Source organism: Trichechus manatus, unplaced genomic scaffold (genome assembly GCF_000243295.1).
Source record: "Trichechus manatus latirostris isolate Lorelei unplaced genomic scaffold, TriManLat1.0 scaffold00233, whole genome shotgun sequence".
NCBI lineage: Eukaryota > Metazoa > Chordata > Mammalia > Sirenia > Trichechidae > Trichechus > Trichechus manatus.
Genome location: NW_004444169.1, coordinates 130,087 through 202,175, shown reverse-complemented (window position 1 = coordinate 202,175; position 72,089 = coordinate 130,087). Strand labels below are relative to the sequence as shown.

At 43.2% G+C, this 72,089-nt stretch overlaps 2 protein-coding genes across 3 annotated transcripts; both read right to left on the bottom strand.

The window, feature by feature from the left end:
* Positions 1-40,583: 40,583 nt before the first annotated feature.
* On the bottom strand, positions 40,584-47,837 carry TSPYL2 (TSPY like 2). Of its 2 annotated transcripts, none has more exons than XM_023743064.1 (7): positions 46,994-47,837; positions 45,312-45,389; positions 45,078-45,189; positions 44,862-45,007; positions 44,637-44,731; positions 43,501-44,327; positions 40,584-41,236 (listed from the first exon to the last, which is right to left on the bottom strand). In XM_023743064.1, exons 1-7 carry the CDS (start codon positions 47,771-47,773, stop codon positions 41,115-41,117), a joined length of 2,160 nt encoding a protein of 719 aa, XP_023598832.1. In that variant the 5' UTR covers positions 47,774-47,837; the 3' UTR covers positions 40,584-41,114. The 2 variants fall into 2 exon arrangements, with proteins under 2 accessions (XP_023598832.1, XP_012414772.1); XM_012559318.2 differs by having other exon boundaries at positions 43,501-44,309.
* Positions 47,838-51,576: 3,739 nt separating this feature from the next.
* GPR173 (G protein-coupled receptor 173) lies at positions 51,577-68,494 on the bottom strand. Its single transcript, XM_004389114.1, has 2 exons — positions 68,332-68,494; positions 51,577-53,113 (listed from the first exon to the last, which is right to left on the bottom strand). The coding sequence occupies exon 2, from the start codon at positions 53,014-53,016 to the stop codon at positions 51,895-51,897; it is 1,122 nt and encodes a 373-aa protein (XP_004389171.1). The 5' UTR covers positions 53,017-53,113; positions 68,332-68,494; the 3' UTR covers positions 51,577-51,894.
* Positions 68,495-72,089: the final 3,595 nt, after the last annotated feature.

Sequence of the window (72,089 nt, the reverse complement as noted above, 5' to 3'; positions counted from 1 at the left end):
ATGGGTGTGAATGTATCCCAAAACTTCCAGAGCAGCAGAGTGACCTCAGGGGAGGTGTGAAGGAAGTAGTTTACATAAACTCCATGGTCTAGACAAGGAAGCCAGGGACATGGGAAGCTGGTGTGGATGAGCTCACGAACAGTCATGTCAGACCAATCTCTCATTGCCTTTCTGAATAGTTACCAGACTGGCATGCCAGGGAAGGCCACAAACTCATGTCTGGATTTTTGTGTGTGCCAAAGTCTCCTAGAATGATCTTACGGAAAGACAAATGAACTGTGAATGTAGTTAGGCAGGTTTGTATACATCATGTTGCTTCCCATCTTTAGGTCTTTGCCCATGCTGTACCCTCTGCCTGGACTGCCCTCTCATCTCCCTTTTTAATCACCTAGTAGAATCCTATTCATCTTTTAAGAGTCAGTTCATATGCCATCACTTCTAAGAAACCTTCTCTGGTTTCCTGAGCTGGGCTGTGTGTTCCTATTGGGGTTCTCAGTCTATTGTGCCTACTACTGTTACCGCACTGACTACACTGCTATGAAATTATGGTTCCGTGTCTGGGAACAAACTTTGTTCATCCTCGTACACAGCAGAGGATCTCACACATAGTAGGTGTTTAGTCAAACTTTGTTCAACTGAACTTGTAACTGGTTGGATGATTGAGCCCAGTGTGATAATGATTAATGAACTGATGCTGGCTGGAGAGGGAGGTCTCCAGTGGGGTACCAGAGGGCTCTGTGTACATTGATGGCATGAGACACAAAACCAGAGGAGAAGGCCACAACATTAGACAACAGAATTAGTATCCAAAAGGTCACAGGCAGGAAGGAACACTGGAACCAGGATGGTCCCCAAGGGGTTCAGGGGCAAAATCAGGACTAAAACCTACAGCCTGTTGCAGCCTTACCAATGGAAAAAAGTCTTCTTGAGCTAATAAAACTTATCTCCCTGTAGTGTTCACCATTATAATAGCACTTACTATGTGCCAGGCATTATGGCTGCTTCTGCACACAACACCCCCACCCCCACCCCGGGTACCACAGAAAAAGTCTAATGGGGGAGTTTGCTGGGATAAGGACTAAGAAACAGTTCCCCACAGGGCAGGAGGAAAGGGCCTCTTAGTTGGGATCAGAAGGTCCAGTCAGAGCTGGGGCTTTGTTTTTCACCAAGTAACAGGCCTGACAACACAATAATTTGGGAGCTGTTTGAGAAAGAGGCAGGTTTGCCTTGAGGAACTCTAGGGTGTAGAACTAGTCATATAGAGAACATGCAGCTTTGTTACCACCCTATGAACTGAGAACTTCTCATAGGAACTCAGGAGCTATCCTCACTGTGTCTTCACAGTCCCCACTCCTCTGAACAATGATATCCAAGTTCCTTCGCATGACATTCAAGCTTCACGCCTAGCCTAGTATTCAAGGCATTTGTCTCTCTATCCTCCATGTTAATTAATTAATTCAGTTTGTCCCACAAATATTTATTGAGTATCTTCTAAATATTACTATGTACTGCTCTTGGCACTGGGGATACAGCAGTGAACAACACAAAAGTCCCTGCTTTCATGGAGCTTACAGTCTATTGGGGAGAGACAAACACTAACCACAATAAATAAACATCAAATATATCAGGTGGTTACCAGTGCTTCGTAGAAAAACATAAGACATAAGACATAAAATAGGATAAGGGGATAGAAAGAACTGGTGAATGGGGCTATTTTATATCTGTTGGTCAGGGAACGCCTCTCTAGAGAGGTGACATTTGAACACACTGGAAGTGGGTGGACAAGTTATCAGATTATCTGGGTGGAAGAGTGTTTCAGGCAGTGAGAATAGCAAGTACAAAACCCCTAATACTTGGTATGTTTGAGGAACAGCAAGGAGGCCAGTGTGACTGGAGCAGAGTGAGTGATGGGGAGAGTGATAGGTAATGAGGTCAGAGAAAAAACGGGGGCCAGATTGTGTAGCGACTTTGGGGCCATGGCAAGGACTTTGGCTTTTTTGAGGGAGCTGGGAGCCATGGGAAGATTTTGAGCAGAGGAGGCATATGGTTTGACTTGGATTTTAAAAAGCATTTCAGGGAAGAATTTGTAATAGGTAGTAGGCCAAAAAAAAAAAAAAAAAAAAAAAGACAATTATTAGTTCCTAGGAAAACAAAAGGGTATACAAGAAAGGATGTGTAATCAGAGTGTACTATGTGTTTTAGATGTAAACAATATTTATAATGCCATACTCATGTAAAGAGTGAATATTGGCTGAACAAAAATTGTATGAGATGTTTAAAGAAATAAAAGATGCAAACACAAAGATAAGCAAGCAACAAGAGACTATTAGGAATGACTAGGCAGATTAGGAAATAAAACACATGAAGCTTATACAAATGAAAAATATAAAAATTGTTGAAATAAACAACCCAATGGACAGATTAAACATCAAATTAGACATAGCTGAAGAGAAAATCAGTAAACTGAAAGATATAGATGTAGAAATTGCCCAAAATGAAGCACAGGAAGACAAAGAGATAGGAAATATTAGAGATGTTAGGAGATATGGACGATAGAATGAGAAGGTCCAAAATATACCTAATTATAGTCTGAGAGGGAAGAAAATAGAAATAGTAGAAGAAAGGCAATATTTGAAGAGATAATGGCTAAGAATTTTCCAGAAATTATGGAAAACATGAATCCACTAAGCCACGAAGCAAAACATTTCCAAAGTAGAATAAAGAAATACATGCCTAAATATGTTAGAATGAAACTGCAGAAACCCCTACACAATTCCCTTCAAAAAGAAAAGGCAGAGAGAAAAGATCTTAAAAGTAGCCAGTGTAAGAACAAAACACCTCCAAAGAACAGCAGTTAGACTACTCAACAGCAACAAAGCAGACTTGTCAATGGTAAAAGAAAATGGGATCATATGTTCTAAATGTTAAGCAAAAAGACATGCAGTAAACTATCTTTTAAGAGTGAAGGTAAAATAAAGACATTTACATATAACAAAGACTGGGAGAATTTAACACCAAGAGACCTGCACTAAAAGAATATCTAAACACTATATTCAAGGAGCCCTGGTGGTGCAAAGAGTTAAGCACTTGGCTGCTAACTGAAAAGTTGGCGGGTTCGACCCCACCCAGAGGCTCCACAGGAGAAAGGCCTGGCAATCTGCTTCCAAAAGATTACAGGCAAGAAAACCCTGTGGGGCAGGTCTACTCTGTCACATGGGGTTGCTATGAGTTGAAATTGACTCAGTGGCACCCAACAACAACAAACACTGTATTCACAATGAAGGAGAATGATTCAGGAAGGATGGTCTGAGATGCAAGAATATATGCATCTAAATCCAAACAAACATTGTCTATACAAAATAATAATAATGATGATGCATAATTTGTGAACTTAAGAAAAAGAAGAACTAACATACTCGAAAACAATAGCATGTAAATAAGGAGAGGAATGACTAGAGTTGAAGGTTTCTAAGGTTCCTGTATTCTTTAAGAGGGGGGTGAAAATACCATTTAACTTTAGACTTTATAAGTTAAACATGTATGATAAAATTTGAAGGATAACCACAGAAAGAACATGTAAATTCCAAATCATAAGGAGGAAAAAAATGAATAAAAAATAACAAATCTCAAAACCAAAAAATAGTCAAGAAAAGAGAAAAATGAAGCATAGAAAAGATGAGGGAGGTGCAAATAGAAATAAAAAAGTATGATGGTAGAAAAAAGTCTTAATATATCAAAGTAAATATATACAGACCAAACTTGCCCATTAAAAGACAATGATCATCAGATTAGATTTTTTAGAAGTCCACCCATATGCCATGTACAAGACACATAGTTAAAGTATGAAGACATGAAAATACTGAAAAGTAAAAGGATGGAGAATTATATACCACACAAATAACAAAAAGAAAAACTTGTGTTGCTATATTAATATAAAATAGACTTCAAGGAAAAATGCATTATTGGGGTAGAGAGGGTCATTACATAAGGGTAAAAGGCTCAATTCACCAGGAATATGTAACAATTCTTAATTTGAATATTCCTAATAAAATAACCTCAATGTATATGAAGCAAAAAATGATAGAACTACCAGGGGAAACTGATAAATCCACCATCATAGTTGAATATAAACACACTTCTTTCAATTATTGGTATATCACAACAAACAAATCAGTATGGCTAGAGAAAATTTGAACAAAACGATTAACAAACTTGATAACAGACATATGTAAAACTCTGTATTTAACAATTAGAGAACACACATTTTTATAAAGCACATAGGAAACATTAAAAAATTGATCACGTACTAAAGCTAAAACAAGTCTCAATAAATTTCAGAGTTGTTATCACACGGACCACATCCTCTGACCATAATACAATTAAAATAGATTTCAATAACAAAGAGCTACATTTTAAAAACCTCAAGCATTTGGAAATTTAAAAGCACACTTCTACATTAACTCATGGGTTATGGAAAGGTAAAAGGACTTGGAATTGAATAATAACAAACATACTATATATCTAAACTTGTAGAAAAGCAGTATTTATAGAGGGCAATTTATATCCTTAAATGCACAAATTAGAAAACAAGAAAGGCTGCAAATTAATGAGCTCAATGTCCAATTTAAGAAGCTAGAAAAAGAACAAAAGAATAAACCCAAAGAATGTGGAAGGAAGGAGATCAAAAAAGATAAGAGCAGAAATTAGTGAAATAGAAAACAAAGACACAATAGAGAGGAGCAACAAAGCCAAAAGTTGGTTCTTTGAAAAGACTAACAAAATAGACAAACCTCTGGTGAGATTGATCAAGAAAAAAAGTGAGAAGGCACAAATAACCAATATTAACAATGAAAAAGGAGACATAACTACAGATTAGATACAGCAGAGAATAAAAATATAAGGGAACTTTATGCCAATAAATTCAAAAATGTAGACAAAATGTACCAATTCCTAGAAAAATATGTTACCAAAATTGACTCAAGAAGAAAAAGAAATTCAGAATAGTCCTATAACTATAAAAAGAATTGAAGCAGTAGCTAGAAATCTTCCTACCAAAAAAACAACCAAACAAACAAAAACTAGCAGGCAGAGCTTTCTAGTTGGTATGTGGATTATAGGTAGGTGAAGAGATATTGATCTCCTCAGCCTTTGAGGTGTCCAGGTGGGACCTGTGGCAATGGAGACCCTAGGCAGGCCACCTCTCTCTATGGGCAGCCTCCTTTGGAGATCCTTAGAGGATGGCTTTTAGTGAAATGGGGTCTGACAAATAATCCTTCTAAAGTTCACGAAGGTGGTGAGCATGAGTAAGTAACATCAAGTACTTCGGTTACTGCTTTGTGGTAAACATGTTAAGTGGGGCCAAGGAGGTGCTTTATCACCTGGACATCCTCTTCAGTAGCCAGCTGCGTGGTCTTCTGCTCACTGAAGACAAGGAGTCTGGAGCTGCTGGAGGAGTCTGTGTTCCACTTTCCAAGAAAGAGCACGCAGAGTGGCGGCTGGTTGGGTGCAGGGAGGCCAAGCAGGGGCTTCTGGAGGGCGTAGCTCCAGGTGGCAGCCCTGAAACTCTGTCTTCACAAATTCTATCCGTTTGCAGCTGATGTGCCCTTTTAGTGGTGTCCAAGCTAGCTGCAGGGTGATGGTTCTAACAATGATGCATATTCTGCAAATAAGAGCTTCATCATTATTTTAGAATAGTTAATATGAAAAAGTTCAAATGGATTTGAAATATACTCACATTATCACAAGAAATTACAACAATATATTTGTCAGTGAAACAAAAGAAAAGCTGTTAGATATGAGTCCAATTATTATACATTTTTTAACAAGTTAAAATGGTTTTAAATATTTTATCACCTACTTGTGCAAAGATTTTTGTTGATGGTGACTGTCAAGAACTTGAATAATTCATCATTAAGAAGTCTTGATCAGTATTTGTGTGTGGCTATTTCAAGCATAAAACCCGATACAAAACAATATGTTATGGAGGCAAATTTTAAGTTTCTCATTTAAAAGTTTGAAAAGACTTTATTTAGAAGTTTAATACTAGTTCAATATTAAAATGAAAAAAAAATCAGACCCAGGTGGTTTTACAGGAGAGTTCTACCAAACTTTCAAGGATCAGATCATTCCAAAGTCATACATCATCTTCCAGAGACTTGTAAAAGAGGGAACACTTCCTGACTCATTCTGTATCATTAGAGCCTTGATATCAAAAGCAAACGAGGACATCATGAAAAAGGAAAATTAAAGACCAATGTCACTCATGGGCATAGACGAAAAAATCCTAACAAAACATTAGCAAACTGAATTAAAAAAAAAAAAAAAAAACCAAACCCATTGCCGACAAGTTGATTCTGACACATAGCGACCCTATAGGACAGAGAAGAACTGCCCCATAGGGTTTCCAAGGCTGTAATCTTTATGGAAGCAGACTGCCACATCTTTCTCCCATGGAGTGGCCGGTGGGTTTGAACCACCGACTTTTCAGTTAGCAGCTGAGTGCTTAACCACTGTGCCACCAGGGCCCCTTAAACCAAATCCAGTACTGTATAAAAAGGAAAAGACTATGACCAAGTTGTATTACCAGAAGTGCAAAAGTGGTACATGAGAAAAATCTATAAATGTCATTTACCACATTATCAGGTTATTGAAGGAAAAAAATATATAAGCATCCTAAGAAACAGAAAGAGCATTTGATTAAAAAAAAAAATCAATACCCTTTCATGATTTAAAAAAGAAAACTTCTTAGCACAGAGCAATAGGATGGAACTTGCTTAACCTGGTAAAACCTGTAGAAACCTACAGCAAGTATCACTCTTAACAGGGAAAAGTTAGTGGCATTTCCTGCAAAATACGCAACAAGACAAGGATGTCCACTATCACCTTTTCTATTCAACACTGTACTGGAGGCCTTGGTCATCTCAGACAGACAAGAAAAATAAAGGTACAAAGAATGTAAAGAAAAAAATCCCCAAACTGTTATTATTTATAGGTGATATGGTTATCACCGTAGAAAACACAAAAGAATCTACAGACAACTTGTAAGAAATAATAAAAGATACCATTCTCCAATAAAAGGAATCAGGGCTCCTTGGAGAGATGGTTGATTCTAGGGCTGGGGCAGGAAAATACAAGATGAACTTGGAACCTCTTGCAGCGCCCAAAAGTAAGGAAGTGCTCAAAAACAAAAGGATGGGGGCATGTCAAAGGGACACAGCAGCCAACCTGAAAGAGTCTCAGTGGCCAAAGCTGTAATTATTTGAGCAAAAAAAACACATAACATAGTATTGGATTATAACTCAAATTATTAAATATGTATAAGCTCATACTGATATAAACAAATAAATAAATAAATGGAGAAGAGACAAGTCTTCCTTACAGAATTCCAAATAATGTTGTAGATATAACCCCCTCCAGGAGGTAGAGTTTAATCTCACCCCCTCTCCTTGAGGGTGAGCTAGATTCTTCTATGGAAAGGGAAAATAGTAACTTTACAGTGGAGAAACCTGGCAAACACTACCTTAACAAAGTGATGAACGTTAACATCACTAGTGATATCATGTACCCCTGATATGATGTGATGAGGATACTTGTCATGGATTGAATTGTGTCCCCCCAAAATATCTGTCAACTTGGCTGGGTCATGATCCCAGTATTGTGTAATTGTGTACCATTTTATAATCTGATGTGATTTCCTTATGTGTTGTAAATTCAATCACTATGATCTAATAAGATGGATTAGTGGCAGTTATACTGATGAGGTTTACAAGACTGGATAGTGTCTTAATCCAATCTCTTTTGAGATATAAAAGAGAAGTAAGCAGAGACACATGGGAATCTCATACCACCAAGAAAGTAGTGCCGGGAGCAGAGCGTGTCCTTTGGACCTGAGGTTCCTGCGCAGAGAAGCTCCCAGTCCAAGGGAAGACTGATGACATGGACCTTCCTCCAGAGCCGATGGAGAAAGCGTTCCCCTGGAGCTGACGCCCTCAATTAGGACTTGTAGCCTACTGGACTGTGAGAGAATAAACTTCTCTTTGTTAAAGCCATCCACTTGTGGTACTTCTGTTAGAGCAGCACTAGATGACTAACATAACACTTTACCTCTGTGATGTGCTTTCTAAAAATCCACAACACAGTATAATCATGAGGAAAACTTCAGACAAATCCAAATTGAGGGACACTCTACAAAATACTTGACCAGTATTCCTCAAAACTGTCAAGGTAATGAAAAACAAGTAAAGTCAGAGGACATTAAGGAGACACGGCAACTAAATGCAATGTGGTATCTTGAATTGGATATTTGGAACAGAAAAAGTACATTCATGGGAAAACTGATCAAATGCATATAAAGTCTGAATTTTAGTTAATAGTAACATACTAAGGTTTCTTAATTTTGACAAATGTACCATGGTGAGGAATATATAGGAACTCTTTGTACTAACTTTTCTGTAAATCTGAAATTATTCTGAAATAACAAGTTTACTTAAAAAATAATAAAAGAGTTGAATAAGGTGAGGCTATATTACGTCAATGCAAAAAAATAAATTTCATTTCTATACACTTGCAAAAGAGATAAAAATCCCATTTAAGCTGTACACCAATGTTCATTGTAGCACTTTTCACAGTAGTCAAAAGGTGAAAACAACCAAAATTTTCATCAACAGATGACTGGATAGCAGCAGAGTGCTTTAACCACTGTACCACCAGGGCTCCTAGGTACATGCATAAAATGGAATATTACTCAGCCATAAAGAGAAATGAAGTCCTGATGCATGCCACAACATGGGTGAACCTAGAAAACATGCTGAGCAAAATAAATCAGTCACAAAAGGATAAACACTGTATGATCTCACTTATATGAAATAATCAAATATATAGAAATGAAAGCTTATTAACAGTTACCAGTAGTGGGAGGGGGGAAGAGGGTGAGTTTTTACTTAGGGGGCACTGAGTTTATGTTAGTGGTGGTAGAAGAATTTGGAAAAGGATAAAGATAAAGGTTGCACAACATGAGGAATGTAATCAATGTCACTGAATTGTACATGTGGAAATTGTTGAACCGGTGAAGGTTTTGTTGTGTATATTTTCACCACAATAAAAAAGAAATTACATTTATAATAGCAGCAAACCCCATAAAGTACCAAGGAATAAATCTAACACAAGACATGCAAGACCTTACGCAGAAAATTATAAAGCTTTACCAAAAGATAAAAAAATGGAAAATGCAGAACATCATTTCAAATTCTCATGGAATCCAGACTTTCCAGTGCAATGGAGGCTGGATGAATCCCTGAAACTACTGTCCTGAGATAATCTTTAAACCTTAAACCAAAAATATTCCCTAAAGTATTCTTAAAACCAAACAATAGTTCTGTTTAACTAGTAAAAAATGTCTGCCTTGAGCATGATGCTCTTTTACCAAACCAAAAAAACCTGTTGCTGTTGAGTCAATTCCAACTCATAGCGACCCTACAGGACAGAGTAGAACTGCCCCATAGGGTTTCCAAGGAGCAGCTGGTGGATTTGAACTGCTGACTTTCTGGTTAGCAGCCATGGCTCTTTCTTAACCACTACGCCACCAGGTTTTCCATGCTCTTTTAAGATCTAGCTATATGGGATCAAAGTGACAACAGCAACTTGAAAGATTAGGTAGGAAACTTAGGGGGCAGTGAGTTTATGTTAATGGGGAGGAACAACCCAGAAAAGGAGGGTGAGAATGGCTGCACAACTCAAAGAATGTAATCATTGTCACTGAATTGTACATGTAGAAACAGTTGAATTGGTGTATGGTTTGCTGTGCATATTCTCAACAACATCAACAAAATAAAATTTAAATAAATAAATAACTCTAGCTTTTGCACATAGAGATGCGTCAGAGTAGAAGTACAGAGACCTGTCAGGAAGTTCCTGCAATCCTAGATAATGGTGACTTAGAAGGGTGGCAGCAGATGGGGAAGGAAGTGGACACATTTGAGAGATGTTTTGGGTTTCTTTTGGCATACAAATTTAACTGGTTTACTATCAGTCATTTATTATTTGGTTTTCATATGATGTACCTATTTCGTTTTTACTTTTTTTCCTCCTTCCTTGCCTTCTTTCAAGTTTATCAAATATAATGTTATTATTCCATTTTCCTCTCTATTAACCTTGTATTATACATTGTTTTACTATTCTTTTTTCGTGGCTACCTTACATATTAAAGACTATTCAAATGATTACTTTGAATACTTTCCTGTAAATAAAACCTTATAACACTCTGTTAAAAAAATTATAGGAAAATTGGTTATACTTATGGAAAATAATGGAATTGGCTCCCTACCTTATACCACCTATATAACCTATAAAAATGGGTGCACATGCGTACCAGGAGAAATGTACAAGAATGTGCATAGAAGCACTGTTCATAAGAGCAAAAAACTGGAAACAACCTAAATGTCCATCAACAGATAAACAGACAAATAATTTGTTTCATGGTTGCCCAATGAAATATATGGCACTGAGAATGAACAAACTACATCTACATGTAAAAACACAGATGAATCTTGGAAACATAATATCAAGTGAAAAAAGTCACAAAAGACTACATACAGTAAGCTCACAATCAAGCCATATAAACAACTTACTGGTTAAGCATCCCCACAAATATATATATATCAAAAAGAGCAAGGGAATGTAAAAAAGAAGGCTTAGGAAAGTGATGATTTCTTAGGCGAAAGGATGGGGAATGGAAGAGAAAATGAGCATATGTGGGTAGATGCTACCACTAACTTGTTGTTCTTGGGTGGGGTTGTGAGTTCTTGAGTTTTCATTATATTGGTATCTATGACTTATGTATATCATATATGTATATAAATATTCTTTTTATTATATATCTAACATAAAATGAACAAAGAGAGAACGGAAGAAGAGTAGGAGAAAGTGAGGAAAGACAACAGTTTTAGAGAGTTTTGCTGTTAGGGGAATAGAGAAACAGAATCATGGTTGCAAGGGGATGTGGGATAAAGAGGGTTTTTAATTTTTTTAAAAGACAGTAGCAATAGGAGATCAATGGAATGGTGGGATGAGAACTTGGTGAATTTGCGATCTCTAAAACAATGAAAATATGAGCAAAACAACTAAAATCAACTGTTTCAGAACTCTGGCAATTAACCAAAGCCATAGAATGGAGTAAAAAATTATCTATCCAAGAGAAACTACTGACTCTCGGTAAGACAGTGGAGTCTGTAATATTTTAACTTGTGGCTATTCCCATCACCAATCCTTCCCCAGCTCAGTGGTACAGTAGCCAAAACCAACAGCATTGCAGACAATGGAAAGATCTGATTGGGAAATCACTTTGATTGGGAACTTAAAAGGAAATCCTGGAGAACTAGATGACCATAGGGAACTTTGGAAAGTTCTGACATATTCCTGGGGATCTAAAGGGCTGCACACATACTCACGGCTATGCACATACCCAGGAAAGACCTGGAAAAGAAGAAAATCCCAGTCACTCACTTCTGGCAGACCATGAGTCCCTGTGCAAGCAGGAAGTGAAAGCTAAGGCTGTCTTGTAAACTGGCTGAAGTTTGAAGGTGAGCCTTCTCACACAGTTTTTCTTGACAAAGAATAGAAGACATATAGGCAAGGAATTTAAGGAAATATTCTGACTAATCATTTGCCAACCACCAAATTATAATTACCCAGGTGTGACCTCTAGGAAGGCAGGTTTAAAAATAAAAACAAGAACTTTAAAAAAAAAAAAAACTGGCAGAGAACTCAGGGAACACACACTGCAGGGAATATAGAATCTACAGAATTAGTCCAGGAAAATCCCTAAAGAAATAAACAGAAACAAGAAACAACAACAAATATCAAATAAATAAAAAAAAGCAACAACAACAAACCTTGGGGGTGGAGGAATCTTGATACTAGAGTTGTTAGAATAGATTATTTAAAATGTCCAGTCTTCAACAAAATATTATGTGATATGCAAAGAAACAGGAAAGTGTGCCACATACACAGGGAAAAAAAGCAGTCAACAGAAAATGTCCCTGAGGTGGTCCATGTTTTGGACTTAACAGACAAAGACTTTAAATTAGCTATTATAAATATGTTCAACGAACTAAAGGAAACCAAGTCGAAAGAATAAAGGAAAGTAGGAGAATGATGTGTTGCCAAATAAAGAATATCAACAAAGAGATAAAATTATAAAAAAGAAACCAATAGAAAATCTGAGATGAAGAGTACAATAACTGAAATGAAAAATTCACTAGTGGGGTTCAACAACAGATTTGAACTGGCAGAAGAAAGAAAAAGCAAACTTGAAGATAGGCCAATAGAGATTATCCAATCTGAGAAACAGAAATACAAAAGAATGAAGAAAAACAAACGTGCATCTTAGAAGACAACTGTATAAAGAAATAATTATAAAACTGTGTTGATGGGCTTTTAAAGTATAAAGATTTAACTTGTACGACAATAATAGTACAAAGGAAGGGGAGGAAATGGTGGTGTATCAGAGCAAAATTTTTGCACATTATTGAAATTAAGTTAGTTATTAATCCAAAATAGATTGTTTCACATTAGATGTTAATTGTAACCCCCTGGGCAACCACTAAGAACTTATCTCAAAAGAATATAGTAAAAAAAACAAGGGAAATTAAAAAGTTACAGTAGAAAAGAGCTACTTAATACAAAGAAAAGGACTTGAGGAATAGAAGAACCAAAAAAAAAAAAATTGACATACACAAAACAAATATCAATCCTTTACAAACTCTTCCAAAAATAGAATAGTAGGAAATACTTTCCAATTCATTCTATGCAGACAGTATTACTCTGATATCCAAACCAGAAAAGATATCAGAAGAAAACTATAGACCAAGATCCCTTATGAATATAGATGCAAAATCTTCAACAAAATACCAGCAAACCAAGTCCAATAAGATATAAAAAGTATTATATAACATGACCAAATGGGATTTATCCCAGGAATGCAAGATTGGTTTAGCATCTGAAAATCAAACATACCACATTAATAGAATAAAGCATAAAATCCACGTAGTCATCTCGATAGATGCAGAAAAAGCACCTGACAAAACCCAACACCCATTCATGGTAAAAACACTAGACAAATTAAGAACAGAAGGGAACTTCCTCAACCTGTAAAGGGTATCTATAAAAAAAACTCACAGTTAATATCATACTTAATAGAAAAAAGACTGAGTACTTTCCCCTTAAAATCAAGAACAAGAAAAGGATGTCTGCTCTTACCACTTCTAGTCTGCATTGTACTGGAAGGTCTAGCCAGGGCAATTAGGTATGAAAAAGAAATAAAAGACCCCCAGATTGGAAAAGAAGAAATAAAACTATCTCTACTTGCAGATGGCATGATCTTGTATACAGAAAATCCTCAGGAATCCATTAAAAAACTATTTGAACTAATAAGTTCAGCAATGTGGCAGGACAGATGATCAATAAACAAAAATCAATTGTATGTCTATATACCAGTAATAAACAATCCAAAAGTAAAATTGAGAAAATAATAAAATACCTAGGAGTAAACTCAACAAAAGAAGGGCAAGACTTGTACACTGAAAACTACAAAACATTGTTGAAAGAAATTAAAGATCTAAATAAATGGAAAGACACCCCATGTTCATGTATAAGAAGACTTAAAATTGTTAAGATGGTAATACTTCCCAAACTGATTTACAGATTCAACATGATTCCTATCAAAATTCCAGCTATTTTTTTTTTTGTAGAAATTGACAAGCTGATTCTAAAATTCATATGGAAATGTAAGCAACACAGAATAGCAAAATAATCTTGAAAAAGAACAAAGTTGGAGGACTCCCACTTCCTTATTTCAAAACTTACTACACAGCTACAGCAATCAAGACAGTGTGATTCTAGCATAGGGACAGACATATATAAATCAACAGAATAGAACTGAGAGTCAAGAAATTAACATTTACATTTATGATTTATAGTCAATTTGTTATTTTTGACAAGGTTGCCGAGACAATTAAATGGGGGAAAGAATACTCTTTTCAACAAAAGCTACTGGGGCAACTAGATATCCACAAGCAAAAGAATGATTTTGGACCCCTACCTCATACCAAAATTAACTCAAAATGGATAACAGACCTAAATACAAGAGCTAAAACTACAAAATCTCTAGAAGAGAACATAGGAGTAAATCTTCATGACCTTGGGTTAGGCAATGGCTTCTTGGATATGACACCAAAAGCTCAAGTGACCAAATAAAAAAAAGATAAATTAGACTTTATCAAAATTAAAAATCTTGGTACATCAAAGGCCACCATCAAGAAAGTGAACAACAACTTACAGAACGAGAGAAAATATTTGTGAATCATATATTTAACAAGGGACTTGTATCTAAAATATATAAAGAACTCCTGCAATTTAACAATAAAAAGACAATTTAAAATGAGCTAAAGATCTGAATAGAAATTTCTGCAAAGAAGATATACAAATGTTGAATAAACACATAAAAAGATGTTCAATACCATTAATTACTGTAGAAATGCAAATCAAAACCACAATGAGATACCACTTTACACCCACTAAAAAATCAAAAACCTGTTGCCAGAGTCGATTCCGACTCCTAGCGACCCTATATGACAGAGTAGAACTGCCCCATAGGGTTTCCAAGGAGTGGCTGGTGGATTTGAACTGCCTACCTTTTGGTTAGCAGCCAAGATCTTAACCACTGGGCCACCAGGGATCCTTACACCTACTAGGATGAGTATAATCAATTGGAACATTCATATATTGCTGGTGGGAATGTAAAATGGTGCACCTGCTTTGGAAAACAATTTGGCGGTTTCTCAAAAAGTTAGACATAGAACCATTTTTTTTAAAAAAACAAACAAACCCATTGCCATGAGTCGATTCCCATTCATAGTGGCCTTATAGGACAAGGTAGAACTGCCCCACAGGGTTTCCAAAAAGCAGCTGGTGGATTCGAACTGCTGACCTTTTGGTTAGCAACCGTAGCGCTTAACAACCCAAAACCCGTTGCCGTCGAGTCAATTCTGACTCATAGTGACCCTACAGGACAGAGTAGAACTGCCCCATAGGGTTTCCAAGGAGCGACTGGTGGATTTGAACTGCCAACCTTTTGCTTAGCAGCCTGAGCTCTTAACCACTGCACCACCAGGGGGTCCAGAGTCACTATATGACCCAGCAATTCCACTCCTAGGTTTCTATCCAAGAGAAATGAAAACATACGTCCGCACAAAAACTTGGATGAACCTCAAAAACACTTCTAAGGGAAAGAAAACCAAAAAGAATCAAACCAGTAGCTGTCGAGTCAATTCCAACTCATAGTGACCCCATGTGTTTCAGAGTAGGACCGCGCTCCATAGGGTTTTCAATGGCCATGATCTTTTGAAAGTAGAAAGAAGCCAGTCATAAAAGGCCAACATATTATATGATTCCGTTTATATCGTGTTTAAAACAGGCAAATCTATAGAGACAGAAAGTATAGGGTCACTGTGAGTCGGAATCGACTGGACGGCAATGGGTTTGGGGCTGGGAGGGGGGTTAATGGGGAGTGACTGTTAATGGGTATGGGGTTTCTTTTGAAGGGAGATAAAAATGTTCTGAAAATGATTGTGGTGACGGTTGCACGACCCTGTGAATATACTAAAAACCACTTATTTCACCCTCTGAATGGGTGAATTTTATCGTATGTGAAATATATCTCAATGAAGGTGTAACAAAAATATGAAAGCAGTAACAGAATGTCTGAGTGATGATGGGAATTATCTTGCAGAGAAGGGGCAAATGATGATGCAGGAGAGAGGGGAGGAAATTGCCAGGGTGTTGACCTTGAGTAGGTAAGAGGGGATGGGATCTAGTACCTGAAATGGAGGGACTGAATTCTTTTTCTATTGTGCTTTAGGTGAAAGTTTACAGTTCAAGTTAATTTCTAATTCAAAAAATTATACACATATTGTTTTGTGACATTGGTTGCAATCCCTACAATGTAACAGCATGCTCTCCCTTTCCACCCCGGGTTCCCTCTGTCTATTCATCCAGTTCTTGTCCCTTCCTGCCTTCTCGTCTTGCTTTTGGACAGGAATTGCCCACATGGTCTCCTACATTTGATTGAACTAAGAAGCACATTCCTCAGGTGTGTTATTGTTTTTTTATAGGCCTGTCTAATCTTTGTCTGAAAAGTGGGCTCAGGAGTTCTGAGTTAGGAGAGTGTGCAGGGGCCATGGTCTCGGGGGTTCCTCCAGTCTCTGTCAGACCAGTAAGTCTGGTCTTTTTTTTTGTGAATCTGAATTTTGTTCTACATTTTTCTCCCACTGTGTCCAGGACTCTCTGTTGTGAACCCTGTCAGAGCGGTCATTGGTGGTAGCCGGGCACCATCTAGTTCTTCTGGTCTCAGGCTGGTGGAGTCTCTGGTTCATGTGGTGAGGGACTGAATTTTGATAACAGCAGGGATGGTGAGCTAGGAGTTAAATCTTCTAGGAATGAGGCGTGATGGGGCAAGTATGTATGTGTCTGTACATGACTATAACACAAAGGGGTAGTTGATGGTATAGTCTGATAATCTGAGATTAAAACAGGGTGGTTAATATTTATATAATCTCAAAGTGAACAAAATCAGTATTGGGACAAATTGATATCGTGTGCCTCCTGATATGAAACACTGAAGATGCAACACCTTTTCTGTTGTATTCTTGTCAAAAATGCATAAGAAATGTAATCACAAGGAAACATCAGGAAAAACCAAAATAAAAGACATTCTATAAAATAAGTGGCCAGGACTCTTCAAAAATATCAAAGTCATGAAAGACAAAGAAAGACTGAGGAACTGTCCCAGACTGGTGGAGACTAAGGAGACATGATGACTAAATGTAATGTGGGATCCTAGATTGGATCCTAAAAGAGAAAAATGATATTAACACTGGAAAATCTGAATAAATTCTGCACTTTTGTTAATAATATTGTATTAGCTAAATGTTAATTTCCAGTGTTAATTTCATGATTTTGATCACTGAACTATAGTTACATAATTTGTTAACACTGGGGAATCTGAGTGAATGATATATGGGAATTCTTTGTACTATGTTTATAATTTTTTTGTAAGTCTGAAATTATTTTAAAATACACATTAAAAAATATGTGGGTTGTTTAAAGAAGAGGCAAAAAAATGTCTGGAAAGGGCAATTAGGAGCACCTACCCCCACCTCCCAGCCTCTTGGTAAGAGGTATGAAAGGGCTGCTGGTGGAACATAGAGCTCAGAGGATTCTCACTGGGTAATGGGGGAAGTCAAGGGGCATTTGGGGGGCATTTTTGATTGTCACAATAATTGGAGAGTGCTAGTAACATTTGGTGAGCATGAGTGAGGGATGCTCAGCATGCTGCAATACACAAGACAGCCCCACATAGCAAAAAACTATCCCGCATTCAATTTTAGCATGTCCCAACAGACAATTATGTAGATGAAAAACCTGTTCTTTCATTCATTCATTAAAAAAAATATTTATTCATTTGAAAAACATGTATTGAGAAAGCCTACTATGTGCCAAGTGCTGTTTTAGGTAATAGGGATACATCAGGGAGATGACTCTAAACAAACATAATAAAGAGGTAAATTATATATTCTGTAAGAAGGTGAAGAGTACTGTGGAAAAAATAGAGCAGGGTAAGCGCTAGGGGAGGGTTGCAATTTTAAACAAGGTGGTCAGGGTAGGCTTCACTGAGAAAGGCAGGCCCCCAAAAAGTGAAGGCACGAGCTTTGTAGTTATTTGAGGAAACAGCATTCTAAACTCATCGCCATCGAGTTGATTCTGACTCATGGTGCCCCTATAGGACAGAGTAGTACTGCCCCATAGGGTTTCCAAGGCCATAAAGCGTTATGGAAGCTGACTGCCACATCTTTCTCCCACAGAGTGGCTGATGGGTTTGAACCACTGACCTTTTGATTACCAGCTGTCATTGACTGAATTATGTTCCCCCAAAAATGTGTGTATCAATTTGTCTGGGCCATGATTCTCGGTATTGTGTGATTTTCCTGTATGTTGTAAATCCTGCCTCTATGATGTTAATAAGGGAGGATGGGCAGCAGCTGTGTTAGTGAGGCAGGACTCAATCTACAAGATTGGATTGTGTCCTGAGGCAATCTCTTGAGATATAAAAAACAGCAGGGAGCAGACAGGGGGACCTCGTACCACCAAGAAAGCAGTCCCAGGAGCATAGCGCATCCTTTGGACCCGGGGTCCCAGCATGGAGAAGCTCCTAGTCCAGGGGAACATTGATGAGAAGGCTGAGAGAAAGCCTTCCCTTTGAGCTGATACCCTGAATTTGGACTTTTAACCTACTTTGCTGTGAGGAAATAAACTTCTCTTTGTTAAAGCCATCCACTTGTGGTGTTTCTGTTATAGCAGCACTAGACAACTAAGACACCATCCAAGCGCTTTAACCACTGTGCCCCCAGGGTTCCTAAGAACATTCTAGGTAGGGGGAATAGCTCAGTGTAAAAAGGCCCTGAGGTGGAAGTGTACCTACTATATTCAAGTAACATTAAGGAGGCCAGTATGGATCAAATAGAGTGAGCAAGGGGGAGAGTGGTAGAAGACAAAGTCAGAGAGGTAATGGGGGCTAGATCATGTATTTTTAATATATACTGACTTTTCCAGAAATTCAACAGCCATATAAATTAAGGAAGACTGCACTTTGTTTTGTTTAGAACTTTATGAAGAACTGTTCATCATTTAGGAAAATCACATCACCCTACTTTTGGTTTCTGAGTTACCAATCAACATATGTGTAGTTGTCACATCCACAGATGCAAGCATCATTATGTGCAAGAACATTTATGTTCAAGATTATTTCATTGTGTCTTCTAATGGAGTTGGAAGAGGCTGCATAGGTCTGGCTCACTGTTATTACTCCCCATTGCTAACTCCTGCATTGTCTCATGATCTTGTTTTTCCCTCCTGTTCCAGTTTTTTCAAAAAGTTTAAGATGAACCTACGTTCCTCCTTGGAAGGTGGAAAACAAGTGATAATGATCTAGGAATGACAAACCGAACAAAGTACTCATCTTGGGGCAAGAAAACCAGGATGTCATCAGATAACCCGCAGGAAAAGATTAACTCATCTGGGACATGATCACTTCAAGGGGGAACTAACAGAAACTTCTAAGACCCATATCCTGTCCCTATAAAAAGGCCTTCAGCTGATCTCCAGTGGGGGAAGAGGGGTTTTTGGAGGAATCTATTCCCTTCTGTCTCCTACATATCGATATATAATAAAACTCTTGCTGCTCACCTCACCCATGTCTCAGAATTGGCTATTGCGGCCAGCGACTCCAATCCGCATTACTGTGGTAAGAAATATGGTGGCCCGTATGGGGAGCTCCAGCCTCTTGAGACACTGTGGCCCCAGGGCAGGGCCTGGGGCTGATCAACAGCTCTCCCAACAAGTGGCTGCAAGAGGTTTCATTTGCCTCCAGGGAGACTATCGGCCAGACCTGGGTCTGCCACGGCACCACTGGTCCCTAACCATGCCAAAAGAGGTGGGTGAAAGAAAGCAAGACCTGCATAGGAGGGATCCCAAGGTGAGTCCGCGACTCCTCTCCCTGTTGTGCTCAGGGCTGGGGCAGATAGAGCAGGCCTGAGGTTTCCGGAGCGGGACCGGAGCCCTTGGTTTCTGAGGCAGGAGGTGCCTCAGATGACTGACCCTGTGAGTAGGCTCGCAAGGAGAGACTCCTGGTGACTCTAGAGTCTTGGTTCGAGGGTGTGTGAATGCTTCTGGGATTGTCTGGGGGGTTGAGGCTGCCAAGATCACCTCTGTCACCTGAAAAGGTTGTCTGAGAGGTTGAGGCTGCCAAGATCACCTCTGTAACTTGGTCGGGGTTGTCTGAGAGGTTGAGGCTGCCAAAATCACTTTTGTCGTCTTGGTGGGATCACGTTTGGTGTTTGGTTTACTGTTATTTATGTGTACTTGTCCCTGTGAAGCCCCAGTGTTCTTGTGTCATCGTCGCGTTAACCCTTACCTATATAAAACCTGTCAGCAGATTCGTGAATATTTTTGGCTCCAGTTTTTTTTTTAGTTCTGAGAAAAACATCTCCAAGGAGGTTGGGGGCCCAGAATAGGAAGTAACCTAAGCTAAATGTTATATGAAATGTGTTTTATTAAAGGAAAAAGAATAATTTTGTCTTAAAGTAACAGTTCCAGAATAGTAAAAAAAGAAAGAAATTAGTTACCTTTTGTCCTTCAAAATGCCTAGGTCAACTTAAACATATATAAATGTCTTCCATGAGTCAAGAGAGTGAGGCAGTGTAAGATCAGGCCTCCTCAGCTCCCAGCCCCCAGTCTCCAAGGTTGTGTAGCTCCAGGGAAGCTTTTAAAAGGCCTTTTCCAACTAGGTGGAGACACTTTTAAGACAAAAGATTAGAAAAATTGCAGCTTTGCTACAGTTATCAGAAATTGGGTGGATTCCAGTCATAAAAGAACTGTAAACAAGTTCTCTCTATTATAGGGGAACTCTAAGAGTCAAAAAAGAAAAAGAAAGAAATCACAATGAGACACACCTGAAATGGCCTATAAAAATGTTTCCAGCAGTAGCCAGAGACTTAAGGTTATAGCCATATCAATGTACTGGTCAACTGAGCAGAGACTTTGCGATTTATAAAGTCAGTTATAAAATCTTTAAGGGCTAAAATTAGATTGGGCAAAATATGAGAAATAGTAAAAGTTAAATGAAAATTAGAATATTTAAACAGACTTCCTTTCAACAACAGTTATGTTTTGTTATATAAGTCTTAAAATGATTCCCAAAACATTTTATGTAACTTATTGATATTAAATTGAGTTAACAGATATTTGTCATAATTTAAGCTTATATACTTTGGCTGTTTATGTCACAAGAAAAAGAACATATATATATATTTAACTCTGCTAATGAGTGAAGGAATGCACTATAAGGTATGCAACAAAGACAACGTTTAAGATGTTTACTGAAAAAGAAATTTATTTGATATGGTCACAAGTTTTATCTGAGTAAAGTTTAATGGTTTAATTTATAATTTATGAGATTTTTATGAGATTTAATGCTAAATAGCTTATAAAAGAAAGAATTCAGTTTCTTGCTCTTAAAATAACAAAATTTTATTAGATTTCTGAGTTGAAGGGTTAACTTATCCTTTGGGTAAACTGCCTTGAAGACAAAGGTTCGGTTTCTCATTAGAATAAGATTCCTGAGTCGAAAAGCAAGCCATATGGCTTTAGGGGAAAAAAAATAAGTTTTTTTTTACGTTTAAGATCTTTGGTTAAATAACTTAAGTATTGTTTCACAGTGACCTATAATCAACTCCTGACAACTCTGAAACTTCATGGAAAGCCACAAAAAATTTTTTTTATAAAGGAAAAGTGCTAAAAAGGTTTAACATGTTATACAGAAAGCATTGTCAAAATCAAGAGACATGCCTGATTCTCGCTGGGTTAAAATTTATATGTTAGTATTTCCTCTTATGTTTTTGCCTGGTATTAGACAGCAAATACATAATATTATGTCATAATTTTATTAGTATCTCTTTATTGTTAACTTGGTCACAAATTTATTTTTGAATCTAGCATTATCAAAGCCAATAGTTTAATTGAAGAATTCACATCATTTACCTACGAAGCTTTTTTTATTATTACTTGGGCATTTAGAGACTTGGTATATTCTTAATATATACTGACTATACAGTATTTTGTCTCAAGATTATTATGTATTATATCTAAAACTCTTTAAAAATATGGTTAATGGTTATATTTAGAAATATTTTTATCTGAAGTTTTTTTTAACTGGTTTTATTTGACCTTTACGTCGTGCTTGTCATTAACTTCTATCAGGTCTTTCACTATTAAGAGTATTATTTTTATAAGTTAATCATGACCATATTAAGTTTTGTCATCTGCAGACAAGTTTTTACTTTACTGATTTGCTGAAAACATTTGAGCAAAATACCTCAAAAAAAAGATGAACTTTACTGGACTGATGAAAAGGACTGTGACTAGCTTCAATCAAGATTTCCAGAACTCTTATGCAGAAGCTGATGAGTTTGCACGCTGCTGCTGATCCAGAATCACGTGGAACAGAAATTAACTACATAAGACTGAGTAAACGAAAGGAAACTATGGGTTTCATGTGGGAACATTGCTGATGTTTTAAGGTCCTACTTTCTGGATATAAGAAACCATTTTCCTTTCTCCTAAATTATCTAACTAATGGGTTTACATATTGTAACTCTTGAATTAGAAGTTCTGTTGGTAAACTTAGCAAAGTTGTAACTATCATAACCAGAGAAGTGTCTGAAATTTGAGCTATGATTTTACAAAATAGAATAGTATTAGCCTTCCTGTCTCTCAAGAAACAGTTTGTGCCTTAATAGATAAATGTTGCTGTATTTATATTAATACTCAATCTGAGGTTTTGCAGAATGTAGCTGCTGTTGAGGCACATGAAAAGCAATTACTGATGCTGCTTATGCATAAACAAACACCTATTATGGGGGGAGGCCCGTCTATCCCAGCCAAATCTCCTCTAGGCTGCATTCTAGCAAACTGGAGGAGGTATAGCTATGAGCCTATGACAAGAAAGAAAATGATATGCTTATGTAACAATGTATGGCCCCAATACCAGCTGGGGGACCAGGAACATTGGCTCCAAAATGGGTCTTTGGCTTACGGCACAATTTTTCAGCTCGACTTGTTTTGTAGGAAAAAACGGGACAAAGTTCCCTATATTCAAGCTTTCATGTCTCTCTATCAAACATTAAATCCCTCTAACCAGGTTCTTTTCCAGGGAAAGCCGAAGGCAAAAAACGCTTCCTGAATCCTCACTGGAGGATCCTCTCTTAGAAGGAATAGCCCCGATAACTGCTTCACCCACCCCCCCATATAGGGAAGGTGCGGTAGAAGTCGACAGGTCGGGTTGAGGAATGACAGCAGAATCCCCCACTGAAAAGGCCGAGCCTGATTCTAGTCTGGCCAGCTTGGGAGAAACTGACAAAGGAAGAGAATCAGGAAGTAAGAGTCTCACTTCATCGGGTATGGTCTCCCCCCTACACCCACCCATCAGGGTACTATTTTCGGTGAGGGTACTGCCAGGGCTCAGGCAGGGCAATTTCCTCTGAGAGAAGTTCCAGCCACAGGAGGAACAATGTTAGTACACACTCCTTTCTCTACCTCCGCCTTGTATAACTGGAAGAATCACAATCCTCCTTATCTGAGTAACCCAAATAGGATGGCAGAGTTGTTCCTTTCCATTTTCTACAGATCCCTCCTGAAAACGCATGCGCCTTGCAGGCGACACTGTTGCAAGAAGAAATAGTGACACTTAGTGGCATTCCTTTCCATATTCAACAAAAGGTGAATCCAGAGGTCTGGGCATCAGAAAGGCCTGGGTGAGTCAAGTCAGCCACACCAGTTAAAATTACTTTAAAACCCGGAGCACCTATCATAAACCAGAGGCAATATCCCCTTCGCAAGGAACCTTTGAAAGGGATCGCACCACTGGTGCATCAATACATAAAAATTGGACTTTTGAAATTTTGCCAGTTTCCATACAACACCCCTATCTCACCGGTGTTGAAACCAGGGACAAGGGAATATCAGTCTGTTCAAGACCTAAAGAAAATCAACTAAATAGTAGAGGACATTCATCCGATTGTGCCAAACCCAGATAGCCTCTTGGTTACTATACCCAATGTACTTGGTTTTCAGTACTGGACTTGAAAGATGCCTTCTTTTGTATTCCTCTATATCCTGAATCTCAGCCTCTATTTGCCAATGAATGGACTGATATTAAGACAGGGAATTGCTGTGGGGGTACTAACTCAAACCCCAGGACCAGCCAGGGGACTAGTGGCCTACTTTTCAAAACAGCTGGACAACGTGGCCTGGGGATGCCCCCTTGTCTTTGAGCTGTGGCTGCAACATGTGACCAGTTACAGGAAGCCGAGAAGTTCACCCTTGGACAAAAGATAATGGTAAACAAACCACATACAGTTCTGCCTCTTCCAGAACAAAAGGCGGGTTTTTGGCTCATGGCAGGATGGATGGGAACGTATCAGGCAAACTTGTTAGACAACTCAAACGTGGTTCTGAAGGCTGTCTCTTTCCTCAATCCCACCACATTGCTGCCTATTTTGGAAGATGCTCCCGTACATGACTGCCTAGAGATAATTGAGGAAGTTTATTCTAGCTGACCAGATCTCTCAGATGTTCCCTTGACTGACCCAGAGATAGAAATGTATACAGATGGCAGTAGCTTTCTATATGAAGGATGCCATAAGGCAGGATATGTGGTGGTGACACGAACTGAGGTCTTAGAGGGAGCTCCACTTCCTGCTGGCACTTGGGCTCAAAAGGCCAAATTCATAGCCCTTGGGCGGGCCCTGCAACTAGAAGCAGGAAGATGCGTAACTGTGTATACTAGTAATAAATATGCCCATCTGGTCCTTCACTCACATGCTGCTTTGTGGAAAGAAAGGGGACTTCTGACACCTGCCAACAAAGAAATAAAACATATACTAGAAATCCTGGAACTCCTGAAGGCAATCAATGATCCCCTTCAGGTGGCAGTGGTATAATGCCCTGGACACCTGGAAATTTTAGATATCTGCTGGTTTTTGTGGACACCTACTCAGGGTAGGTGGAGGCTTTCCTCTGTGGAACTGAATGAGCCTAAGAAGTGACCAAGGCATTACTCAAAGAAATCATACCCCATTTTGATCTTCCAATCTCAGTCCAGAGTGATAACGGGAGAGCTTTTATGGCAACAGTCATCCAAGAAGTCAGTAAGGTTTTAGATATAAATTGGAAATTACACTCAGCCTGGACCACAATCGACTGGAAAGACGAAAAGATGAACCATACTCTAAAAAGGCCTTGGTGAAAATTTGCCAGGTGACAAGCTCCACTTAGATACAAGTTATCCCCATTGCCCTGCTCAGAATCCGGGTAGCCCCTCGAAGTGGGTTCAAATTGAGCCCTTATGAATTAATATATGGGAGACCATTCCTGAAAAAGTCGACTTTCCCCACCTCGGTGATGTCCGAGGTGAAGAAAAGAGGCTGGGTCCATTCTCTGGGAGCCGTCATAAACACTGTTAATCAGTATGCTTCTCGTTTGTCTTTTCCTTCTGACACTCCCCTCCACAGGTTCCAACCCAGAGATTGGAGATCAGGTCCTGTTGAAAACCTGGAAGAATCAACACCCGGAAGACCGACTGATCCCTCAGTAGGAGGGACCTTTTGAAGTTCTCCTGAGCACCCACTCATCTCTGAAATTAGCAGGAGTAGCTGCATGGGTGCATCACTCAAGAGTAAAAGCAGCCTCGCCAGAGGAAGAAAAAGCAGCAGAAAACAAACAGCTACCATACTCTTGTACTCCAATTCAGGGCCTGAAGTACAAGTTCAAGAAGCTTACAGTACAGTGATTTTGACCTTGTTTCCCTCTATCTTTCTATTTTTCCAGGAGACCTGGACAGAAAAGGTGCCAGTGATCCTACAGGCAAAGGGGACACTGACCCTGCAAGCTGGGGACACTGTGACCCTCCCGTGTGTAGTCTCAACCCTAACTTCATTAGGTCCAGTTAAGTGGGCCATAGAAGAGCCCAAAAAAAGAACCTTAAGAATAGTGATTATTCTAATTTGTTTTTGTGTTCCCTGTTTTATGAGAATATTAACAAAAAGAACTACAAATATTCTTAAGGCTAGAAAAATTTTTACCCTGGTAAGTCGGGATGCCCCTTTTTCAAGCTCTGGAGATGCATGTCATCTAATTCACCAAGATGCAGCCAATTTCCACTCTAACTCACACCCCTCCCCCCAGGTCTACGGTCCCTAGTCAATACCAGGAGGTTTCTCACCCCAGCTGACGCCCCTAACCAGCAGGAAGTAGTCAGAAAAGAAGCGACGCCCTGTTTCCCAAGATTGAGAAACTTCCAATAAACTGGGGGATTGGAAGAGGTTGCATAGGTCCAGCTCACTATTATTACTCCCCATTGCTAACTCCTGCATTGTCTCATGATCTTGTTTTTCCCTGCTGTTCCAGTCCCTTCAAAAAGTTTAAGATTAACCGATGTTCCTCCTTGGAAGGTGGAAGACAAGTGATAATGATCTAGGAATGACAAACCGAACAAAGCACTCATCTTTGGACAAGAAAACCAGGGTTTCGCCAAACAACCCCCAAGAAAAGATTAACTCATCTGGGACGTGATCACCTCAAGGGGGAACTAATAGAAACTTCTAAGACCCATAATCCTGTCCCTATAAAAGCCTTCGGCTGATCTCCAGTGGGGGAGACGGGTTTTTGGAGTACTCTATTCCCCTCTGTCTCCTATGTATAGATATATAATAAAACTCTTGCTGCTCACCTCACCCGTCTCAGAATTGGCTACTGCGGCAGGCGGCTCCAATCCACGTTATTGCTGTAACAGAGTCATATCTGAGTCTTTACATATTGACATATATATTGTTTTATTATAAATTCCTTTTCCTTTATTTCTCCTTTATGTTACAATTAGGATGTTATACTGATCTGGGGGGAATTATATGTATAGATAGATTATATTATCTGTGCACTTCATTTCAGGATAGCGAAGGATGCATTTCAAAATACACATTATAAAATGGATGAATCCAATAGGCATGAGAACTACCAAGGCATGGCAAATAAATAAATAAAGGGACTATTCAGAAGCCAGGGTCAGAATGGAAGGGATTTTGCTGATGACCAGAAGGTATGGTTGAAGGGTTTCAGGAGGGGGACAGAAAAGATTTCCAGAGATGTATGGAGATGTAACCAGGAGATCCCTGGGCTTCTTGTGGTGACTAAGATTATATAGAATAAAAGGCTTGTTCCACTCTTTAAGTTGTTCTCCACCATGCGTGTCTCTACCTGTCTAACAGAGTAGGATGGGGAACAAAGAGGGTTCGGTGAGACCAGAAGCAGCCCAGGCCAGGCTCCATTTTTTACCTACAGAACAATCCTGAGTGCCCTCAGGCCAAGCTCATTGTTATAAATAATACACCTCTATCCTCTTCAGAAGTGGTTAAGAGACAGGTAGAAAGAGGAAAACATTAATAGGGAAAGACAAGCATTCAGAAAGAAGACCCAATATGGGGAGGGTTCGAGACAGACAGGGAGAAAACAACGATAGAGATCAAGAGAGATGATATTCTTTTCAATCATGATATTCACTATTTATTGAACATTTTCTAGGGGTCAGGTCCTGGGCAAAGTGATGCACACGCACTGTCACAGGCAGAGATTATTAGACTCCCATTTGACAGATGAGGAAACCGAGGCACAGATGTGTGAGGTAGATTGCTCAAGGTCTCGTGGTTAGTTTAAACTGCTCAGATCAGGATCTAACTTCCCAGGTCTGGGCTGTCTGGTTTGGCTCAGAGACGGAGACAGACGGAAAGATGGAGACAAAGAGATGGCGAGATGGGGAGAGATAGAGAGATAGCTGGATATATACAGACACGCACTCAGCCGGTCACATGCACCAAAGACCTGCACAGAGCAGTTTCCCAAGAGACACCGGGCGGGGGCGGCGGAGGTGGTTACAGGCGGTGGGCTCCGCAGGGTACTTACCTGGTTGCCGCCCGCGGGCTGTAGGAGCACTCGCTCTTCCTCCACTACCAGCACGATCCTCCGCAACCAGCTGGTCTAGGGTTGAGAGGCCACCCAGGTAAAAGCTCGCCCAGGCCCCGCCCCTCTTGTGCTCCAACTTGGCCTCTCCCCCTCCCCCATCTCCACCCCCCACTTCTGTCTTTGCAGCTTCTCACCCGACAACACGGACTGTCAACGCCGGCACCGCTGTTGCCTCCCGCGAACAGATACAAGGGGCTGCCGTCTGGTTCTCGCAAATACACCCGGGTGCGTCCTTACGCAGGCCAGAGGGAAGGCTGAGTTACAGACCTCCACCCGCTACCCACAGTTCCCATTGGAGGAGTGTCCTCCTGCCTTCCCTGGGATTGGCTGGAGATGGAACACTATTTTTACCCACTAAGGAGCCAGCCAGAATCCAGGCTGAAAAAACTCCGCCCCCTTGGGGGTCTTTGATTGGTTTAGGAGTCAAAGTCGACCCCTTTAATAGGATTGGCCAGTAAAGACGTTCTCATTGCCCTTTGCCCGCCTATTGGACAGGGCTTCCAGAGGTTAGCTGGGGAAACGTCTAGAGGGAATCCCAAAGCTAGACCTGGTTCTAGTCACTAAGCAATCGGCTAACACCGGTCTCTTGACGTGTTACTTTCCGAAAACTATATCGCACTTCCGTTGCTCCGTTAAAAGGCACAACTCCGTCGTTAATTTCCCACGTCTTGCCCCCAATTTCCCATACCTCAAACCACAACTACAGGAATTTCCGAGTCAGGTCTTTTCGCTCAAAGTGAGCAGAGTTCCTAACTCCATCCACATCTGGGGTGGAGGATGAGGTGGTTATAGAGATCTGTCCAGCCCCCCACCAGCCCCTACTACTTACTGAGACATCGCTCATGTGATAAACTCGCTAGGAGCCTCAGTTTACCCGTCTGTGAAATGGGACGATAATTTAAAAATCCTTCACTAGTTGAAGGATTGAATGAGAGCACAAGGTAATTGCCTGGGGCGTAAATAGTTAACCCTGCCTTCCTCCAGCCGATTATCACCTTTCCTATTGTTGTTGTTAGGTGCCTTCAAGTCGCTTCCAACTCATAACGACCCTATATACAACAAAACGAAACACTGCCGGTCCTGGGCCATCCTCACAATGGTTGTTATGCTTGAGCCCATTGTTGCAGCCACTGTGTCAATCCATCTCATTGAAGGTCTTCCTCTTTTTCGCTGACACTCAACTTTACCAAGCATAATGTACTTCTCCAGGGACTGGTCCCTCCTGATAACATGTCCAAAGTATGTGAGACGTAGTTTCACCATCCCTGCTTCTAAGGAGCAATCTGGCTGTGCTTATTCCAAGACGATTCGTTCATTCTTTTGGCAGTCCATGGTATATTCAATATTCATCACCAACACCCTAATTCAAAGGCGTCAATTCTTTGGTCTTCCTTATTCATTATCCAGCTTTCACACGCTGTCATAGATTGAATTGTGTCCCCCAAAAAATGTGTGTAGCAACTTGGTTAGGTCATGATTCCCAGTATTGTATGATTGTGTAATCTGATGTGATTTCCTTACGTGTTGTAAACTCTATCACTATGATGAGGTTGTATGTGATCTCCTTATGTGTTGTAAATTCTGTCACTGTGATGACGTTATGCTGATGATGTTTACAAGATTAGATAGTGTCTTAATCCAATCTCTTTTGAGATATAAAAGTGAGAAGTGAGCAGAGACACATGGGAACCTCATACCACCAAGAAAGCAGTTCCGGGAGCAGAGCGCGTCCTTTGGACCTGAGGTTCCTGCGCAAAGAAGCTCCCAGACCAAAAGAAGATTGATGACATGGACCTTCCTCCAGAGTCAATGGAGAAAGCGTTCTCCTGGAGCAGAAGTCCTGATTTTGGACTTGTAGCCTACCGGACTGTGAGAGAATAAATTTCTCTTTGTTAAAACCATCCACTTGTGGTATTTCTGTTAGAGCAGCACTAGATGACTAAGACACATGCATGTGAGGCGACTGAAAACACCATGGTTTGGGTCAGGCACACCTTAGTCTTCAAGGTGACATCTTTGCTTTTTAATATTTAAAAGAGGTCTTTTGCAGCAGATTTGCCCAATGCAATGTGTCTTTTGATTTCTTGACTTTTGCTTCCATGGGTGTTGATTGTGGATCCAAGTAAAATGAAATCCTTGACAAATTCAATCTTTTCTCCATTTATCTTGATATCGCTATATTGGTCCAGTTGTGAGGATTTTTGTTTTCCTTTTGTTGAAGTGTAATCCATACTGAAGGCTGTGGTCTTTGATCTTCATCAGTAAGTGCTTCAAGTCCTCTTCACTTTTAGCAAACAAGTTTGTGTCATCTGCATAATGCAAGTTGTTAATGAGTCTTCCTCCAGTCCTGATGCCCCATTCTTCATATAGTCCAGCTTCTTGGATTATTTGCTTAGCATACAGATTGAGTAAGTACGGTAAAAGGATACAACCCTGACGCACACCTTTCCTGACTAAACCAGGCAGTATCCCCTTGTTCTGTTTCAACAACAGCCTCTTGGTCTATGTACAGGTTCATCATGAGCACAATTAAGTGTTCTGGAATTCCCATTCTTTGCAATGTTATCCATAATTTTTTAAGATACACATAGTTGAATGCCTTTGCATAGTCAATAAAACACAGGTAAACATCTTTCTGGTATTCTTTGCTTTTAGCCAAGATCCATCTGATATCATCAGCAATGATATCCCTGGTTCCACATCCTCCTCTGAATCCAGCTTGAATTTCTGGCAGTTCCCTGTCTATGTACTGCTGCAACCGCTTTGGAATGATCTTCAACAGAATTTTACTTGCGTGTGATATTAATGATATTGTTCAATAATTTCCTCATTCAGTTGGATCACCTTTCTTTGGAATAGGCATAAATATGATCTCTTCCAGTCTGTTGGCCAGGTAGCTGTCTTCCTAATTTTTTGGCATAGACGAGTGAGCACTTCCAGCACTGCATCCGTTTGTTGAAACATCTCAATTGGTAGCCCGGCAATTCCTGGAGCCTTGCTTTCTGCCTTGTCTTTCACCAATGCCTTCAGTGCAGCTTGGCCCTCTTCCTTAAGTACCATCAGTTCCTTATCATCTGTTACCTCCTGAAATGGTTGAACGTCAATTTTTTTTGGTATAGTGACTCTGTGTATTCCTTCCATCTTCTTTTGATGCTTCCCGCGTCATTCAATATTTTCCCCATCGAATCCTTCAGTACTGCAACTCGAGGCTTGAATTTTTTCTTCAGTTCTTTCAGCTTGAGAAATGCAGAGAGTGTTTGTCCTTTTGGGTTTCTAACTCCAAGTCTTTGCACATGTCATTATAATATTTTACATTTATAGAATGAGGGAATTATGGCCCAAAGAGGCAAACTGATTGGCTTGATGTCACACAATATTAAAGCCCAGAATAAAACCGAGACTTCTGTCGTATAAATGAAAGCTCTTTTTTTTTAAAAAAAAAATATTTTATTGTGTTTTTGGTGAAAGTTTACACAGTAAAGTAGGTTCTCATTTGAAAATTTCTATACAATTTGTTCAGTGACATTAGTTACATTTTTCACAATGAGTCAACATTCTCTTTCGTTGAGTTCTGTTTGTTCCATTTCTGGTACTCTAGTTTCCCTGCCCCCTTACCTTCTCATCTTTGCTTTAAAGTAATTGGTGACCTTTTGGTGTCATATTGTTGTTATTTTATTTAAATAGAGCACTGTACTCATGGGTAATATCTTTTATTTTGTGTGCTGCTCTGTTATTTCGCTAAAAGATGGTCTCGGGATAATTTCAGTTCAAGGTTTAAAGAGTATCTCAGGATGATATAGTCTCAGGGAGTCCTCTGATATCAATTGGTCCATCAAGTCTGGAGTTTTTAAGAATTTGTGTTCTGTTCTGTGTTTTTCTCCCATTCTTTCAGGGTTCATCTATTGTGGCCCTGATCAGAATGGTTAGTAGTGGTAGCCGGCACCATCTAGTTTTTCTGATCTCAGGGTAGATGAGGCCGTGGCACATGTAATCTTATAGACTAGTTTCTTCTCTGAGCCTTTGGTTTCCTTCTTTCTCTTTTGGTCCTGATGAGTAGAGACCAATAGTTGTGTCTTAGAGGGCTGCTCTCAAGCTTTTAAGACCCCCAAATGCTACTCACCTCACTAGGATGCAGAACATGAACTTTGTGGACTATATTATGCCAATTAACCGAGTTGTCCCATTAAGACTAAGGTCCTAAGCCTTCAAACCCAGAAAACAAATCTCTTAAGGTGTTTGGTTATGTCTGAGAGTTACCTATAATTGTGTCCTCTATGAATATATATGCCTGCACATGCATATCTTTACTTACATGTGTTATAGTTACTTCTGTCTATGCATACATATGTATACACCTGTACTTACCTGTACACTTATATCCCCATACACATACATATGTGACCATACACTCATTTTTTTGTCATTGTTGGTGTTGTTGCCAAATTATATATGTCAAATTCTTTAGTACAAACATCCTTTTCTCTTGAGTGCTTCTTAGTGACATTGTTTACTTTGGTCAGGCTGTGCTAACAGTCAGTGCTACTTTTCCCATCTCCAGAAATAACAAGTACATATGATCTAAGGTGTGATTCCCCCCTCCCCCCACCCCTCCCTGGTAACTGCTAATGAACATTGGTCTTTGTATATACATCTGTTCTTGTCTTCTTATAAAAGTGGGGTCATCTAATATTTGTCCTTATGTGATTAACTTATTTCACTTAGCATTAAGTCCTCCAGGTTCATCCATGTTATAATAAGTTTCGTGTAGTCATCACTGTTCTTTATAGTTGCATAGTATTCCATTGTATGTATGTACCACATTTTGCTTATTCATTTATCTGTTGATGGGCATTTAGGTTGTTTCCACTTTTTGTTATTGTAAATAATGCTGCAATGAACATGGGTGTTTAACAAATGAAAGTTCTTTAAGAAGGGAGTTCAAATTAAAAATCATGGGTTCTTAATTAGGGTTCCACAGACTTCCAGTTGAGTCCAGGACAGAGTTTGGAGGGGGGTCCATGATCTTGGATGGGAAAAATTTTACATCTTTATTTTCATTTTTCTACTAATTGAAATTTAGCATTTTTTGAATATTGAATGTAACTAACCACAGTAGTAGTAGTTGTACTTGTGACTTTGTCACCAATAGAAATCACAGAGATTTTTATATCACATTATAGATGCTCCTTATAGATGTTGCAGATCTCTTGAAATATCATGTAATCTCATCACTATTGTAAATCATGATAGTCATTAGACCCTCCATTAGATATTATGATTTAATAGATTAACGAGAAAGTACATATATTACTATAGCATATATTTACTTTTTCTATATTTTAATATTCATATAGGATCCCTGGTCAGCAGTTCAAACCCACCAGCCACTCCATGGGAGAAAGATGTGGCAGTCTGCTTCCATAAATATTTACTGCCTTGGAAACCCTATGGGGCAGCTTTTTTTAATATTTCAATATAGTTAGTTTCCTTTGTAATTCTAAGTATTTTATTTTATGCATTTAAAAGTTTTTTTCTTTTAAGGAATGGTCCATAGGAGTCCAAAGGTCACTGTTGTGGATTAAGTTGTGTCCCCCCAAAATGTGTGTCAACTTAGCGAGGCCATGATTTCCAGTATCGTGTGATTGTCCACCACTTTGTTATGTGATGTGATTTTCCTATGTATGGTAAATCCTACCTCTCAGCTGCTAACCAAAAGGTGTGCAGTTCGAATCCACCAGCCGCCCCTTGGAAACCCTATGGGGCAGTTCTACTCTGTCCTATAGGGTTGCTATGAGCCGGAATCCACTCGACGGCAATGGGTTTTTACATGTTATAATGTTAATGAGGCAGGATTACAGGCAGTTATATTAATGAGGCAGGACTCAATCTACAAGATTGGACTGTGTCTTGAGCCAATCTCTTGAGATATAAAAGAGAGAAGCCAGCAGAGAGACGGGGGACCTCATACCACCAAGAAAGTAGTGCCAAGAGCATGGTGCATCCTTTGGACCCAGGGTCCCTGCACTGAGAAGCTCCTAGACCAGGGGAAGATTGATGACAAGGACCTTCCCCCAGAACTGACAGAGAGAAAGCATTCCCCTAGAGCTGACACCCTGAATTTGGACTTCTAGCCTCCTAAACTGTGGGAGAAAAAATTTCTGTTTGTTAAAGCCATCCACTTGTGGTATTTCTGTTATAGCAGCACAAGATAACTAAAACAGAATTTGGTACCAGAAGAATGGGGTGCTGCTTTAACAGATACCTAAGATGTGGAAGAAGTTTTGAAACCGTGAATGGATAGAGACTGGAAAAGTTTTAAAGTGCCTAATAGTAAAAGCCTAGATTGCCTTGAAGAGACTGTTGGTGGAATCATGGATGTCAAAGACAATTCTGGTGAGGACTCAGAAGGAAGTGAGGAGAGCTGTTACACTGGAGATGGCACAGACAGCGAGAAGCAGCAGCAGAAAAATGGCAGCTGCAGAACCAGGATACCAGCACGAGACAGTGCTAGAGCCAACCCACGGAGCGAGAGAGCTGAGTGCCTTTGGCAGGAGGCTTCCTGGAGGAGTAGGGTGCCTCTGAGCACTTATCAGTGAAGCTAGGCTTACCAACTCATGGAACAAGGGAGCTGAGTGCCTTCCGGCCAAAGTTTACTGACGGAGTGCGGTGCCTCTAGGCACCTATCAGTGGAGCTAAAGAGCTTTGAAACACTTGCTCCAGCAGGGCAGACTTGGGCAGTGAGGCCCAAAGTGCTGAGAAGCCAAGGAACCAGGAAGCAGAAGCTTAAGAGACAAGGAACACGGGAAGCAGAGCTGCCTCAGCCTCAAAGGGTAGGGCCATGATCTCTGTGGTCCCAAAGAGTGGAGTTGCCACTCAGATGGACCAGGAAAATGGGGCCACCCAAATTTGAGGGAGAAGAGTAGCCATTTCAGTGGGCCTGGAAGGTGGAGCTGAAGCCCAGGGCCAAGGGGCCTCCACTCAGAATCCAGAAAGTGTGGCCAATACCCAGAGTCTGGAGGGCAGGGCCATGGCCTAAATGGTCTCAGAGAACAGAGGATTATTTTCAGGCCTTGAGAGCTAATGTAATGTGTTCTGCTGACTTGCTTGGTGCCTGTTATCCCTTCTTTCCTTCCAATTTCTTCCGTTTGTAATGGAAATGTCTACCTTGTGCCTGTTCCACCATTGTACTCTGGAAGCAAATAACTTGTAATCTAGATTTCACAGATGGAGAGGAATTTTTGGATTTTAGACTTGGAGTTGTTTTAAGACTTTTGCTATGATATGATGGGGTAAATGTGTTTTACATGTGGCAAGCACATGAATTTTGGGGGGCCAAAGGGTGGAATGTTGTGGATTGAGTTGTGTTCCCCCAAAATGTGTGTCAACCTGGCTAGGCTGTAATTTCCAGTATTGTGTGATTGTCCACCACTTTGTCATCTGATGTGATTTTTCTATGTGTTGTAAATCCTACCTCTATGATGTTAATGAAGCAGGATTAGAGGCAGTTATATTACTGAGGCAGGACTCAATCTACAAGATTAGGTTGTGTCTTGAGTCAATCTCTTTTGAGATATAAAAGAGAGAAGCCAGCAAAGAGACGGGGGCCTCATACCACCTAGAAAATAGCGCCAGGAGCAGAGCATGTCCTTTGGACTCAGGGTCCTTGCACTGAGAAGCTCCTAGACCAGGGGAAAATTGATGACAAGGACCTTCCCCCAGAACCGACAGAGAGAGAAAGTCTTCCCCTAGAGCTGGCACCCTGAATTTGGACTTGTAGCCTACTAGATTGTGCGAGAATAAATTTGTTTGTTAAAGCCATCCACTTGTGGTATTTCTGTTATAGTAGCACTACATAACTAAGACAGTCAGCAAAGAGGTCCGTGGAACAAAAACTGTCTTAAACTATGAGCTCCAAGATGACAAAGATTTGGTCTATCTTGTTTCCTTGTTGTATCCCTACCACCCAATTCATTACCTGTCACATAGTAGGTGCTCAATAAGTGTTTGTTGAATGAATAATAGGATTCCTCCCCAACCATCCTCCACGCCCCCTACTGGGGGAGCCACGGCTGGTTCTTTTGGTCACCTAAGAAGGAGGGACATTCCTGAATCTAGTTCTGTCCCTGCCAATCTAATTATGCTCACAGGAGTGGGTGGCACTTTAAAGGAGATCCTGGGAACTTCATACCTGGCAACAGAGCCCTCTGCTGCACAGGAGTTGCATGAGCTTGGAAGGATACTGTCTTAGTCACCTAGTGCTGCTATAACAGAAATACCACAAGTGGATGGCTTTAACAAAGATAAATTTATTCTCTCACAGTCTAGTAGGCTACAAGTCCAAATTCAGGGTGTCAGCTCCAGGGGTAGGCTTTCTCTCTCTGTGGACTCTGGAGGAAGTTCCTTGTCATCAATTTTCCCCTGGTCAAGGAGCTTCTCTCTGCAGGAACCCCAGGTCGAAAGGATGAGCTCTGCTCCCAGCGCTGTTTTCTTGGTGGTATGAGGTTCCTCCTGTCTCTCTGCTGGCTTCTCTCTTTTATATCCCAAAAGAGATTGGCTCAAGACACAATCCAATCTTGTAGATTGAGTCCTGCCTCATTAATATAACTGCCGCCTATCCCACCTCATTAACATCATAGAGGTAGGATTTATAACACATAGGAAGATCACATCGATCACAAAATGGAGGACAACCACACAATACTGGGAATCATGGCCTGACCAAGTAGACACATATTTTGGGGGGACGCAATTCAATCCATGACATTCCACACTTTGACCCCCAAAAATTCATGTCCTTGTCACATGTAAAACATATTCACACCATCATGTCATAGCAAAAGTCTTAAATCAACTCTAAGTCCAAAATCTAAAAATTCCTCTTTATCTGTGAAATCTAGAATACAAGTTATCTGCTTCCAAAGTACAATGATGGGACAGGCACAAGGTAGACATTTCTATTACAAATGGAAGAAATTGGAAGGAAAGAAGGGATAACAGGCACCAAGCAAGTCAGCAGAATACATTACATTAGCCCTCAAGGATTTGAAAAAAAAAAGTCCTCTGTTCTCTGAGACCATTTAGACAATGGCCCTGCCCTCCAAGACTCTAGGTGTTGGCCATACTCTCCAGATTCTCAGTGGAGGCCCCTCGGCCCTGGGCTTCAGCTCTGCCTTCCAGGCCCACTGGGATGGCAACTCTGCTCCCTCAGCTTTAGGTGCACCATTCTCCTAGTACATTTGAGTGGCAACTCCACCCTTTGAAACCTCAGAGTTCATGGCCATACCCTTTCAAACTGAGGCAGCTCTGCTTCCTGTGTTCCTTGTCTCTTAAGTTTCTACTTCCTGGTTCCTTGGCCTCTCAGCTCCTTGGGCCTCTCCGCCCGTGTCTGCCCTGCTGGGGCAAGTGTTCTGTAGCTCCACTGATAAGTGCCTGGAGGCAACCAACTCTGCCAGGAAGCCTCCTTTGCACAAGCACTCAGCTCTCTTTCTCCGTGGGTTGGTCGGCAAGCCTTGCTCCACCGATAAGTGCCTGGAGGCACCCTACTCCACCAGAAAGCCTCCTTCGCACAGGAACTCAGCTGTCTTGCTCCGTGGGTCAGCTCCAGCATTGTCTGGTGCTGGTCTTCTGGTTCTGCTGCTTCCGCTTCTCTGCTGCTGCTGCTTCTCATCATCAGTGTGGTCTCGGGTGTTAACAGTTCTCTTCACTTCCTTCTGAGTCCTCTATCTACTCACAGTTTCAAAATTGCTTCCACATTTCAGGTATCTATTAGAGCAGCACCCCACTCTCTCAGTACCAAATTGTCTTAGTCATCTAGTGCTGCTGTAACAGAAATATCACAAGTGGATGGCTTTAACAAAGAGAAATTTATTCTCTCACAGTCCAGTAGGCTACAAGTCCAAATTCAGGGCATCAACTCCAGGGGAAGGCTTTCTCTCTTTGTTGGCTCTGGAGGAAGGTCCTTGTCATCAATCTTCCCCTGGTCGAGGAGCTTGTCTTGCTGCTTTCTTGGTGGTGTGAGGTTCCCCTCGTCTCTCTGCTCGCTTCTCTCTTTTATATCTCAAAAGAGATTGGCTCAAGACACAATCCAATCTTGTAGATTGAGTCCTGCCTCATTAATATAACTGCCACCTAGCCCACCTCATTAACAACATAGAGGTGCGACTTACAACGCATAGGAAAAATCACATCAATCACAAAATGGAGGACAACCACACAATACTGAGAATCATGGCCTAACCAAGTTGACACATATTTTGGGGGGACACAATTCAATCTATGACAGATACCAAAGTATCTTCAGCGTGGGATCAGGCCTGACTCCATATCCTCCTCCTGGTTTCTGTTTAAGGTCCCAGAAATGGGATCTCTCTTCCCTGGTCTTCAGTGAAGATGTCCCCCTTTCTGGGCCTTAGTGTCCTCTACCCACCTCTAATAGTGTGATTCAAGGCCAGAACCAGAAGCATCAAAGCTTCCATCCTATCCCCAACACATTTATCAGAATCATGGGGAGTGATGTCCAAGCACTGGTATTATAACCATTTCACAGAGGAAACCCACAGAGGGGAGGGACCTTGCCAAACTCCTCTCTGTCCGTCTCTTCCCATATCTGAATCCTGTAGACTCCAACCTCCTAAACGGGTTCATAGAATTGAAAAATCTCTCATGCAAAAGAATTCCAATTAATTTATTCAGATACTCTCCATCAAGGAGGTGGAGCATAACTCCCCACTCCCTAAGCATGCGCTGTGCTTTGTGGCTTCCTTCCAAAGAGTACAGTATGGGGGGGTGGGGGTGGAGGGAAGTTACCTGACAGTGGAGAAACCTGACAAATACTACCTCAGCCAGGTGATCAAGGTTATCATCAACAGTGATAAATCATGTTGATAGTATGTACCCTTGATATGATATGTTTAGAATAGCACATTATCTCTGTGGTCTTCCTCCAAAAAAACTCATAACCCTAGTCTAATCATGAGAAAAACATCAGACAAATCCCAGTTGTGGGACATCTATAAAATACCTCACCAGTACTCCTCAAAACATTGATGACTACAGGTCATCAAAAACAAGTGAAGTCTGAGAAACTGTCACAGCCAAGATGAGTCTAAGGAGACATGATAATTAAATCTAAGTGATATCCTGGAACAGAAAGAAGACATTAGGTAAAAACTAAGGAAATATGAATAAAGCGTGGACTTTAGTTAATAATAGTATATCAATACTGGTTCATTATTGGTTCATAATTGTGACAAGTGTACCACAGTAATGTAAGATGTTAATAATAGGACAAATGGTGTGGGGTACATGGGAACTCTGTATTATCTTCACATTAATTCTGTGTCATGGATTGAATTGTGTCCCCAAAAAATACCTGTCAACTTGGCTAGGTCATGATTCCCAGTATTGTATGATTATCTACCATTTTGTCATCTAATGTGATTGCCCTATGTATTGTAAATCCTATCACTATGATGCAATGAGATGAATTAGTGGCGGTTATATTGATGAGATCTACAAGATTATAGATGGTGTCTTAAGCCAATCTCTTTTGAGATATAAAAGAGAGAAGTGAGCAGAGAGACATGGGGACCTCATACCACCAAGAAAGCAGTGCTGGGAGCAGAGCGTGTCCTTTGGACCTGAGGTTCCTGCACTGAGATGCTCCCAGACCAAGGGAAGGCTGATGACAAGGACCTTCCTCCAGAGCTGAGAGAGAAAGCCTTGCCCTGTTGCTGAGGCCCTGAATTTGGACTTCTAGCTACTGGACTTTGAGAGAAAAAACTTCTCTTGTTAACGTCATCATCTTGTGGTATTTCTGTTATAGCAGCACTAGATAACTAAGACATTCTGTAAATCTAAAACTGTTCTAAAATAGTTTATTAAAAACAACAACAAACAACACAACTCTCATATCGCTTTTCACCATGTCACTCTCACCTGAGGTATAGCATCAACTTCCTCCATTGTTCTCCGTCCCTCCGATCTATTCTCCTGACAGTCAGTAGAAGGCATTCTCTAAAACGCAAACCTGACCGTATCTGAAGCCTTCCGGCGAAACAAGGGCGTTGGACAGAAAGTTCAGGAGGCGAATTGTAGAAGATACATGTATCGTTATGATCCAGAAAGAATCTGGGAGATATTTCTGGTGTCCATTGAAATAAAGTTACTATATCCAAAAACTAAAACTCAGCCTGTCCAAGGTCTCCAAGATAAAGCTTGCCTTTCAGATGCCCAATTCCCTCCAACCCCCATCGCACAGGTACATAGTAATTTCCCTTATCTCTATGCCTTTGCGTACACAAGCTCCTCGTCCTGAGCCCTCTTTTCCTGCCTTCTCTCCCAAGCGCAGGTCCAGGGACCCTGAACCCCCTCCTTGAGAAGGGAGAGCGCTTCTGCATCACTGTTGTGATATCTGGACCGATATAATTTTTTTCTATTACATGCGCACGAGAAAAATGGATTCCTCTGGTTCCCCCATGCCCGGCTTCCACTTAAGCCTGAGGAAAGATGTGACGCACAATAAATGAAAAGATGAATCATTAAATAAATATTCTAAGGCGCAGGGCGTCTGTGCGCCTGCGTGAGTGAAGTGGTACCCCGCTCTTCACTACCCGCTGAGTCCCTTGCAGCCGCCAGGGACGGGAGGGGCTTCCTCAGCATCGCCCTATCATTGGCCAAGGCCGTCCGCATTGGTCTGACGCAACACCTCAGCGGCTGGGCGGAACTTGCCCCCGAGCCAGCCAATCTCCCCGCAACCACAATCTTGCCTGTCATTGCATAGATGAAGTGGCTACCTGAGAGCCTGTGGGAAGGGAGACTGGCCGCTGGGGACGGCGCACCGGGCGGGACAAATGACAAGAAGCGGCACTTTGAATTTGCTTAGAATTTTATTATCAGGGTTCACAGAGAATGAGGCGGGGCTTCTGGGGGAAGGGGTGCGGGAATGCGGCAATGGCGAAGTGGCCTTGCGCTCAAGGCGGGCTAGCTGAATGGCAAAGAGAGGAGAGGGATGAAGCGGGAGAGAGGGGCTTGGGAGGTCAGAATGGCAGCAGAGCCCCCCAAGGCCACATTGGCCCTCCCCGCTTCTGGATCAGTGTCCACTCTATATACCGCGCGGTGGGGGAGGGCGCTGGGACCAACACTGACTAGGAGGAGATTGAGACGCCCCGACAAAGGCAACACTATAAATACGTTTAGCAGCACACAGAAGCCTACTACGGGGGAGGAGGGGGCAGATGGAAGGGGGAGTCCCCCTTTCCCTCCCCCCTCAAAATAAGAACTCTGCAATTACTAAACCATAAAAACTACACCTGTGTACGATGTCGGTCACCCCTCAAAAGAGCAATGTGGGGCCGCACGGCCCTAGCTGAGGGGGAAGGCAAAGGGGAACGGGGAGGAGTATGCAGAGACTCCTCCTACCAAGGGTAAGGCGTTTATCTTGGTTTCCCCCACTTCCCCAGGTTGACCCACGAGTTTTGGGCCTGAAGCACCTCCCCTATGTCGGAGTCTTTGCCTCCTGCCTCGTCATCGCTGTCCTCCCCTTCTTGCTCACTGCCTGCACAGGGAAGAGAGAGGCAAGGAGGGGGAAATGGAAGAGGGAGGTTAGATGGGCAGGTAGATGTCATTCTAGTAGGGTACAGAGCCTACAGCTACGGCTTTTGGAGGTCTGGGACCACTTGCCAAGTGCCTCTGCGTGCTTAAGCAGCCAAGAGTGTACGTATGAACTCAAGCAAGCCCACAGAGTGAGGGGGAATGGAAGGGAAGCAGGAAGGCAGGGTGGGGTCCCTGCCTCTGTTCTGTCAAGACTGACACATCTCTGAAAGTAGCTTTTTTTCCTCCTGTATGCCTCAATGTGCTTCTCTTTCTGAGCTCCAACCTCAACTGAATAAACCTCCCCTTACTCGTTTTCCCTAGGTTGATCCAAAGAGGACCCAGTCTGTCATCTTCAGACCAACTCCCCCCCTCCGCCCCTCCTTACACTCCAGGAATGGGTAGACAGCTCTGCCTCCCCTTCTCAGAAGAGATACCATCAGGTGTGAGATGGAAGAGGACCCACAACCACCTGCTTCCCTATTCTACCTGAAAATAGATTGAGTCAGCATCTATTTATTCACAATGACTTCTTCCTTTGTGCCCCACCCCTGCCCTCAATGGAAGCTTGCCAGGGAACCCATGGCCCAAAACCCCAAGACTGATGGGTCTTCCTGCCCCTTCCACCTTCCTCAGGAGCCTACTTCCCTTCCTTTGTATGCCTACAGCCAGGCTCAAATATCTCCTTGCCTGTCCCCTGCTATCCTCTTCCATTACCTTACTCCCAGCTTATCCTCCCCTTCCTCCCGTGATCTGGCTTCATTGATCCCCTAACACTACTCTCAACAAGGTCATAAATGATTTATTTAGCCCCAAATCCAATGGACACATCCCAGTCCTTATTTCACTTGACCTTTCAGCAGCACTGGGCATTGAATGAAAGATTCCATGACCTAGTTCTTCTGACTCTACCCAATCATAGCTTCAGTTTCCTCATCTGTAAAGAGTTGCTGTAAAGGATTAAATGAGTTAAAACAGAAAAGCACTTAAAATAGTGCCTGGCACATAGTAAGCACTTCATTACTGTTAACTGAACCCATAATTCTCCCCAGCCCTTAAATGTTAGTGGCCTTAGGGTTAAGAGTCTGCTCTGGCTTGTTACCCCCTTTCTTTACAACTTCCAAGTATCTACCTCATTCCCAGACATATAACCAATCACCTGCCTCTGAGCCACCTGTACGTAGATTTCTAACAAGCCCTTCCAACTTTCAAGCTCCTTCCTCCACCCCACCAATCCTACCACCACACCATTCCCCATCCCAGGAAATGCCACCTCCTTTTACCAGCCATCGAGGTCTGAAACAAACCTGGGAGTCACCTTAAATCTGCCTTTTTCCCTCAAACCCCCACATGCAACCTTTCTTCAGCATTTCCCAAAGTGTGTTCTTTGGTGAGCAGTGAACAGTAGCGTCTGTGGTCAAAGAAGTTTGGGAAATGCTGGGTTCCACAAAGTTAAATAGGTTTCTTACAACAGGGCTTCTCAGAACCTTTAAGGTGCATGTGACTCTACAAGAGGATATTATTGTGCGCAGTATTTCCCCAGCATATTTGACCACTGAATCCTTTTTTGAGAGAAGCAGCTTTCAGAGCTAGTGAAGGGTCCTTGTACTATGTATTTTCACCCTTCCAGGTCCTTGCTCATGTGATCCCTTCCCTCAGAAAATGCTCTATAATGCTCCTCAGTATGAATGCAGCTTCCAATTGAAATGTCACCTCCTTTCTCTAGTTCTCCCCTTTCCCACTCTTCAGGTAGAATTAGCTGCTTCCTCCTCTGGGCTCACAGAGTGCACTGTTCACTTCACCTCCACACACCTGCCCCCAAACAAACCTGGGAGTTCCCAGAAAGCCAGGGCTGGGTACAGAGTGTGTTGAATTGCAATGTGATTGCCACTATTTTTCCTGTTTGTGTGTGTGCGTGTACGCATGTGCATGCACGTGTGAGTTGTTCTTTTTAGTTTTCTACCCACTATCTCCCATCTCTCTGTCCACACTTCATTTGTCTTTTGCTCTGTCACATCCTGTCTACCCATCAGCAAGAACCGAAATCCATTTCTTTGGTTTTGTTAGATTTGGAAGTTAAACATTCCCTGGGCTTTGTTTAAAAAGCCACACAGAATGCTTTCTCTTTGCTCCACAAGAGCAGACTGTGTTCATGCCTTGATCCCCTGCCCCTGGACAGCCTTTCTCTGAGAGAAGAGAGGAGGGGAGGCAAGAGGGGGTCTAGCTCACCTTCCTCATTGCCCTCCTCTTCTTCTTCCTCTGACTCTTCTTCTGAGATGTCCTCTACCTCATCCTCATTGTCATTCTGGTTGTTGCTGTTATCTTGATTCTGGTCAGGATCGGCAAAGTCATTCTCATAGCCCTCAATGTCTCCATCATCATCATCATCACTGCCCTCATTGTCACCTTCATTGCCATCATCATCACTGCCCTCATTGTCACCTTCATTGCCATCATTATCTTCATCATCACTGCCCTCGATATCTCCTTCATTGTCACTATCACCACTGCCCTGGTTGTTGCCATCGTTGTTCTGGTTACCACCCTCAGGGCTCTCATCATTTCCATTGAGGTTCTTGTTGCAGTTACCATCAGCATTCTCATCATTGTCGTCAAGACTTTCATTATTGTTATTGGGATTCTCATTGTCATTGGCATTCTTGTTATTGTCTTCAGGGTTCTCACTGTTGTCATCAGAGTTCTCACTGTTGTTGCTGGGGCTCTCATCATTGGCACTCTCGTTGTTAGTGGTCTCATTGTCATCAGCGCTCTCATTGTTATCAGTGGTCTCATCGTTAGGGCTCTTGTTGTGATCAGGGCTCTCACTGTCACAGAGACTCTCACTGATGTCAGTTATCTCATTGTCAGTAGTCTCGAAGTAGTCGGTCGTCTCCATGAAGTCAGAGACCTTGATGTCATAAATGGTTTCATTGTCGGATGTTGCATCACTGTCTGAGGTCTCGTTGATAATGTCTTTCACTGCTTGATAGTCATCAGAATCTTCCAGGATCATCACCTCACATTCATCCTTGGTATTACTGTAGGGGAGCCTGAGGCTGAGTATTGGGTTGTTGTGTGTGTAGGGGTGTACCCAGGGAACACACTGAAAGGTGATAACTGGGGATCCAGTAGGCTATAAGGGCTCCCAGGGATGAGGCTGGGGTGGGGAGAGTTTCATTTCTATCCCTGACTATATAATCTCAGGGCAATCACACCCTATTTCTGGGTATCATTTCCCCACTTGTAAAACATATTGGACTGGATAATCTCAAAGGTCCCTTTTGGCTCTATAAGTCTTGCATGACACTAGCCTAGTCTTTTCCTGATCCCTAACAAACCACCTCTCAGCCACCAACCCCCATCACCTTTCCTCCTCTTGCTTCTTTCTGTTCGCCCTGTAGCCCCCTTCTCCCATCATGTAGTAGCGTAGAGGATTAACCCACAGGTCATTCTTGATAATCTGTTGAAAGAGAGGGGAGAAGGGAGAAGAAAGCCATGAGTATAGGCCCCAGACGTGTACTCCCACTTCCCCAGGTACCCAGGAGCAAGCCTAGCAAGGCCTTCTCTGCAAATGCCAGGAGGGGCCCTACCTCAGCAATCCTGTCGGCCTCTGGGAGGCTATGGTTTGAGAACCAGTTGAAGAAGCTGTGGCTAGTGTTCTGGTTCCTGTGCCTGTGGGCCTGGGGTTCCTGGCCCCGGTGCCAGCGGATTGGGGTGGAGTGAGACACCAGCCGGCCTGAGGGAAAAGGAGGCTATGGAGAGGGGACTGGATAAGGGGATGGACTTGCCCTGGGACTGCCTCTTACCTGAGCGGTTACGCTGGAACTCCTTGACAATCACCATGTTTGTGAAGTAGGGGTTTGTCTGGAAGTACAGCTTCATTTTGTAGCCCATGGAGACATGTCTGAGATCCTGCACCTGCTCAGGGGTAATGGCAGAATCTGTCCCTGTCACACCATGGCCCCTCCCACCCACCCCCCTCACGTCCAAGGACCAGATTCCTTGCCTGGTCCTACTACCAAATGTCTCTTTGGCCTGACCTGCAGATTGGTCAAGTAGCGAAAAATGTCTTCATCACGTTGGTTGATCAAGATTGAAATTTTGGGGTGGTTGAGGAACTGATGAGGGGAGCAGTTTAGGTCAAGGATTGACTGTTCAATGAGGGAGGGAAGAAGGAAGGGCCAGGCAGGGCAGAGAAGAGAGGCTAGAGCAAGAGGATTCCTCCTGTGTTAGCGTGATGTTTGTGGAGCAAATAGGTCATGGGACATGTCCCGTACTTTTATTCCCATGATACTGTCTATGTGGTGAGAGCCCACATTAATGCAATGTTAAACGTCTGTTAGGTGGCCTGACCACAGTTCATATAATTGCTGTATGTCTGGGTACTAAGAGGGCTATGCCCATGTGGTGTTGTGTTTCTGGGTGCTGAGGGCTTGTGTTCATAAGACGTGTGTCTCGGGCTGAGGACCTGTGTCAAGTGATGCTGTATCTGGTTGCTGAGGGCCTGTGGTCCCATGATGTATGTCTGGGTGTTGGTTTGTATCTACATGATGTTGTGTGTCTGGTGCTGAGGGCGCATAGTCACATAATGCTGTATCTGGGTGCTGGCTGAGTCCTGTGTCCACAAAATACTGTGTGTAAGGGTGCTGAAGGCCTTTGTTCATATGCTACTGCCTGTTTTCGTGTTGAGGGCCTGTGTCTAGATGATACAGTGTGTTTGGTTGTTAAGGTCCTGTGTCCATGTAAACCTGTGTCTGGGGGCTGGGAAAATGTGTTTATATGATCCTGTGTGTCTGTGTGCTGGAGGCCTATGGTCATGTGATGTCATGTCTCGGTGCTAAGGGCCCAAGAACATATGATGTTGTGTACAGTATCTGCATGTTGGGAGCCTGCGATCAGACGATGCTGTGTGTCTGGGTGCTAAGAACCTGTGATCATGTGATGCTTTGTATCAGGATGTGAAGGGTCTGTATCCATTTAATGCTCTTTCAGGATGTTAAACCCATGTGTTCTTAACATGTGGCACCAGTAGTGAATGGGATTCCTCTCACCCTTCCCTTTCCTTCATTTAACTCCTTGATCCCTCCACACGCAGGCTCTCCCTTTCCTGATACTGCAGGAGCTCCAGCCCCTCTATCCCACTTCCCTCCAATGCGGGGGGCTCCATCCAGGACTGGGGTCTCCCTAGTGTCTAAGCAGACACCTAGGCTTGTAGAGCCATGTATGACTTAGACACTCTTTCTGGGTATTTCTCTGCTGTATCCCTCCCTTCCCTCTTCACCCTCTCTGGGTTCATTTTTCTGCTATATGCCTTTTCTCTCCCTCTGCCTGTCTCTGAGGCAGTTTATCTTCTTTGTGTCCCTCCTGTCCTTTCACCATCCCTGGTCCAACTTTTCTATTATGTGCCCCTCACTACCCTCCCCCTTTCACCACCTGTGATCCTTTTTTTAATGCTATGCCTCTCCTCTCCCCCCCTTTCCCATCTGTGGTCTAGTTTTTATGCTGTGTGACCCCCTCCCCCCTTCACCATCTATACTCCAGCTTCTTTTCTGTTTTGTCCCCCTCCTTCCATCTCTCCTCCACCAAACCTAGTCATTCTTCTGATGGTGAGCCCAACCCCATCTTTGGCCCTCACCCACATCCTTTCGTACAGTCTAACCCTCCCCCAACCCCCCTTTCCTGTCATGGGCTCCCGGTCCATGAGTATTGACGACAAGGATACTGCGTTGACCCAGAAGCCTGGGATATGCTGGATGATGAGGTCTCTGCGCTCCAGGAAGGGTCTTCGCATCTGGATGAATTTGCGCTTGAGACGGAGGAAGGCCTTGCCTGCCTTGATGTTCACCGCCTCCAAGTCCAGTTGAATACTCTCCAGTGCCTGCAGGATGTACTCCATCCTCTCGGCATTCCTCTCTTTGCTTTCCTTCTTCACCTTCTTCTGCTTCCTCCTCCTCCTCTTCCTCTTCTTCTCACCTCCCTTTTCATCCTCATCCTCTTCTTCCACTATGATGACAGCCTCCTCCTTCCTCTTTGGACCAGCTAACCTCTGGGACCGCTGCCCCCCTGCGCTACAGGTTTCTCGGGCCTTCTCCCCAGCAAGGCTGCTGGGCCCGGTAACCTGAAAGCCGATTTCCAGGCTTCCCCCAGAAACCTCGGAAGTAGGGAGTGTTTCCAGGCTTCCCGTGGGAGGGGGCGCCCCCCCGTACCCCGACTCGATCGCAGGCTCCCAGCCGGGACCCCCAGCACCCAGGGTGAAGTACGCGCGGATCCCCCCCTCCTCCAGAATGACATAGGGTGGCGGCGGGGGCAGAGCGGGGCCCAGTCTCCCCCCGCTCATGTCAGCCAGCACCTGTGCCGCCTCGGTTTCCTCCTGGAGCCTCGGGCGCTGCTGAGGTGGAGGCAGAGGCAGCCGCAGGAGCGGCGGCGGCAGGTCGCGCTGAGGGAGCTCGGGGCTGCTCAGGCGGCAGGTCTTGGCTGGAGGCTCCTCATCCGGGCGGTCCATGGTGACGGCGATCACACAGCTCAGGGGATCGCGCTCGCCCCTTCGCTTCCCACCACAGACTCGCTGCCAGTCACACCTGAAGTGCAGCTGCCGCTTCTCACACGACCAGGCCCCCGTCACCGCCTAGCTCTGCTGTTTCCTCCCACAGCGCCTAACCTACTCCCTCCGCGCCAATCGCCGATGTCCCGCCCTCTCCCAGACGCAAGGGGCCCATTCTGCCTCGCCATTGGTTGCCAGTCGCCCACGGCAGCCCTCTCTAGACCCCCAGCCCACTCTCAAGCACTCTGCTTGCCAACACTACACGTAATCACGTTCTGATTGGCTCCTATTGGACCCACCAATCATCGGGCTGACTCCGCCAGCAACGAGAGGGAAATGCAAGGCGATTGGCTGGGAGGAAAGCCGAGGTGCAGTAGCTGGTCCCTCTCACTCTCCAAATGCTTGATCCAGTGGGAAAAGTAGCAGTGGTTCTGAAGACCAAAGAACAAAACAAAATACAACAAAACACCAAACAAACAAAGGCACTGAGCAGGATGTGCTCAAATAAAATTGAGAGAGCCTCGCTATCATTTTTTCCCCTTTCAGCGACTACGCACTTGGTAAATCTGCCCCTCACCCATCCTCTGGTTTTGCGCCTGGGGCGAACTCTGATATGGCCCCTCGGGACTCAGGTTGCCCTAAACGAGCCTGGAATTTAGAAACCCAAGGCCTTTGGTTTGGGGCTAGGTTTTGCCATGGCGTTTTCCACATTTGCAAAATGGCTATGGAAGTAATAATCACAAAAATCGTAAGTTCCTGTGCGTCATTAATGTGATACAGCTCATCTGCTAGATTTTTCTAGGACTTGCTATCTCTTCATCTACTAAATAGTCCCCCTCCTTTTCATCCTTTACTCTCCCTTTCCCTGATGTTGGCTGTTTTTAATTGTATTTCAGGTCTTTTTTTTTTTTTTTTTTTTTTGGTTGGAGATGGATGCGCTCTTGAGAGGTATGGTGGTAGAGCTCTGGCTTTGGTCTGGGATTCTGCCTCTCACTTTGTAACCCCAACCAAAATATTGCTAATCTCCGAGCTTCAGTTTCTTCTCCTCTAAATTAGATGTCCCAATAAAGATGTGTAGGAGACTTCCCATTGCAGCCTTGTAGTAGCAGAGAATTGGAGGCAGCATAGGGATCCATCATTAGGGGAATGGATAAGAAAAATGTGATATAAGATGGACCACTAGAATGAATTAGATCTACATATGGCAACAAGGCTGGATCTCTCAAAAACAGAATGTTGAGTGAAAAAAGAAACAGAACAAGATTTATAGTACAATACTGTTTATGTAAATTAAAACACACAACAATACCATATATTTTTCACAGATACACATATATGTAAATAAACACATAACCGGTGGATTGGAAGGACATACGTTAAATACACGAGAGTGGGTGCTTATGTGGAGGAGGGGAATTGGATCAGGGATGGGTGATGAAGGGGAAAAAAACAAAACAAAATTAAAAATAAAAGGGCTTCGCATGGACCAATGATGATACAGTGTGCCAAGAACTGGAGAGTATGGCCAACTCAATTCTGTACAACTGGGAGAATAAGTAAATAAATAGATTGTTAATTAACTGAGTGCCTAGGGAGCAGGCTGGCTGGGTAGACTCCCAGACTTCGGTTTTCTCCCCTGTGCCATCCCTCCCTCTGAATTTAGTCAAAGCTTACCAAAGTCCCAGCTGTATACAGTGAACCCTTAGGAAGGGCTCCCATCCCAGACTTTGCAGTCCCTCCAGAAGCCATTACTTTATTGAAGGGAGGTATTTCCTACCCCTTTGAGTTCCCCCAAGTTTTATCTCGAATTCCCAGTTCCCATTCTCCATGGTGGTCCAGTTTCAGGAACACCTTATTTAAGTTTTGAGTAGAAGACTGAGACAGGGTTTGAGGGTGGTGCCTGAGGGCTCCAGACTTTGGGAAGAGATAGGGTTTTCAAGTATCCTGGCCCCTATGCTCAGTGTCTAGTCAAAGGGAGGAAGATCTTATGAGACAGGAGTCTACCCTCTTGCTATGCAAACACACACATACAATTTTCAAATTCCATCTCTCTAACCACTCTACTTGCTGCCACAGGCACATACTATAGTTTGTCTCCTCTCACCTAGGTGCATATTTGTGTGTGTGTGTGTATGTGTGTGTGTGCACATGCATGCTTGTATATATCTCCACATACAGGCATTTGCTCATATGTGTGCATCAGGCAAGTTTTCCTCAGGGGTGCCTCCCCACACAAAGTCACACAGACACACAGTGTCTCACTCAAGCATACCTCCTCACACGTGGTCACATGGACAGGACACACAGGCACACAACACAGCCAGAAAGAGAAAACATCCAATATCGCATTGTTCATTTCAGTTTTTCCGTTTACAAAATCCAATGGTGAATCCAGGCAGTTAGAAAAAAGAAATGGAGGAAAATCCTCCTGAATATACACTATCCACCCTTTACCCACTTAGCGCCCCACCCCATCCCCTGGGAAAGGCACCCCAATAACTATCACTGAGAGAACAGGCACACCCCACTCCCAGCCACTCTGGTCTGCCTTCCCAGGGCCACTCCACAGCCAGGCTCATTAATGTTACTCCTGCCCAGAGTGCCCTCCCCACTCTTTTTAGGTCAAGGCTTCTCCAGTTCTGGGGCTGTCTTGGGCTAGAAAGGGAGCTTAGGAGAGGGACTTCTATAGGGAAGGGAAGGGAAAGGGGATAAATACAGATCCCTCCCCCAGGAAATTAGAGGGGGACAGAGATCCTGAGCAAGACCAGGCAAAGGGGTGCCAGCTTGGCTCACGCATCCACAAGAACTGGCCTTGAAGTGAGCCCAGAGTGGACTCTGCCCCTGGCCTGGGAGGGAGGCTTGGGATCTCTCACCTGGGTAAGCTGGCTGAAATCTACTCCTCTTTGCGTGTAGGTAAGGGTGGAGGGAGGAACGGGGAGAAGGGCTTTTGGGAGGAGGGAAGTTTAGGGCTGAGGACCCAGAAGGTCAAGGACTATTAAAGAGGGGCTTGAGGCCCCTAAGGCTTGAGGGGGGACAAAAAGAGATCAAGTCCACAGTGCTTAGAGGTTTATATCTCTAAGAGTTACCAAGGCCCGAAACAAATTTTCATCTTCAGAAGAGTGGCATGAACCCAGGAGTTGAATTCTGCTCTTACCCCAGGCTTTGGAGAGTCCAGCTCCCTCCCTACACTTCCTTGGGGGAGCTTCCCCTGCCTGTATGGGACCCACATTAGCACTAGTGGGGACAGAGTGGATTTCCATCCTCAGAAAGAATAGTTGGGGGTTGGGGATAGAGGAGGCAGCTTGAGAGAATGCAGTTTAGCTCGCATCCTGCTCTTCACCTAGCCTGGGCCCATCCCTGAAGGCCCCTCTCTATACCCTCCTAGCTTCTCAAACAGATGCTCAAAAAACACTTGGGAGGTCTGGACATGGTGAGGAGGGAAAGAGACTGGGCTTGGGATCTAAAACAACATTGCACGCAACATAGCAATTAAACACCCATGCTTCCTGGGACCCAGCACCCTTTTTGGTCCCTTTTGTCAGAAGCTTTGGATCAATTTCTCTTTAAAGCATCCAGGCCTCATTAAAGAACTTGGAAGAGGGGGGTTCATGGGAGCAGAGGGGGCAATAAGAGCTCTGGAAGTCTATTTTACAGGACAAACTATCCTCCTCTGGACAATGTCAGAAGGAGGGACATTAAAGCAAGAAAGCCTGTCTTCTCAGCTGTTAGTAGAAAAACCTGCATTTTCAGTTGTTTTCTTTTTCTGAATTGTCACTTGAGAGAAAGAGAAAGAAAGAGAGAGGGAGAGAGAGAGAGAGCGAAAGAAGGAGAAGAAGAAGAAGAAAAAGAAGAAAAGAATGAGGCGGCAGAGACAGCCCCTCCCCCTGAAACTAGAAACGCCTTTTCCCCAGTCCTAACCCTGGGGAGGTGTTGGCAAAGGTGATTAGATTATGGGTGGTTTGAGGGGCTGGGGCTAGAGCTCAGAAAGGAAGGCTCCTGTATGGGGCCCCACCCCTCCCTTGCTGTTGGCCCCATTATGGTGGCCATAACCTTCTCTCTGCCTGCCTGCCTACCAGCCTGTTTCACATGACACAGTAGGGTTCTCTGGGAACCGGGGCACCTCCTGTGCCCCAGCAGGGGGCGTGAGTCCTCAGGCACTTCTTGAGGTCCTTGTTGAGCAGGAAGCAGACGATCGGGTTGACAGCAGCCTGGGCGAAGCTCATCCAAACAGCAGTGGCCAGGTAGCGGTGGGGCACGGCACAGGCTTTCACAAACACTCGCCAGTAGCAGGCCACGATGTAGGGTGACCAGAGGAGCAGGAAGAGCAGTGTGATCGCGTAGAACATGCGACCCAGCTGCTTTTCACCCTTGACTTCGTCCATGCCCAGCAGCCGTCGGCTGGCTGTGTGCCCATTCTGCCGGATACCCAGCAGGGTTGGTGGCATGGGCCCGCGTCCAAAGCCAGCGATCCAGTTGGCAGCAGCCTGGCCGGTGGCCCCAGGGCCATGGAATGTCCAGTTCTGGCTGATGGCTGGCACCATCTGCACTGGCTTCATCTTTCGGTGACGATACTCGAAGAGGAGTAGCTTGCCATAGACAGCATGTGTGGCAGCCATGAGCACAGCCAACATAAGCATGAAGCCCAGTGTGTCATTGGCCTTGAAGTAGCGATGCTCAAAGATGCACTGGTCCTCCTCACGGATAAACTTGTAGGTGCCCACATCAAAGACGGGTGGGAAGGCCATGGCCACAGACAGGGTCCAGGCCATGCAGATGACAGCTGCACATGTCCAGAGTGTCATGCGCTTGGCATAGAAGCGGTGGTGGGCAATGGCCATGTAGCGGGTGACGCTGATGCAGAAGAGCATGAAGGCCGCATGGAAGCAAAAGAGCACAGCCATAAAAGCCACAATCTTGCAGCTGAGTGCACTGAAGGTCCATGAGGAACCGTGGCGCACAGAAGCCAACACAAAGGGGAAGCAGACTGCAGAGCGTATGCCATCGGCCAGGCACAGGTCCAGCAGAAAGTAGTAAGGAGCCTTGTGCAGGGCTCGCTCCTTGAGCACCAGCAGGGACAAGATGGCATTGCCTGCCAGGCTCACACACATGATCAATCCCAGAAGCACCAGCTTCACATAAGCTGATGCTGATGGCGGAGACAGTGCGCCGCTCACCTCCTCGGGCTCTCCAGTGGTGTTGGCCATACTGAGGGGCAGAGTCTGCTCTCAACCCTATGGGGTCAGCCAGTCTGGTACTCCAGGGGCCCTGTGCGACTCCATCAGCTGACTTGCTGGGTTGCGCCTGCAAGGAGGGATATTGGGGGAGACATAGACACAGAGAGACAGAGAGATGAGGATAGGAAAGAGACAGAGAGAGAAAAACACACAGAGACACAGAAACAGTGGGAAAGAAAGAGAACAAAAAAAATGGCAACAAAGATATAAATGGTTAGAAATTGAGACAGAAATGGAGGGGATGAGTGAAGAAGGATAAAGAGAGAGATAGAGACAGAGAGACAAAGAGAGCAAGAGCAAGAGAGACAAAACAGTAACAGACAGTGAAAAACAATGGAAAGGAAAGGTGAGGGAGAAACAGAAAGGCAGTGTTAGTGTGTCTGTGTGCCCCACCCCCTTACTCCTCAGCTGGTGTCAAGCCCTGCCCCTGGCCCACTCCTGGTCCTACCCTCTCTTTGCTGAGTGAAGGTGCTTCATCTCTCTGGCTGTCCTCGGTTACCTGTTCCTTCCATTGGTGGGTCTGTGAGGTGGTGATGTTGTTTCAGCCTTTCTTCCCTTTTATAAAGCCCTCATGTGTTCTTCAAACTTTTTTGAATGTCACCCATAGTAAGAAATATATTTTACATCATGACCCAGTATACACACACACAACTCTGAAACAAGTTTCACAAAATAGTACTGACCCTATTGTAATGTACCTCACTAGTTTCTATTCTATTTCTTTTTTTTAAAGTGCTCATAGCCACCTGCTAAATGGATTTCTTTATTTATGATCAGGAATGTGCTTAGCATGCTTGAGGAACAGCTGAAAGGCCAGTGTGGCTGGAATGCAGTGAGCAAGGGAGATATGATAGGAGGTGAGATCAGAGAGGTGTCTGGAGGCTAGATCATGTAGGTCTTTGTGGGCCATGATGAGGACTTTAGCTTTTACTTTAAGTGTGGTGGGGAGTATGTGTGAATATAAAGATGTAAGTATGCTTGTGTGTATTCATTTATTCATTAAAAAAGTATTTATTGAGCATCTACTGTGTGCCAGGCACTGTTCTAGGCACTGGAAATACAGCTATGAACCAGACAGACAAAAATCCCTGGCCTTGTAGAGCTTACATTCTAGATAATAAAGAAGATACATAGATAAATTATGTTAGAGAATGATACGTTCCTAAGAATAAAAGTAAAGCCAGGAAGTGAGATAGGAAGTGCTAGGGGTGGAAGAGGTGTTGCAATTTTAGATGGGGTGATAGGGAAGACTTCATGGAGGAGGTGTCATCTGAGCAAGATCTGAAGGAGAGGAGAGGGTGAGCCATGTGGATATCTGGGGGAAGATAAGTCCAGGCAGAGGGAACTGCCAGAGCAAAAGCCCTGAGGTGGGACTATACCTGGCGCATTTGAGGAACAGTCAGGAGGCCAGTGTGGGTGGAACAGAGTGAGGGTGAAAATGGTGGTTGGTAAGGTCAGAGAGGTGATGAGGCTGGACCATGGAGGCCATAGTGAGGACTTTGACTTTTACTGTGAATGAGATGGGAGTCATGGGGTTGTGAGCAGAGGAAAGACATGATCTGACTTAGAATTTAACAGGATCCTGCTTGCTGCTGTGAGAACAGATGATGCAGGGCAAAGGTGGAAGCAGGGAGACTACTTAGGAGGTTCCTGCAGCAATCTAGGTGAGAGATAATAGCACTGTTATGTCCCTTTCCCTGCTTTATTTTTCTTCATAGAATTTATCCCTTCTAACACACTGTATAATTTACTTTTTAAATTTTGGTTTATTGCCTGACTTACCTGATTAGAATGAAAGCACCACGAAGGCAGGGATTGTAGACTCTTTCACTCACTCTCATCTAGAAGAGCAATACATAGCATATGGTAAGCTCTCAGTAAAAATATGTCATATTAATTGATTGGGGGACCAAATGGGCTGGTGCATCAGAGAGGGGCTTCCTAGAGGCATCCAGGTAAGATGTAACTGAAAGAGAGGCCTGGGGAGTGCATCTGGCAGTGGAAGTGGCACAGGCAAGGTTTAGGGGGAAATAGGAGAACTCCTGGTGTATGTGGGCTGGGGGCAGGGAGTGTGGGGATGTGATAAGGTAACAGGGCAGGTCCCAGAAGGAAGGCAGCAAGGCAACTTGGGCGGAAGAAGCTGGAGAAGCTCAGAATTACTGTTGGGGCTGGGAATCGGCTAGAGTTTGGGGGAGGTAGGGCTTGAGTGAATGTCTTCCTACACCCTTCCTCCCAGGAAAAAAGTTTCCTCTCTGCACCGATTCCCAGCTCAATCCAGCCTGGCCTGCCACAGCCACCTGGGACCAGGCTTTTTTGATGGCACCCCAAAGTCTCAGAGTCTGTGCCAGCAGGCCACGAGAGGGTGCTAGGGTAGGGGCTGGGGAGAAGGGCGGTTGGTGGACCCCTTTCAGCCCTTCAAGGCCTGACCTGATACCCCCCACAGAACTATGTGTGTAAATGTGCACACACACATATACATACACACTCCTTAGCCTTGAAGGGAGGCAAGGGGGAAAATGATAGAGACAGAGCGAGGCTGAGTATAAGAGAGTTAGGGAGACAGAGTGAGAGAGAAAGAGAGAGGTGTGTGTGTGTAAGAGTCGTAGGAGGGAGAAAGAGAGAGAGGGAGAGAAACAAATAGAAATGAGAGAAAGTCTTACACACAGAGAGGAAGGAGATAGAAATAGAGACAGAAAGGGGAAGGAGAGAGAGAAAGAGAAAGATAAAAAGAGAGGCACACACATACAGAAACAGAGAGCAAGACAGAGAAGGGAGATAAATAGAGATAGAAATAGAGAGAAAGAGAAAAAAATCAGAGAGGAGAGGAGAGAGAGAGAAAGGCACGGAGATAGAGGGAAAGGGATAACATGTGGGAGGAAAGATAGAGCAAAAGATTGAAATAGTGTGGGGTGGGGAGTGAGAGACAGATGTAGAGAGGAGCTGGAGAGAGACACAGAAATAAAGAGAGAGGAAGACACAGACACACTAAGACTGAGAAGGCAGATAATGTGAAGCCAGAGTCTCAGTGAAATAAAAAACTAAAACAAAGAAACAAAAAATAATAGCAGCAAACAAACAAAACCCTGCTGTTGCCAGGAAAGCTGGGGAGATCTGATAAATAATCGAGGAGAGGTCTCTCCTGAGCAGACTGGCGTCCACAGCCCGGGCTCATCGGAGGCTAAGACGACGTGGGCATGCGCGTAACACATTCACACTCGCGCCCAGAAAGCCTCATATACAGATACCTAAAACAAACAAGCAAACAAATCAAAACAAACAAACAAAAAAACCCCAAGACCCCCCAAAAAACTGTTGCCATGGAGTTGATTCCGACTCACAGTGACCCTGTAGGACAGAGTAGAACTGCCCCATACGGTTCCCAAGGCTGTAAATCTTTACGGAAGTAGATTCCTACAACTTTCTCCTGAGGAGCGGCTCATGGGTTCAAACGGCCAACCCTCTGGTTAGCAGCTGAGCGCTTAACCACAGCGCCACTAGGGCTCCTTACACAAATACCTACACACTCAAAGACTCACATAAACACATATCCTACCGCTATGGAGAGTTACAGACAGCAACCAGCTCACACAGGGACGCTAGCACGTGCGCACACATCCTTCCTGGAGGCATTATTCACACCTTTTCTCTCCGGAAAGGAAGTTTTTAGATAATATAACCTATTTACACATGTAATTTCAGAAGATAATGCATATAGTGCCTTAACTATAATTTAAATAAGAAATAAAATGAAAGTGATTTCTAAGAAAATAATTTGTATTCCTATATGTAAATGCTTGGGTATAACAACCCATAGGAGATTCAGTGAGGTAATTAGAGACTTTTAACAATTTCTACATGTACAATTCAGTGACATTTATTACATTATTTGAGTTGCACAACCATTCTCACCCTCCTTTTCCAAGTTATTCCCTCTCCATTAACATAAACTCACTGCCCCGTAAGCTTCCTATCTAATCTTTCGAGTTGTTGTCGTCAATTTGATCCAATATAGATAGATCTGAAAAGAGCATAATGCTCAAGGCAGACATTCTTTATTTGTTGTTCAGGCACATTTTTCCCTAATATCCTCAGTAATTCACTTGAATTTATGAAACGTAGCTGCGTGGTTCTGCAGGTCACCAAGCTCACCTCAAAAACACCAGCTTTGGGGGCATCAGATACCATTTTGGCTTCTTTGAAACATCAGGCACAGTTTCTGTCTTCAATATGGCTGATGCTTTCACACCATACCAACCTTTCTTTAGAAATGGAACAACTGCTTGTTTGTGCCTCCCTTTTCCACCTGCCTTTCATAACTCATTTGTTCCTGCCATAGCCAAGCAGAGACCCAGGTTCTATGCTTGAAATAGCTACATGATGTCTTCTATCTCTTTGTAGTCACCATCAACAGGAAACTGTTTGCATAAGTACCAAAAAACAAAAAACCCCAAAAAACAAACAAACAAAAAATCCGTTGCCATCGAGTCTATTCCAACTCATAGCGACCCAACAGGACAGAGTAGAACTTGCCCCATAGGGTTTCCAAGGAGCGGCTGGTGGATTCAAACTGCTGATCTTTTGGTTAGCAGCCAAGCGCTTAACTGCCACCAGGGTTCCATTTGCATAACTAGGTGGTAGTAAATGGTCAAAGAGTATTTTTTTAACCGATTAAAACTCCTTTCCCACCAATAGTTAGATCCTTTCTTTCAGTCAGATGCGATATTGAAATTTCTTGTAACAAATGTTGATGAATTTTGAATCCAACAGAAATTTTCATTTGGAGTATTTCAAAATAAGGATGTATTTCTCCAAATAGACATAGACATTACTCTACCCAACTTAATAAGTCTTCTTTAGTATTCAAAATTATAACACCAACTAAACATCACACAGGGAACCATACTTAACCTCACTCTCCTAAGTTTTGCTCTGAATGCTTCAAATATACTTTAATATATTTTTTAGTGTCTTAAAAATTTTTTATATCATTTTATTCATGTGCTCAAAAAGCCATTTGTTGAAGCCAGTAAGCATCAAATCTGCAAAGTTAGAATCATTCACAAAGAAGTGCTGAAATTCTTTTAGCTCATAAATTTCTTACAAACTTCTCACATACTTAAGTTTTAAACAGCCGAGAAGGATGTACTAATCCATGGAATGGATCTTACCTTCAACAACATACCTTCCAAGATCAAGAAGTGGAAGCTCATAATGGAAGTTTATGTCTGTGTCAAAACTACCAAAGGTTATTTGCTTCATTTGTTTTGTTTGGGTTTTTACCAAGAAACACAATAACTTGATATAGAAGATCTATGTTCAGCACTAACAGATTTACCAAATCAAGACTAAAATGAGGGTAGTCATAACCAAAGGCTCAGAAGAAGAGGGTACAAATGTTGACCACTACAAATTCACATCAGTGAATAAAAAAAGTTATGTTCCTAGAAATGAGCTCGTGTGTCATGAAAAAATTCTGAAAAAATTTCATTGGAAAGTTGTATACAAATTCAATATTTAATAAATCCCCTAAAACATTGCTTTTTGTTTTTCTTACCACAATTAAATAATATAAAGAAAATGTAAGTAATTTCTTTTTACCAAACCCTAGTACAGTACCTGTAAATCCCCTTCAGTTTATTCCAGTGTGTGATGTAAATATTTCACTTTCTCTGTGTGCCAGGTTGTGAATGCCCTAACAGTCACATCTAGTCACACTGCACAGAAACACACTAGCACACACAGGCAGATGCATGTATATGACACATATGTACACACAGGTTTAAATCTGCACTCACATCCAGACTTACACCAACTGGTAAGCACAACCAGGCACTCATATACAGACATACGCACACAGCCCTCCTCGTCTATACAGAAATAGTCAGGCAAGTGTGTAGGTACTAATCTGTTATGGATTGAATTGTGTCCCTCCAAAATATGTGTTGTAAATCCTAACCCCTATATCTGTGGTTATAATCCCGTTTGGGAATGGGTTTCCTTTGTTATGTTAATAAGGCAGTATTAGTGTAGGGTGTGTCCTAAATCAATCTCTTTTGAGATATAACAGAGCACATTAAGCAAGCAAGCAAGTAAACAAGCAGAGATGGGAGAAGATAGATGTCAGGCCACATAAAGATTGCCAAGGAACCGAGGAACAGAAGCTGAAAAGAGATAAGGAACTTCTCTGAGAGCCGACACAGAGAGAAAGCCTTCCCGTAGAGCCGGCGCCCTGAAATAAATAAATTTCTGTTTGTTAAAGCCACCCACTTTTGGTTTTTCTATTATAACACTAGATAACTAAGACACCATCCACCAGCACATCACACAAAGATACACAATACACACAGATATAATCCACCTTTTACAGAAACAGAACTAGGCAGAGGCACATTCACAATTCATATAGGCACATGCAGATACACATACATACAAACCAAATCATATATATCTACCTATACACTTCTAGATACCGGCATGCATGTACAGACACAAGAATTGGCATTCAGACACAGGTCAAGTCCTGCTCACATCCTACAGATTCAGGCTCCCCCCCTTCTCAACCCCACTGGCTTTACACTAAGATAAAGCCCCACTATCTTATACAAACCCATTCTTGCAAATCTGCCCTGGCACACAAGCATATACACACAGGTACAAATATGCTCATACATACAAGCATATTGCTCATGCTCACTGCTACACACACACATGGGCAAGCAGGCACACAGAGCGATTCAGACTCATGCACGCACACTCACATACCCACTGATGCTTATAAATGCAGAAAGATACCCCCAGATGCACACACCCATTCATACCTACACATACATTCACACAATACAGATACACACATCCTAGCACATGGTCAGACACAAATCTGCTACACACACACACACACATACACAGATCCACTCACACCATCACATATAAACCTGGATACATACCTTCTTGCATTTATAGATACAACAGAGATTCACATGCACACATTCACATACTGACCAATACAAACTTGTTTACACATTCAGATAAAACACACTGTCACGCACACACACACACTGACAGGAGCACGCTCACATATGCAGACTCACCAGCAACACAGGTAACACCTGCACTCACATAAACACTACACTACAAGTGTCTTCACTCATACACCCAAATGCATGCGCATTGGGAAATGTACATATAGGGACAAACTCCCTCCATCCACCCCCTAGACACACCCTTTCTCACATACCTATGGTTTTACATACACACTGGGACACATATAAGTATAAACCCACTTCTGTGTACAGACACACTCTCATATACACACAGGATATGCTAATTCTCTCTTTTTCACACATGCATGCACACACACACACACACACACACGGATACAGATAATGTGGCAAATATGCACATAGAAACTACCCCACTCACCACCTACACTGTTACTTACTTACACACTGGTACATATAATAATTATAAAAATAGGTAACACTTTAAATGGCACACATTTAAGTGCCAGGCACTGTTCTCAACGTTTTTCAAATATTAATTCACCCAATCCTCACCCTTTGAGGTATTATTACTCACACTTTACAAATAAGAAACTGAGGCAAAGAGAGGTTAGAGGACTTGTCCAAAGCCACAGAGCTAATGAATAGCAGAACTAGGATTCAAACCCAGAGTCCAGCTCCAGAGTCCTTGCAGATTCATCTTACATACAGAAACATATTCACCTTTCCCTTACAGATACACACCACTCTAGCCCACACACACACAAACCAACTCCCATTTACTGATACACTCGGGCAAACAGCCACACACACGTAGGCACATATACAAACATGGACATGTTCACATTTACAGACATTCTAGCAGAGATATATATGCCCCAGGAAATATATACACATTTATACAGACACCCACAATCACACACCCTACCCAGACACACTCACACTATCAGACACACAAAACACCCAGATACATCATCTAACGCCATCCAGATAAATCTACACTCATATACAGATACACACACATTTCTCAGATACATTCTCTGCCCAAATACACCTAAACACTCTCACGCCCACTGACCAGATATATCCACACTCACCCCCCCACCAAATACACTCCCATTCACACACTCCACACAGATTCATCCATACACACACATTCTCTCTCACACACCGTTCAGATACACCCTCTCTCTCTCATACACTATAAAGATAGAACCACACACATCCTGCCCAGATACAACCACACTCTCACACCCCAACCCAGATACACCCACATTCTCTTTCTTACACACCCATTCAGAATGCACCTAGTTTCACACATAAACCCAACAGAGATACATCCACACTCCCTCACACATATATCATCTAAATATACCCACTCATATACACACACCTCAAAACACCTACACTCACATGCACTCCATCCAGATACAGCCACACTTACATAAACCTTCAAACACCCACACTCTCACATACAACATCCAGATACACACAAACTTACACAAACTCAACTCAGATCCCTCACACCCAACCCAACCCAGGTAAACCTATAATCTCTCTCATACACAGTATCAAGATACACCCACAATGATAGACACATCATTCAAATACACTACACTTACACATACCCCACTCAGTACTCACACTCACAAATTCCTAACCCCAAATACATCCACACATGCACACAGACACACACATCATCCAGATATCCATCCACACACAATCCACAGTTACCCACACTCACACAGCTCCACCCAGATACCTTCACCCTCTCATACATATGCACCATCCAGATTCACCCCATACAGATCATTGAGATACAATCACACCCACAAACACTGTCTAGATACACTCCATTACTATCTACATTCTACATCCTACCCAGATGTATTCAACTCACACACACCATCCAGGTACACTTTTCCACACACTCAGGTATCCAGATACACCCATGATCTCATCCCCTCCATACCACAAAGATGCAGTCACGCTCCATACACACACATCTCACCCAGATATACCCCCAAACTCTCTTTCACAACCTTATTTAGTTATACACACACATTCACACACACACACTCAAGTACATACACACTCACACACCCCACCCAGGTACACAATCAAAGCTCTTTCACACAACATCCAGATACACCCACATTCAAACACTCCACCCAAAGTACATCTACACACTCTCATACACAACCCACATATACCTGCACACTTTCTCTCTCACACACTCCATCCACCCACACTTCACACACATAGCTCATTCACATCCAAACTCCCTCATATACCCACGCTCACCCCCCTGATCCAGTTATACCCAAACTCTCACACACACCATCCAGATACACCTGGTGGTGTATCTCCTCCATCCAGATACGTCCATGCTCTCACACTCTCACTCAGAAACACCCACACTCTCTCTTACATATATATACACAACCCAGATATACACCCAAATCTCTCTTACTCACCACCATCCAGATATACCCACACTTAACACACAATGTAGATCTCTCACAGAGACACACACAATCCAGTTATACTCACACACCACACACACATCTCACCCAGATACACTCCCACACACCATTCATAGACACCCCCAATTACATACACACTCACATAAACTCCCCGCCCCACTCAGATGTGCCCAAATTCTTTCTCACACGTAACCATCCAGATACACCCCATCACACACTTCCATCACCCAGATACAGTTATGTTCTCATCCACCTACACACCATCTAGATATACTAACACTTACATACCCCCACTGCATCTATTGCTCATCACCAAGATACTTCCACACTTGCTCTTACACATACAACACTGACATTTCTACACTATTGAACACACACACACCATTCAGTAAACCCACATACTCTCACACACCATCCAGATACACCCACACTCACATATCCCTCAAATACACACATCTCACACTTATTCCCACCCAGCTATACACAACTCTCACTCATACTATCCTTCACTCAGATAGGCCCATGTTCTCATCCACCATCACCACCACCAGTTGCCACTGAGTCAACTCTGACTCATAGCCAGCGACCTTATGTCAGAGTAGAACGGTGCTCCATAGGATTTTCAATGGCTGAGTTTTTGGAAGTAGATTGCCAGGCCTTTCTTATGAGGTACCTCTGGGGAAACTCGAACCTCTAACTTTTTGCTTAGTGGCCAAACACATTAAATGTTTGCAACACCCAGGGATTCCCATGCTTTCATACTACCTCACAAACACACCATTTAGATACCTCCACAATCACCCCTCCCATATATACCCAAATGTCTCACATAACACCCTACACAGAAACATCCATGGTCTTTCTTACATACACACAACCCAGATTCTTTGTTTCTCTCCCTCACCAGATATACCACACTGCACACACACATACACCACTCCACACAGATATAGCTTCACTCACACATAAAACATTCATGTCTAGATTTCTGCTTAGATGGCATAATTTGGGTGCCCTCTGTGAAAACCATTTACCAACCCTAGAACCATTCTGGTCTAGGCGTTTGATGGTGGGAGGACAGGAAGGGAGGTCTTCGTGTTTCAAGGAATCATTTTCGACAGAGGTCACAGGCGCCCTTCTCCAGAAGGACATCGGTCATGATTGGTTTCCACTTCCTGAATGTGAGTGATGACAGGAATTATTCTGAGATCCCATGAAAGCTCAGCACATGGTCAAGGCCAGAGAGGCCCCAGAAGGAGGTCACGGATCAGCCAGGTCCCATAGCTTACCCTCCTGCATGATGTCTACACAGTTATAGACAGACATGGTCTAGCAAGGCATCGCTGGCTCTCAGACATGCGCATAAGTACATCTGCGGTGCACAAAGAGTCACACAAACTCATAAACAAACTCATAAACAAACTCATAAATACTTTCCCTTATCACTCCTTTTCAGCAATAAGACCTATCTGCACAGGCCCAAGGCTAAGTCTCCCTCTCTCTCTCTCACCATCAGACATGCACGTGCCCACAATCTACACTCAACCCTACACATAGGCACACTCATGGCAATGCACACTCACACTGTACCTGGTCACACATGTGCACATCCATTTAGTCCCAAACATAGGCATACCTGCATGACATATTCACATGACATAATGCCTATGCATGACATTAATTCACTCACAAATACAAGTGTACACACAGGCATATTTACCCATATCCATAGACAGGTAGACTCAGTCTCACACACAATCAGACAATGAACATACATGGACATATAGAAGGGAGCTCACAAATATATATACACACACATCCAGAAACATCCACACAAGTATATTCACATACACTCACACATGGATGTACTCACACACATATTCTCCTAGATATGCACATGCCTGTAAATGAGATGATGTATACATATACAGACATTCTAACACAAGCAGACTTGTACACACAACTGGGTATGTATACCTATGCACATATTCACATGTATATAGACTCATATCATTATTTCCTATATGCACACATTCAGACATGGAAACACAAGCGTAGTCACAAAATACACTCATGCAATCACAGTCAGAAATGTACCATGTCTATCCACACATATTCATACACCTATATGAGAAGCTATGCAAAAAAAAGATTAATTTACACTTACATTCGAACAGACAGACTTGGATATACAGGTATGTTTACACACATGCACACATGGAAGTACACTCACATATTCTCACACACACTTATATACCTGCACAAGAACTGACACACACAAAGACATACACACACACTCAAATACACTTGCAGATCGAGAACAGCATGCACAAACACACATTCACTTAAACATTGTTCTACAACATATGCTCCCAAACAAGCAAAGACATATAAACATAAATACACATATGCAAATAATTAGAACTGGACAAACTGGTACATTGACTCACCTGTACATTCAGACAGGTATACCCAAACACATACGCTCACACATACACACAATTACATGTGCATGAACACACAGGCATATATACAGACATTTTCACTCAAACATACACACAGCCAGATGTTCACACATACTAGCATATATACACACATGTAAACTTACAGTCACACACAGGCATATGCAAACACATATTCACTTTCACACTCAGAAATTCAAACAAAACACATGAGACATGCACATGCAAGTATTAAAAAATGTAGTTACTCACAGATACCACAATCAGATATGCACTCACACACAACAGTGTACCCACAAACACAGTTAGACATATACACAAATGTATCCATTCACCCATGCACACAACCTGATATGCTTATCTATATACAGGCATGCACCTCCACAGCCATACTCATATATAATCAGATGTGCACACATATGTATACCCACAAAATATATTTTCATGCATACAGCATATATTCACACACTTTCCCTTACCCACACAATTAGTTCTGCTTATACTAGTGTGCCGATCTACACTAACATTTTCCCAATCAGACCGAGACCCATAGATCTGTCCAGAGACAACATGCAATCAAGCATGCACACACACACACACACACACACACACATAAATAATTTAAAATGCTGGTGAGTCCACTCACACATTTACACCTAGGCCTATTCATACATGTACATGACAGACTCACCCACATTCTGTTCACACACACATCTTCCCATACATGCATGGACATGTACATATATATGTCCTTACATTCACAAACACACCATTTAGATATACTCACACTTATATGCACATATGGGCATACACAAATATACACACTGAGATGTAACTAGGTATTCACCTAATCAGACATACATACCCAGGCATTCCAAAAACCACACACTCACACACACAATTAGACATGTATACACAGATGTACATTCAAAGGCACATTGATACTACACACATATACAACCAGACAAGGGTTGCTATGCTTCGGAATCGACTCGACAGCAACGGGTTTGGGTTTTTTTAAAAATTGGCTCAGAGAAACCCTCAGTCAGGCTTATAATCAAACATGCCCACTTGCTCACCCTGACAGACATGCACAGTCATACCTACCCCTCTGTACACACACAAGCTTACCCAGACACCCACACACTCACACATACCATCATAAGACTTGCTCACACACAGACTCAATACATCCACAGTGCCCATAAACAGACATGCACACACAAACAGACTACATACACAACCACACATTTTCAGTCACATATATACACCCAAGCTCAGGTCCAGATGCCTCTGGAGCACAGGCCGGGTCCTCTCCCTTCCACACTAAATGTTTCTTCAGAAAAGTCCAAACGCCCCACCCCTCCCTGCCCCCTCAGAGGGATCTTCTTAGCCTCAGTCTTTTCCCTCTTCCTGCTCCTCGCCTGGCCTCGAGGACCGTCCTCCAGCTACCAAACACTCACTTCATGTTCCACTGCAAACCAACCAGTAGACCCCACCCTGCCCCCACCCTGGGCTCCAGGATAGCAGTTCTCTGGGACCCCTTCCTACAGGTCTGGCTGTTGAATAGGCCACACCCCAGCTCTACCCTATGCCCTACGATCTCAGAAGCTCAGCCTTGTCTCCAAGCCCTGCCACCCACTGACCACTGCCCATACTCTTGCCAAGTATCCCCTCAACAGGGAAACATACATCATCAGGGTCAGGAATGCTGCAGGCTGCAAGATGGGCCTCTGCTAGCTCTTTGGGGCTCAAGCCTCTGAGTGTATGTGTGTGTGTGTGTGTGTGTGTGTGTGTGTGTGGTCATACAGGGAAAAGTGTAGAGAAAAAAGCCTGGAGTAAAGTGAGGATGACAGGCACTGCTCACAAGCCCCACTTGTCACTCCTTACAAATGAGAAGTGACAACATACAGCTGCCCCTGCCTCCCTTCTCCTTCTCCAGAATTATCTACCTGCTGTCCCCCGCCAGATCTCTGCTGAGACCTTGGAGAAGGGTGAGTCACTCCCCCAAATAATCAATAACAATATTAATCATAAATAATCAGTAACAATACTGACCATGAGCTTTGCTGACATTAGTTCAGTGCCACCTTTATGCCACATCCTTTATTTACATACATCAACTCATTTAATCCCTACACACACCCATGAAGGAAGGGTTACCAGCCCCTTTGACAGATGGGAAAAACTGATGATCTATAAGCATGCTTTCACTAAAGTTGCCAATCTAGTAGTTGGGGAAAGTGTCCCAGGTAGAATCTATGTTCTCCATGTATCAGGCTCTCCTGCATCACCAGACAAGGATTGGGGAGGTGGCCATAGGGACTTCTGGCTACTGTGCACAAGGCCATAAACTCTGGGAGTCCCAGACACATCATGGGCATCAGACAGAGAGATAGCCTTGTGATGGAGGCTGGAGCCCGAACTGTGGGGATGACCATATTGTGCCTGGCCCCTGCAGGCTGTCATGTGACTTGGTCTTTGCCCCCAGAGAGCCATCATGAAGCCATCAGGCAACCTAGGGCCTGGAAGTGTTCCCCACTCCCACCTCACCTTCCTTCAGCCCTACAGCAGCTTTCTCCCCCTAGCTGGGAATCACAGCAATATCTTCAGTGGTGAGCTGGCACAAGTCTGTGCTACCTGTGGGGAAAGACAGGGGAGGGAGGGAAGGAGCGAGGGAGGGAAGGAAGGAAGAAAAGAAGGAAGGAAGGGAGGGAGAGAGGGAGGAAGGAAAGAAGGAAGGAAGGGAGGGAAGAAAGAAGGAAGGAAGGACTGATAGACAAAAGGAAAGCGTGTAGGAGGTTTGGTTTGGGCTGGGGGCAGCTTCTCTGTCATGTCTACCCACCTGCCTACTACCTAGGTGCATGCGCGCGCACACACACACACACACACACACACACACACATCATGCACACAGGCCAAGGAACCTGGAGGAGAGTAGGGGAGGAGGGAGAGGAGGCAGCTGCAGGAGGCTAAGCCCGCCCAGGGTGCAGACACTGTGAGGGAAGCTCCCAGGCATCCCTTCCACTAGCAAACAAGGAAATGTTAACACAGCCTCATGCCCAAGCATGACCATAATAATAAAAACAGATCCTATGCAGGGAAGCAGGTGGTAGTTCCCTTTCTCATGGGACATTTGGGATTGGGGAAGATGAGGATGGCTAGAAGAGTGTCTAGGCTCGGGTGCCAGAATAACCCCTCTGATGGAGCAGGAAGACAGAGACTGACAGGCAGTCAGAGACAGAGAGCATGGCAGTGATGGAGACTCTGAAATATTGTGTGGTGAGACAGAAGATAAGTCCCAGCCCCCATCTTTGGTGGAGGGTGCTGACTGCTTACCTGGGTTCTCTCAGCAGGGTTGTCTTGGAATCCAGAAAGGGAGCTCAAGTTGTTTCACTCAGGATAAATCACAGGCCAGGCCACATCGCGGGACCCTCAGTGGTCTGGTGACCAGTGACACTCCTGCTTCTGTTGCCGTGGATACAGCAGGGCTGGTTTAAATCGCAGGCATCAGGGGAAGCAGGCACCGCAGGGGTGCACTGGGCAGGACTGGGGTGTTGGGGAACACCAGGTAGGCAGCACACAGCCTTGGGGTGTCCAGCCAGCTGGCAGGTTGGAGTCCTGGCAGGTGCTTCCCCCACTACACACTCTCACCCCCATCTTCACGACACTGCCTAGCTGGGAGGGGGGCCAGCGCTGTCCCCGCTACCGGTCTGCCCGCCTGGCTGCCAGCCCCCCTCCCCCATCTCCACATCCCCCTCCACCCCTACTCCACCCTGTCTGCCTGCTGGCCGACGCCTTTTGTCCTCAGAAGACACAGTCCCCGCGGGGCCTCTGCCAAGTCTCTAGCAGATGCTCAGGGTCTGGGGACCCTCCCTGGGAGCACTCGGGCCATGGCCTGGGAGAGCCCCAGGTTGGGGGGGTTCTCATCCAGGCTCACCCCGCACCCCAGACCTGGTGGGGCTGGGGAATAGGTGCAGGTCCACAGCCAGAGGCAGCAGCAGAGGTGGTGTTGGGGAGGGGATGGACGCCAGAAAGAGGGGGTGGGGTAAAAAGAGAGGCTGGCCTGATAGCTGTGTCAGGGTTTTAGATCCGGGTTGAAGAGGGTGGCTCAGAGCATTCAAGGGGGGGCCTGATGCAAAACGGGGGCACCATGAGCTTGCCGGAGGAATCCTCCTGGCCTGGGAACCACCCCAGCTCACAGAAATCCAGGCCCCAAGATGCTGGGGATATTCAGCCTGAATGGGGCGTCAGCGGGGAGTCTGGGGCTATGGGCTGGACCCCATCTGGCTTGTCTGTCCCCCCGCTCCTTGATTTGCACGGTCCCTGCCTCAGGGGCGGGAGGAGGAGGGAGGGAGGGAGGGAAGGAGGGAGAAGAGTGGAAGGAGGGAGGCTGAGCAGGCAGGGTGACTCCCAGCCGCCAGCGTGGTCCTCCCTTGGGCGGGGCGTGGAAGCGGGGACTGGCTGGGCCAGGGAGCAGCAGGCTGGCTGGCTGGCTGGTTGTTTGGCTGGCTAGGTGGGTGGGGGTGCTGGCTTGAAGGCTGTGCTGCCAGCACAATAGCTGGATTGGGAAGACAGGCTCAGGCCTTTCTGAGATGCACGAGAGAGGCATGTGTGGAAGTGGCGAAAGGTCACCAGGAGGCTGCTGAGAGGGCAACATGGGCTACAAGTGCAGAAGAGGCAGGGGATGGGGCGGGGTTCTGAGGTTGGGAACGGGGCAGAAAGGTCTGGTGGAAGTTTCTCAAAAGCTTTAGGATGGAAGGGATGCTTAGAACTCTGACAGGTAGGATAAATAACCTTATCTACAATGGAGTTCAGCACCTTTCTGGGCAAGGCCTAGAGAGTGGGGTAGGAGGGGTGGAAGGGGGGAGGAGCATTGCCCAGCTCTGAACAGTTACTCTCAGGATACGTCCCCTACCACTCCTGCCTTCTCTGGGCCAGTAGACGCGCATGCACCCAGGCCAAGTTCCGGGACAGCAGAATGGGAGGAAGCCTGGTAGGCAGAGATTTGAAGACAAGGGGAAATGTTTTTCTGTCCTCGATGGGATTAAATTGGGACCCAATGATGCCACTGTGGTTCCCCTAATTAGAGCGTTCAAGAATCCCAATTCTCTCCATATAAGAAATTTTATCTTATTTCCTTTCTTCATCCATTGGTACATTCATTTATTAAACATAGCTTTATGCTATGCCCAGTGCTGTGCCCTTAGGAAACCCATGCTCTACTACCAAACTGTGGTCCTAGAACCCACCTGCATCTGAATCCCCTGGAGAGCATGTGAAATGAAGATCTCCAGACCCAACTCCCAGAAATACTGATCTAGTAGGTTTGAAATGGGGCTCCAAAGCCCACATTTTGACAAGGCCCTCCACTGGCCCTCCATATGTTTATGCCCACTGAAGTTTGGGCACTATACTTTGGAGAGGGAGAAAAACCAATGAGTCAAAAATAAAATCACAATGGAAATTAGAAAATATTTTGAACTGACTGATAATGAAAGTATTACATATGCAATCTTGTGGGATGCTTCTAAGGCTGTTCTTAGAGAGAAATTTATAGCCTTAAATTCATATATAAAAAAAGTCCAAAAATCTATGAGCTAGGCATCCATCTCTAGAAGTTAGGAGACTATAGCAAATTAAATTTAATTTAAAGAAAGTAGAAGGAAGGAACTAATAGAGATAAGAGCAGAAATCAGTGAAATAGAAAACAGAACTACAACAGAGAGATCAACACAGACAAAAGTTGGTTCTTTGAAAAAACTAGGAAAATGATAAACCCCTGTGAGATTGATCAAGAAAAAATATAGAGAAGGCACACAACTAGTATTGGGAATAAAGAGGGACACAATCCAGGTCACAGAGATGCTAAATATATAATAAGAGAGTATTTTGAAAAACTTTATACCAAGAAATTTGAAAATTTAGATAAAATGGAAAAATTCCTGGAAAAAAAAGACGTAATTTACTACAACTCACACAAGAATAAATAAAAAATCTGAATAATCCTATAACTATTGAATTTGTAATTAAAAAGCTTTCTACAAAATACTTCCAGGCGCAGACTTTGAATCGTGAATTCTACCAAATATTTAAAGAAAAAAAAAAAACCCTAGTTTTCTAATTTTACACAAATTTTCACAGGGATATGGAGGAAAATTATATGATCATTTCAATAAATGCAAAAAATGCATCATGACAAAAAACCTTAGCAAACTTAAATTTCTTAATTTAATATATGTTATCCACAAAAAACTTACAGAAAATATCATATCTAACAGAGACGTGTTAAATGCTTTTCCTCTAAGATTGGGAATGAGACAAGGATGGCCACTCTAACTACTTTTATTTAAATTGTACTGGCAAGAGCACTAAAGCAAGGACAATAAATCAAAAAGGAAGATATAAATATGTAATTATTTGCAGATTATATGATTTTCATATATAGAAAATTAAAAAGAATTTACAGAAAAATTATTAGAATTAATAAATAAGTTTATCACATTGTAAGACATGAGGTCAATATATAAAAATCAGTTATTTTTCTATATACCATCAAGAAAGCATTAGAAAATGAAAAAACAGAAGGTACCATTTATAGTAGCATTAATACATGTCAAATACCCAGTAATTAATTTAATGAAAATGTGCAAGACCTCTACAGATCAAAATATAAAACATCATTGAAAGAAATTACAGAAGACCTAAATAAGTGGAGCAATAGACCATGTTTAAGAATTGTAGTGATGCCTGGCTACCACCAAAGACCACCCTGACAGGGAACACAACAGAGAGTCCCCAACGGAGCAGGAGAAAAGTGGGGCACAGAACTCAATTCTAGTAAAAAGACCAGACTTAATGGTTTGATTGAGACTGCAGGGACCCCGGAAGACATGGCCCCGGGACTCTCTGTTGGCCCAGAGCTGAAACCATTCCGAGGCCAACTCTTCAGACAAAAATTAGACTGGACTATGGGACATAAAATGATACTCATGAGGAGAGCACTTCTTAGCTCAAGTAGATACACGAGACTAAGTGGGCAGTTCCTGTCCAGAGGCGAGATGAAAACGCAGAGAGGGTCAGGAGCTGGTTGAATG

What these genes read in the sequence shown, in the direction of transcription:
- TSPYL2 (XM_023743064.1), bottom strand. Translation starts at nt 47,773, where the DNA reads ATGGACCGCCCGGATGAGGAGCCTCCAGCCAAGACCTGCCGCCTGAGC. An exon ending in GTTCCAGCGTAACCGCTCAG is followed by an intron (nt 45,008 to 45,077) that starts GTAAGAGGCAGT and finishes CTTTTCCCTCAG; the next exon opens with GCCGGCTGGTGTCTCACTCC. An exon ending in AGGCCGACAGGATTGCTGAG is followed by an intron (nt 44,732 to 44,861) that starts GTAGGGCCCCTC and finishes CTCTTTCAACAG; the next exon opens with ATTATCAAGAATGACCTGTG.
- GPR173 (XM_004389114.1), bottom strand. Translation starts at nt 53,016, where the DNA reads ATGGCCAACACCACTGGAGAGCCCGAGGAGGTGAGCGGCGCACTGTCT.